General features: G+C 42.1%; 1 protein-coding gene across 3 annotated transcripts; it reads right to left on the bottom strand.

The window, feature by feature from the left end:
* Positions 1–39503: 39503 nt before the first annotated feature.
* On the bottom strand, positions 39504–51145 carry LOC125715802 (BTB/POZ domain-containing protein 3-like). 3 transcript variants are annotated; one of them, XM_048987751.1, is made up of 5 exons: positions 51005–51145; positions 47895–48144; positions 44876–44966; positions 44046–44164; positions 39504–42082 (listed from the first exon to the last, which is right to left on the bottom strand). In XM_048987751.1, the coding sequence occupies exons 2-5, from the start codon at positions 48029–48031 to the stop codon at positions 41050–41052; spliced, it is 1380 nt and encodes a 459-aa protein (XP_048843708.1). In that variant the 5' UTR covers positions 48032–48144; positions 51005–51145; the 3' UTR covers positions 39504–41049. The 3 variants fall into 3 exon arrangements, with proteins under 3 accessions (XP_048843708.1, XP_048843707.1, XP_048843706.1); XM_048987750.1 differs by lacking the exon at positions 51005–51145 and adding an exon at positions 50755–50994; XM_048987749.1 differs by lacking the exon at positions 51005–51145 and having other exon boundaries at positions 47895–50748.
* Between the last annotated feature and the right edge of the window lie 20944 nt (positions 51146–72089).

The following is a 72089-nucleotide window of genomic DNA, read 5'->3' as shown; positions in this document are numbered from 1 at the left end:
CCCAGCTGCTTGACACATCCCCTAGCTTCTCAACACATCCCCAGCTGCTTGACACATCCCCAGCTGCTCGAGACATCCTCAGCTGCTTGACAGATTCCCCAGTTGCTCATCACATCCCCAGCTGCTCGACACATACCCAGCTGCTCGGCACATCCCCCAATTGCTCAATACATCCCCAACTGCTCGACACATACCCAGCTGCTCGACAGATCCCCCAGCTGCTCAGCATATACCCAGCTGCTCGACACATCCTCAGCTGCTCGACAGATCCCCCAGTTGCTCAACACATCCCCAGCTGCTTGGCACATCCCCCAGCTGCTCAGGACATACCCAGCTGCTCGACACATACCCAGCTGCTCAGCACATACCCAGCTGCTCGACACATCCCCAGCTGCTTGACACATTCCCAGCTGCTCGAGACATCCTCAGCTGCTTGACAGATTCCCCAGTTGCTCATCACATCCCCAGCTGCTCGACACATACCCAGCTGCTCGGCACATCCCCCAATTGCTCAACACATCCCCAACTGCTCGACACACACCCAGCTGCTCGACAGATCCCCCAGCTGCTCAGCATATACCCAGCTGCTTGACACATCCTCATCTGCTCGACAGATCCCCCAGTTGCTCAACACATCCCCAGCTGCTTGGCACATCCCCCAGCTGCTCAGGACATACCCAGCTGCTCAACACATACCCAGCTGCTCAGCACATACCCAGCTGCTCGACACATCCCCAGCTGCTTGACACATCCCCAGCTGCTCGAGACATCCTCAGCTGCTTGACAGATTCCCCAGTTGCTCATCACATCCCCAGCTGCTCGACACATACCCAGCTGCTTGGCACATCCCCCAATTGCTCAACACATCCCCAACTGCTCGACACACACCCAGCTGCTCGACAGATCCCCCAGCTGCTCAGCATATACCCAGCTGCTCGACACATCCTCAGCTGCTCGACAGATCCCCCAGTTGCTCAACACATCCCCAGCTGCTTGGCACATCCCCCAGCTGCTCAGGACATACCCAGCTGCTCGACACATACCCAGCTGCTCAGCACATACCCAGCTGCTCGACACATCCCCAGCTGCTCAGCACATCCCCAGCTGCTCGACACACACACCCAGCTGCTCGACACACACATAGCTGCTCGACACATCCCCAGCTGTTTGACACATCCCCAGCTGCTCGACACATCCCCAGCTGTCCTTCTGATGCAACAGAAAACAAGATTGGACTAGGCAACCTGCTTCCATTGATCCAAGGTGCTGCTCCAATTCTCACATGCTCATCCTAGACTCGATTTAACGTGGAGAGATTTCTTGAGTACTCTGTCTAGGTGTAAATTATAATATATGCCATTTAATGTTTATTAAGCCTTCTTTTCTGATCATTTTAGCAGTTAGTAAAGTAAAGAGATCACCAAACAACATTCTAAAGGAATTAATTATTGCAAACTTTTTATTTATACTCCTAATTTGATATAATGTTGAAATACCCCTACTTAGACTAAACTTAATAATGTTACTTATTGACTTCTTATTAAATATGTCCTTTATTGACACATTTCTTAGGACCATCAGCAGATTTTATCCATCCATCCATCCTTTGACATCCATGCGCAGGGCGAGCGATCTGGCAGTGGGGAAACAGAGTCAGGTAGACAGAAGTCCCAAAACAGGGTTTAATGCGAACAAAGCACATAAACACTTAGAACACTTCAATACACTTCAATGACCGGACTTGGGTAAACTGACTTGAACGCAGACTAAATACACATGACTCAGGGACGGAAATGCAGAACAGCTGAGACAATCAGGAATTCACCTGAGGTAACGGGGGGGGGGGGGGGGACGTGGCACACAGGAGGATCGGACGAGCAGGTCATGACACATCCATTCTCTGTAACTGCTTGTCCTATTCAGGGTCACGGAGGCTATGGTTGCACAGCAGGGAACAACCCAGGGTGGGGCACCAACCCACCCTGCTAATTTTAATTTATGCTAATTATTTTTTGTTCTCTTCATAATCTTCTCAGTAATTGAATGTGCAAAGTATGATAACTTTCCATAACTCAAAAATAATTTTCTATTACAATCTGTTGCACCTTGTACATAAAATAGCTCATTTTAATTCTATATCATACTGCTGTCTCTATACCTGTGTATCAGTATAAGGGTTAGAGGATGGATGGATGGATGGATGGATGGATGGATGGATGGATGAGTGCAACACAGTGATACTATGTTCTATAACCCTAGGCTGTGAATCCCAAATACATTTGTAAAGTGTCACTGACATTAATGAAGTTTTTCCCATGTCTGTCAATGTAATAATTCTGAGTTATTTTAGTAAATCCACACTTGCTCTTGATGTCCCAGTTGGGGGCCGTACGCACATTTGCCATCAGAGTGATTTCATATTCAACGACGAAGCATAAAAACAGTCTAGACTTTGTAATAACGCATAATGGAAGCATTGTTGGGTAATTTCCTTTTAATTAGCTGGTCTACCTTGAGACGCCACTGAGAGAGGCCTCTCCATTTAGCACTGGCTGTCGCACTCAACCCAGACAGGATTTCATTATGCCAGACAGTCACTGGCAGATAGGAGGCTGTAGCCAAGCAGTGCAGAACATCTGCTCTCAGGAATGGCACGCAATGGAGAGCCAGGTTTCAGGCACAAATAGGGGACGCAAATCCTGCAGCAAATGCGGGCGGAGAGCATTTAAAACTCAGAGATTAAATCCAGATATCACACAAAAAAAACCCCACAATTCCAGCAGAGGACACTTAGACAAACACAACCAGTGGGTAAGTCACATATTGAACTTAAGGATAATACAGAATATCAGATAGATTAGAGGCTTTAGGCGGGCGATTATATGCATCTCTGGTTGTATGACATTCATTGTTATCCCATAATCTGGGACAGAGATAGTGTCAACATAAATCACCCCTTCCAGGGGATGTCAAGGTGCAAACAAGACTGATTCTATAGATTTTTAAGGCCGTCTTCAATATGCTGGAGTTTCTTTACTAGTACAAGTGGTGATTCATGGATGATAGGTTAAACTCCTAAGAAAGCATTATCCATAAGCCTCTGCATATTGGATTAAGTGAATCATAAAAGCGACTGCGGAATAATCTCACCATTCCATTCGACCTTGAAATCATTACAGGGGCCTCTGTTGCGAGGCTGTGCCCCCCACTACGTCTCTTAAAGTAGTTTAAGGCAGCATGAGTGGTGATTTTATTCCGTTGTGAAGAGAAATGACAGGTTACAGTACAGAGGACAATCGGTCCTAACACAGACAGATAGGAGGGAAATCGATACACCTTACACCCAGTTTCCAGCATATTCATCATTTATTCTGGCACCTACCGTGAAGCAATGGAGGAAAGACTTTTTTTAGGTAGGGTGGAAACAATACCGTTTATTTACGCAAATCTGCAGCTGTAGCGGCAGCCTGTATGCACAGGAACAATGGATTTCTTGAAATAACGCTGGTTTGGAGTCATGGAACTCACAGATGAAGGCAAACGTACAATTTCACAGTTCTGGTGTCACAGAGGGTCTTTGGTTCGCTTAACCAGATCACTGGAGTTTACCCAAACATCCATTCTACAAAAAAAGGGTTTATCTATCTATTCGTATCTATTCATATACCGTATAATCTGAGCTTCTTATCCAATGTATCGATGTGTATTTGCCATTTAAGAAGAGGAATATACAGCTAAAACAGTATTGTTGCTATAATCATAAAGAAAACAACGATCACTAGAAAATTACACTGGCTGCATTCATTTATAGGCAGTAATAAAATTAAGCAGTGAATGCAGTGAAGTGCATGTAATAGATCTGATGAAAGTGGAAGGTTATTAATATCATAAGCCAGACACCTCTTCTAGTTTACCTCTCTCCGTTGACACACTGTACACCAGAATAGTGCTCCAGAGTTGATTACATTTCATACCGAAATGTATTTGGTTGAAGCTGGTATCATTTGTAAAAGCCAGCTGGCTAGCAAGCTTTGTAATTTCTTCCCTAAAGAAAAGTTAGCATATGCATGTAAGTAATATCTGATAATAGGGAATTTAATACATTATTGCTTTAATTTCCTTTAGATGACAACAATGCAATATAAGACTGAATGTTCCAAAATATGCCTTTTTTCTTTTTCCTGGGGGGGGGGGGGGCTTACATCCCACCCTTTAAGTTTTGTGACACCCACTATATTAGAATTTAATGTAGTATTACTAGCTTCCCATTAATCTTCAAAACGCTGCCAATACAGGTGTGTGTTTTTTTTTCCCTTGGTGTGTCAGACATGAATTGATTTAAATTCTATTTTTTTTTTATCAAGAGCAAAGTTTCCCTCCTAACAAAACATGAAATGAGACGCCCTTAAATGTGATTTAAGGACATAAATAATGTAATGGGGTCTCCATGGAAGGAGCTTTCATTTCCGGCGGATGGCTGCAGAAAGAAAGTCCCACAATGGAGCTTCCCACAGAGGGTACGGGATCAGAATATAACACCCCCCCCCCCCCCCCAAAAAAAAAAAAAAAAGCACCTGGGTGCGAAATGAAATTTTAATGTATTTGCACGTTTCACAAACATAGGGGGCTGACAAAAATAAGGGAAACAAAATCGTAAATATGCAGATAAATGCAGCTGCCGAGGGGAGTCGCTTTAGGGTGAATGTCGTTTTACAGTGTGTCACCTGTAAAACAGGCCCTGACATCGGCCCTTGGATCTGTGAGTTTCCACAGCAACGTCAGGCAGCTAACAGAGTTCCAAAGATGCCAAGGAGTCGGCGACTGAATTGCCAGCGCGTCAGGCTCAAAAACTGAAAGATTATTTAATGTGTTGCGAGGAGCAGCCTCACAAATCCTGAAAGCGTGTGCAAAGAGGTGCAGGGGTTGAAAAGTGAAACTCATTGACTGAGATGTACCTAGATCTTTAACAGGATGGCTGATAAAGACCAGAATGGTTCTTCCTCAGAAATGAATCTGCACGTCTGCACTTCTCAAAGACACATAGACTGGCGTATGGGACACAAAAACAGGACCCCTGACCATCTGAAACAATCAGTACAGTGTGATGCATCATATTTGTCGACAAACATATAGATTGATGTTAGAATGCATTCAACCACCATTTAACAGCCTGTTTCGGACTGTTAAATATGGTGTGGGAGCTGTAATGACACAGGCAACCATCTTGTGGGAGCCATTGGGCCTGATGATTTCTCATCATCGTCTCATAACAGCCATGGAATATGAGGTCATTTTACTGAGCCAGCGTTTGCACCTCATGGTCGGCCTGATTCCTCATGATTTTCCCATATTCTGAGAGGGTAACAGCCTCATACATGCTGCTAAAGAGTTTTTAGAATGGTATCATGAACACGGTTTCCATGGCCTATCCAATCAGCACTGATTCGCCACTCGGCCTTTATTATAAGTTCTAGAATGTAGACTGTGAAAAGATGTCCACCTGCTTCAGAAATATTCAGAAGACAAAGGGCGGCCCCAATCCCTACTATCTTCTTCACAGTAATGCATTGCTAGATGTTGCTGTTATTTTTTCAGCCGCATGCAAGTGTGCATAAATGTATGTTTATGCATGTCTTTATATACATACAGGAGGTGCACAAATTAAAGAAACACACACACACACACACATTTAAAAACATTTAAAGGCACCAAATTGCACAAACACATGGATAATATACACTGAACAAAAATATAAACGCAACACTTTTGTTTTTGCTCCCATTTTTCATGAGATGGACTTAAAGATCTACAATTCATTCCAGATACACAATATTACCATTTCTCTCAAACATTTCTCACAAATCAGTCTAAATGTGTGATAGTGAGCACTTCTGCTTTGCTGAGATAATCCATCCCACCTCACAGGTGTGCCACATCAAGATGCTGATCTGACATCATGGGTAGTGCACAGGTGTACCTTATACTGCCCACAATAAAAGGCCACCCTGGAATGTGCAGTTTTGTCTCACAGCAAAATGCCACAGATGCCACAAGCATTGAGGGAGCGTGCAATTGGCATGCGGACAGCAGGAATGTCAACCAGATCTGTTGCTCGTGCATTGAATGTTCATTTCTCAACCATAAGCCGTCTCCAAAGGCGTTTCAGAGAATATGGCAGTACATCCAACCGGCCTCACAACCGCAGACCACGTGTAACCACACCAGCCCAGGACCTCCACATCCAGCAGGTTCACCTCCAAGATCGTCTGAGACCAGCCACTCAGACAGATAATGCACGGCCCCATGTTGCAAGGATCTGTACACAGTTCTTGGAAGCTGAAAATGTCCCAGTTCTTGCATGGCCAGCATACTCACCGGACATGTCACCCGTTGAGCATGTTTGGGATGTGCTTGACCGGCGTATACGACAGCGTGTACCAGTTCCCACTAATATCCAACAACTTCGCACAGCCATTGAAGAGGAGTGGACCAACATTCCACAGGCCACAATTGACAATCTGATAAACTCTATGCGAAGAAGATGTGTTGCATTGCATGAGGCAAATGGTGGTCACACCAGATACTGACCGGTTCTGAGTCCCCAGACCCCCAATAAAGCAAAAAACTGCATATTCCAGGGTGGCCTTTTATTGTGGGCAGTATAAGGTACACCTGTGCACTACCCATGATGTCAGATCAGCATCTTGATGTGGCACACCTGTGAGGTGGGATGGATTATCTCAGCAAAGCAGAAGTGCTCACTATCACACATTTAGACTGATTTGTGAGAAATGTTTGAGAGAAATGATAATATTGTGTATCTGGAATGAATTGTAGATCTTTAAGTCCATCTCATGAAAAATGGGAGCAGAAACAAGAGTGTTGCGTTTATATTTTTGTTCAGTATAAGAACTCTATGCAGATGACCAAGGACAGCATTTATACCCCAGAATCCGCCAATGTCAGGCACTGCACTTAATCACTACACTAATGCATCAGCATATCTGAAATGCGATGCATAATTGGAAAAGTTTACTTTTAATAGTTTTCTGTGAACTATTACCTGTGCTTCTCCTGATCTGTAGAAGGATCAGTAAGTATTAATTAATATGACATTGTTTGTTTGTTTGCTTGTTTTTATTTTCGGCAAACCTCCGTGCTGAAACTAATTATCTCCAGGATGATATGAGAAGGGTGCACTAGCCCCCAGTTAATCCCAGAGCTCAGCCAATGGTTGCACGGCCTGCCTGCCCCACGAGTGGGCCACCGTTATCATTCTCCGCGACTCCATTTGCGGCTAAAAGGATTGTCTTGCACCATTTCCGCTGCACTTGAGAGTGTATGAAAAACAGATTGTGGTACATGCAACAAATGATGGCCCCCCCACCAAAACATGGGACACAGAGAGAAACATATATTTATAGCTAACTATGCACTAGGCAACAGATTGGGTCATCTATAAGCAGTAACAATGATACCGATTAAATGGGTTTACCCTTTTTTCGTTTTTTGAAATCTGCTAAAAATGTTTATGATTCATACACACAGAAAAAAGGCTGTATTGATAAAAACTCTTGAAAGCCAGAAAATAAAGGAAAGGTACAATTAAAACGACTGAATAAAACAGAAAATCGATGTGACTTTGCAAATAGGAAAGCATTTTTTGTTTTTACTTTTTAGGAACATGGCGTGAAAATCAAAATTTACATAGATTCTGAGGTGATAATGGATTAATGTACAGGTTAGATTTGTACAGAAGCCTCGCCACAGCGATATGGCCAAATAACGTTAAATGAAATGGCCTAGAAAAACAAGATATAAGGGGTTAAAAGAAGTGGTAACCATCCCTCAAAATTGTAATCACATCTATAAACTGCATCACTGGAATGCGATGTAAAAATATATTCTTTAATGATTATAATCAGCTATCCTTTATCTCCTTTGTGTTTTCCCAATTGAAGGTTCATTACATAACAGGTGCTATCTGGCATTGTCTGCTGAAGGGTGGGAAGAGCTTTCTCTGGCTTGGTTGCCTGTCCTCCATACTTGCTGCATCCAATTATCTGTCCGTTTGATCTGTAGAGGTGTGACAGCTCCAGTCACACGTAAACATCCCCCTGGAAAGAGCTGACAGGTGCAACAAAGTAGCGGGACGAGGGCTCACTCAGTGCGGAGCGCGTCGCGTCCGTCAGCCATCTTGGAGCGGTGCCTTGGCTGGAGCGGCCCACTCGTGGGCGGATTCGGATGGATGCCGCCTATTAGGGGACATGAGTGACTCCCCCTGCCTTGCTCTGTCCCAGGGCAAAATTTTTTATCAGCCCCAACTGCTTCCACTCTCACGGTGGAGTACAGGTGCTCGACCGCGATGATGCAGCTACGCAATGAGCGCCGAAGGAGGATCAGACGTTCTCCTTTCTCCTTTTTCATTTTTGAGCCTGTTGCGTGATTTTATTTATATTGTTTGTTTTTCTTAGACTACAGGACAATTTTTAAAAAATACAATTAACTACCTGGTATGTTTCTGCAGGGCTATTACCCGAGGTGCAGCAACAGGACAGACAGGGCGGGCAATGGCCTGGGGCCCCGAGCTGGGAGGGGGCCCCTGAGGGGGCCAATTACATATATTGTAGCAACAATTTTGCTGTACTTGTGTATTCTGTTTTTATACAAAACTGAAAATAATGGCGTTTATTAAATTTAATTCTCTTTGTTGATATTATTAATTTATATTTCACATTTAAATAAAGGTAATAAATGTTACCATGCCAAATTATTTTATCTTGATATGCAGCAAATGCAGTAAAGACTGTTAAACAGCAGTTATTTAGTAGCTGATGACAGAAAGAGGATCTTTGTCGTGTCGCCGGCTCCTCTACCACACTTCCTGTTTTTATTTGGGTTTTTACTGTCCGCCTTGCTTACAGCTACTGTTACCTTAACCAGGTGACCAGGAAGCTGAAGTCCAGCTAATACCAGCCCCTCCCCAGAACATCACCTGCACTCTCCATTGCACTAGCTGAATGCCTGTTGGTGCACTAAACTGTGCTGTTATTGCACCTACAAGCTATCTGTCTGTTCTGTGGTACAGTATACTGTATCCTGTATTGTGTATATTATATAGCGTTGTGCATTGTATTTTTTTTTCAAGCATATGTACAGTCATACAGTTGTTTTATGTACAATTTGTATTTAGTAGTGTATTGCACTATGAACTAGACTTTCACTTGTTCTAGTGACGTGACAATAAAAGGTATTTGATCTTATTTGGTTTTATTTGATTTGAAAGTAAAGAAAAACTCCATGAATGTCCCAAAATATCTCATCATATTACACATTCTGGGAGCAATAAGAACCTCCAGCTAATCACTGTAAATATAATTTACTTAATGAATCATGTATCAATTTCATATACAGCACATGAGCACATGAGCTCATAAGGAGGCTCAGGACCGGAGAAACAAAAAGCACTTACTGTAAGCACTTAAGAAGACATTTAAAACTGGTTTGTATAATTTAAAATGACACTGAACACAGTAGGGAAACACCTTTGTTTAAATGTCAGGCTGGAGATGTAAGCTGTCAACCTGTGGTTAAATGTCAGAGGCTTGTGTTTGAAATTTTGACTTGATTTGTTTGATAATAGCTGCCTAAAAGACAACATTTATACCTCACCTGAAACTGACTCCTACTCGTCTCATCACCACACTCCTAGTCCTCACAGTTTTGTTCAATAACCAAATCAGTTTAGCATGTGTTCAGCATGATCTTCAAATAATTTTAAAAATCAGTTTTATTAATGGAGTTAATAAAACTGCTCCTGATTTATCAATGCTGTGTTTGTGTGTCTGAAATGCAAACAAAGAACTTATTGTCAATTTTAATAAACCTGTCAGTGGAAAACTGCCACCTCACAAATTTTGGACAAATTATTCAAACCTGTTTTAATTGGCTCAGGTATATCAAACCAGCCCCTTCCCTCAGTGTCTCAGTTGGCTGCAAAATATATAAAATCTATCCAAACTGTTTCTATTACGTAAGGTGACCAGATGACAGATAACTGGGGGCTTTGAGCTGGGACAGGATCTGTAAACTGCCATTGCAATCAAAGACACCTGGATTGTCCTTAAGCAATGAGTTCTTGCTGTGTGCTGATTGGTCTCCTACAATCATACATGTGTTACTAATGTTAATATGAAACAGCTGGATAAGTCTTTCAATCGAGGTAAGAAAGCCATCAAAGCACAAGAACTGAATTATTTAGCTAAGCACTGGAGCCGTTCAGTTTTAGTATGTAACCTGAAGTAGCTCAAAGTGTCCACCCAGACACGGATTACCTGGCCACCCTACTTTACTGCTTATCCAGGTTAGGACCAGAAATACCATGGAGCCTATGTCAGCTGTCACCAGAGGCAGGGGATCACCCTGTTTTGATTGTCAGTCCATTACAAGGCATACAAATAGCAAGAGACAATTTGGAGACAGCAATCCACATTTCTTTGGACTGTGGTAGGAAATTGAATGGAGAAACCCCATATGAAAAAATCTTTGATTATACTATTCTCTCTTTGGGGTAACACAATCAAAGAAGTTCCAGTAAGTTACAGTATTATTTTTAAATTAACCCTAACATGTTAACTGGCAGCCCAAATTATATGTTTATTGATAACATTTTGTATAAGATACATGAAGAAGTGATGATTGTCAGCGTATGACAATAACCTATTGGTAGGTTAGAACACTGTGGTCGTGATCAGAAGGTTGAAAGCCCTGTGCCAGAGAGGGGTTTCACCATTAGGCCCATAAGCAAGTCCCAAGAAGGTCACTGGTTCAAAGCCCCGTGCCAGTAGAGGGGTTTCACCATTAGGTACATAAGCAAGCCCCAAGAAGGTCACTGGTTCAAAGCCCCGTGCCAGTAGAGGGGTTTCACCATTATGCCCATAAGCAAGCCCCAAGAAGGTCACTGGTTTAAAGCCCCATACCAGTAGAGGGGTTTCACCATTAGGCCCCTAAGCAAGCCTCAAGAAGTTCATTGGTTCAAAGTCCCATGCCAGTAGAGGGGTTTCACTATTAGGCCCCTAAGCAAGCCTCAAGAAGGTCATTGGTTCAAAGCCCCGTGCCAGTAGGGGGTTTCACTATTAGGCCCCTAAGCAAGCCTCAAGAAGGTCATTGGTTCAAAGCCCCGTGCCAGTAGGGGGGTTTCACTATTAGGCCCCTAAGCAAGCCTCAAGAAGGTCATTGGTTCAAAGCCCCGTGCCAGTAGGGGGGTTTCACCACTAGGCCAAGCAAGCCCAAATTGCTCCAGGGGCTGTATGTTGCTTTGGATAACAGTATCTGCTAAATAAAATGAAAATGAATTATATAGCTGGTCCACTGGCTTTCAGACTTACTTGTGGTCACCTTTATACTGTAGAGCAGGGATTCCTGAGCTCTTGTTCTCGCATCGAAAGTAAGGATGCCCACCCAAGCAATCTTTACATCTCAATGGCAGATCACTGCAATCATTCTTCCATCCATCTTCTATAACCATGTACCCATTACTGGATCATGGTGATTTCTGTAAACAGGATGACGCCACGTCCTAATCTCATCCAGCTGTTATTTGCTTCCTCCATTTCTGCAATGTGCTGCAGTTACTGGTGAACATGAGCCACATCACCCTCAGACAGCATTTGACAGATATGGGTAATTGACTTTCATAATGCACTCATTCAATGCAATCATGTTAACATTATAGTCTGGAATTAAATTTTACAGTACTTAATGCACGCATTGCAGAAATGCATTGCAGTTATGGCCATCCATCCTTTTCTCATTTATGCATGCACTGCATCTTTGTAATTCTGCTGTTACAGTACGTGAAGCTACAGTATGTGATCATTGCACTAATCCCGCCTATTGCTGTTTACTGTTAGTCATTCCTGGTAAATGAATGTATGAGCTCCAAGAATTACTTCCAATGACTCAAGGAAGTGCTGTAATACGAAAAGAGCCAAAAACCAGAGAACCTCTTACAACAGGGGTCTCCAACTCCGGTCCTGGAGAGCTACTGTCCAGTAGGTTTTCTATCCTACCTGGCTATTGATGAGCCACACCTGTTCTCAGGTAAATATCAGGAACAAGTGTGGCTCATCAGAAACCAAGTAGGATAGAAACCTACTGGATGGTAGCCCTCCAGGACCGGAGTTGGAGACCCCTGTCTTACAACCTCCATACAACTGGGCCATATTCAGCTTCAGCTCATTGAAGTACAAGCAAGACCAGCTTTGCTGTATTTTCTGATGTTCTCATTACAGACCACAGGACCTCCTTGAATATGATCGGACCATCTTTGATCAGGCTATTAACAGAGGTGGAGAGTTCAGGTCCAGAAAGTAAAAATCCAGCCCAAGATTTTGTTTCAACGAACCAGTTGACTATAAAGAGTCACAGTCCCAGAGTACTCAAATGGTTGGCTGAAGTAAAATCTTGGTCTGGATTTTTACTTTCTGGACCTGAACTATCTATCACTGGCTATTAACTTCTTTGTGCTTTGATGACAACATATCTAAGAAGAAACAAGATCTTAGTTATTGGTTTTTGTGTTGTTTTTGTTGCTCCCCTGTCAGGTTAATCTGAAGTGTTTTGCAATCCACCCATTCACAGAGCTGGACATAACATCCATTCTCCAGTCAGGATATGATATATTGATTCTATAAAATTATTGGGAAGGATGTGTAACCGGCATTAGCTGTAATACGGCATCTGTATTATGTCACAAGTGAGATGTATTTCTAGAAGAAAGTTTGAGAGCAAACGACTTTCACTTTGGCTCTTGGTCTCTCCATTTCATTATTCACTGTTAATTAAAAATCCGTATCACTACGTTCATTCTATTATTCTTCCTTTCATTTTCATAATTAAAGCGAACAATGACTAGCGGTGGCAGGTAAGTGGGTAAATTTTGGCGGGTCCTCTGTAAAAATGTGCTGTCATGTAGAGATGTGTAAATTGTGCTTTCATATTAAGCGCTAGGCCGGGGAGCCTGGCAGAGAGAGGCTTCATCTTTCATCTCGGTTTTGCTGTCATTATTCCAGTCAGGCTCTTCTTTGCTTTGTCTGATCTCCATTTACAGCACAGATTGTTCGCAGCACATTTTCACTCCGTTGCCAAGGTGTCAAATGTCAATCCCGTCGGGCGCTCTCGCCCGTATGAATGATCGCGTCGGTCCCTGAGCTCATGGCCGCGGCCGGACCGGCCTCGGATGCAGCCCATCGCTCTTCCTGTGTGACTCCCGCGCTGGCAGGAATTCTGCAGGACCGCCAGTCAAACGTGGAGAGAAGCATCCCGCGATTTGTCTCGCTCGAGCAAAGGCGCGCCTCATGTGCCGCTTGGCCCCTCTCCCCTCTCGCGCTCTACATTTCCATCTCAGCCACTTACTGCTTTGCTGGCACCGCTTGAAGTCCTCCAGATTGACTTGGAAACTTCCCTGACAAGCTGGACCACCTCCTCAGCAAGTTCTTAAAGGCTCTGCTCAGTGACTTCAATCCCCGCTCAATCTTTTCCTCCGCCACTCTCCCTACAGCGGGTTCATAGCATGTGTTTATATGAAGCTTTTGTCCCTCAGATCATTCTCTGACACTGACGTTTATATAAATTACTTGTCTAGAGCTTGAATATTTTTAATGGAAAAAAAGATTTTTCAGTTTCATAACTTCTTTGCTTCCACTTCTATGATTAATCTATCAATCAAACTTCTTGGTGAGTAATTTGTTATTTAAATGAGCCTTCTTCAGTTGCTGTTGCTAGTTAATACGAGAGTTTTAAATGCAGAAGTAAAATTACCGAAGCATTCCTATGGATTTTTTTTTTTATTTCATTACAGTAAAAGAATTTTTCTTCCTTTTATTGCGTCACATATACAGTTTTGGAATCCTAGTTTCACTTCATTTTTATATTTTTATTTCTTATTTTGATAGTGATGGATGTGCTTGTCTGTTTTTTTTAGTTTTCTTGTACTTTTAAGGTGTTTTATTCTGTAAAAGAAAAGCAGAGTCATTGATATTTTGCTCTATATCATTTATCATTACACTGTGTGTGTGTGTGTGTGTGTGTGTGTGTGTGTGTGTGTGTGTGTGCATGCAGAATATATATACTGTATATTCACACAAAGATCTCTCTAACTCTCTCTCTCTCTCTCTCTATATATATATATATATATATATATATATATATATATATATATATATATATATACATAGTCTTAGCCAGTCATCAAAAAGATTTGCATCTATTTAAAAGTAGAACATATGCAAATGAACAGTGAGACAATAGCTAGATGAACTTCGGTTCAGAGAAAATAAAGCTGCCCTTTGGCTGAAAAGAGAAAAGCAAACCAAGAGGACAGGATGGGGCAGGAGCAGCTGGGGATTCAGATCCTCCCAGGTTATTAAGAGGTAAAAAATACCCCAATGCATGTAGGCCTACATCAGAAGTAAGAAATCAGCCTCCCCCACACACACACATATTCTCATACTAATAATAATAACTATAAATATTTCAGAAAGGCAACCACTCTCACTATTGCCTGAATGACTGCTGTACAGAATAGCTGAATTTAGTAACTTTAAACAATGCATGTATACAGTTGTTTGTCTGTGTGTCTGTATCTGTCATAGAGATCAAGACGAGATATGTGAAGACAACCAGCTCACAGGGGTAAATAAAATGTTACTATTGCATTTAATTATAAAGTGGTATCATCACAGCTAAGAAAAATCCCGAGGACAGAGGCCACAATGAACATTATAATACTAACGTCTGACACTCTACTGACACAACTTACTTCAAACTAGGCATTTATTGTGCTAAACAATGTGCAATTTTATACAGTGTTTACAAAATTACAACTCTAAGGTCAGCTGTACCCTATGGGTGGTAACAAAAAAATCTGGTGTTGGAGAGGAGGGCATGGAAAAATAGCACTTTATTGACAAAGGTCTAGGCTAAACTTTGAGGGCTAAGACAATGGGGGTGCTGATAGCATCTGTAACAATGAAGCGGAGATTTCCTCAGGGCGCCGTGTCTCGGAGCGTGACTGTTCTCTTAAGCGCTAGCTGACTGCAGAGTGAGCACTGGCATGTACTTCGGATCCATCTTGATGGCACATGGTGCAGAACGGACGGCTGCCGGGTGTCGCCTTAGCGAAATGCCAGCCAGCTCCGTGAGGAGAAGTTCTAATTCTGAAAGCACGCTGCTAATTTCGGTCACCGCCAGCGAAGCCGAGCGTCACCATGCTAATGCATGTTCGGAGTGGTGTGGAGGATAAATGGAAAGGTCACACACCCGTCTCAACATGGAACACCGTAAAACAAATTACTGTCCTTGCAAAGGAGCAACTCTTTTTCCCCCTTCTTTACTCTTCAGTATTGATTTTTCCCCCCCAGTAAGGTTGTAATGGACATCAGCCCACCTCCACAGAAGTGTCAGACTTCCTGCCATGCTGCTCACCGAGGCCTATCTTCTGACTTAATTGGTCATTTGGGAGCTGATTACTTGTAATACTTACACCGTTGTATTCCACTTAAAGTATATACTGTAGCGTGCAAATGTACACAGTTTACAGTTGTCTATTAATAGAATAGGACGTCATTTTTATGGAGTAATGAGATAAATAAAAATTTTAAATACTGGGTCTGACTTCAATGTGCTGTATGAGATCTCTCTGTGAGATCCCACACTCGGATACAATTGCAGGCAGTATCACAGTCAGTGACTGCGGTACCTCAGACAAGCTGCAAAACCCTGCAAGGAGATGCCACCCTGGGCAATTTCCCACCTTGCACACGCCAGGGAATGGTGACAGAATTTGCGATTTTGACAAAATCCATGCCAATGGCAACCAGCATGGCTATCATATTATATGTGAAAGTCATGCCATTCCAATAGGATCACAAGTGATTGTGTACTCCTTCATTCTTCGGCAAGATAGTGACCCAAGGAAACCTGAATATTCACCAGAAAGCATCTAGCAAAGAAGGAAAGTGAAGAACAGCTCAGACTGCGGGGTTTTAGGTGGTGAACCCCTTACGATCAGGGTGACCCAACAGCATCAAGCCAAGAAGGACCAGGCTGCCTTAAAGAAAACTGATGTTTGCTGGTGCAAAAACACATAATTACAGAAAAAGAAACTTACCAGCTCACAACCACAGTTAGAGGAGGGAGGAACGCAAACTGGGAGGATTGGTAGCTCTCAGTCCTTTAACAATAGTAGAGAAGTTCAGTCCAGCCTGACTCACTCTCCCAAGTACTGCCTTCTAAGCCAATTTTATACTATAAGCCCCTACCAACCTGTTAAATACTGGGGGGGTGTCGCTTCTAAGACTACGAAAAGCCTCTCTACTTGTAGACAGCTAACTTTCACAGATTATGTCATAAACAAAACAGACAATACTGAACGTAAAACAAACCTAACTAATCCTCGTACACCGCCCCAAAACCTACCCACCCCACCTTGACCATTTCGTATGTCTCATCGATACCTCTTTGACTTTTTAAACTAACTTAATTCATTAATGACCCGAATGTGCACTGGCAGAGGTGTGGCAAGATTCCAAGCAGGGACAAGATCATTATACAAGACAGCAGGACAACTAGTGGCGGAATTTAACAAATACGTGGAATGTCTGGGGAGCCTCTGAAGAGAGCTTTGGGAGCTAAAGTGATGCTTTTCTAGCCGTACAACAAGAGATCATTAACCTTTTTGGAGGACAGAAGAAATTCCAGTTAGTTTTTACTGTGTTACTCTGAATTTGCATATATTCCAATGTTAAATTATGTTTTCTGTTCTGAGTCCATATACACCTACTACCCAGAGAAATAGCTTTAAACCTTTTCTTTGGCCACCTAAGGTTCTTTGCACACTTCTGTATGCATGTGCATTTTCTGTCCGTATGGGCCAGGCAGCACAGGGCACAAGGTTGAGGTTCAGTCCTGATGGGTTGCCAGTCCATCACAGGACACTCATGCACATACTCACATACAATCTTACTCTATGGACAACAAGCATCCCCCAGTTAACGAACATTTGCTTTTTGCCACTTCACTTTTACGAAAGACCTACATCAGCATCTGTTTTTGCTAATCGAAAGAAATCAGAAGAGAATATTTGCTATTATATAAAAGGAATAAAATGGAAATTAGCGTTCAGCATTGGTTTATCAGCAAGCCAGTTACACATGTGTAGTCATGAGGCACATAAACACATTAGGGGTCAATGACGTCCCGTGACATGCCTAGCGACGTCATATAGCACAACGCGTGTTCGTGTTCACACTCGTGTAAACAAACCTACCGCAATGCCAGTCGTGTAAAAGTATAGCACGCACAATTATGTACAGTAAAACTTGATAATGATAATAAACAACTATGTGGCTGGTTAATGTATTCACTATACTGCACTATTTATCGGTATTTAGCCTATATCATATACCTTAGGCGTGTACTGTAGCAGCCTATACCATCTAGGACACCTGTATTTGGAAATGCCAGTCAGGAGTACCTGGTGCACACCCACTCAAAATGGGGAAAACTCCACACACACACCGTAGAGGTGTAATTCGAACCCCCAACCCTGGCTACCGTGCTGCCCCAAAAGACAATTTATGATTGAAACAATTTACATTACCATCAAATATCTACATATCTCTTGTCCATTAAGAGGATCATAACTCCGCTTATGAACTTCGTCGTCACCAGTTACACTTCTCACTTTCTTTGCCACCTGATCTAAAACAATTCAATAACTATTTCAGTGGAATAAGAGATATCACAGTTAATGCTGCTCCTCTGTGCTATTTTGATTGCACAATAAGAAGCTATTGTCTGCAGACTCTACAATGTGAGCCCCCGAAGTTCACTGTGTTCGCATATATATTGGAAGCAACTACAGGAATTGATTTCAGAGCCAGATGAATGGAAACGTTGAGTTCTGTTAGCCGGGGTCTAATTTCAGTTACAGTGCATTGACTGCCGCTCCCAGCAGTGCAGAGTTGACTCACCGTACCATTAAATATTTCATCCCGGGCTGCAGATGCCTGTTGAGTGTCTTTATTGTAGAGTCAAAGAACAGAGGGTTGCTAAGATACGCGACGTGCCATCCTAAATCACACAGAGTCACAAGCGGGCGTTATTCTGGGTCACATTATCCTGAGTGGAGCCCCTGCTTTACTGAGCATCACTGCTTTGACGATTTCACTAGCTTGCGATTAGTAACATGAGATAGGAAACATACCTTCTCAAGCAGCCCTTTATTTCTGCTTCCCCTAACACTTTCCTCTAGTCACCTAATTGCTCTGTTACCCATCTGCCATAACCTAATACAGGCTCAGCGTTCCCCTGGGGTTTATCCCTGGGGACAAAGTACAAGCCAGGAGACATCTTGGATGAGATGGCAGCCAATCACGGGACACACTCACACACATTATGCATTACCTAGAGAAAACCCACATGCAGGGGGCATGTAAGCTAAATGCACGGTGCAGGGGGCAGAAATCAAATCCACATACCTGGAGATGTGAGACTACAATGCTAACCGCTAAGATGCAGTGTCAATCTAGTCTGACATGTAATTTTTAAATCATTCCTTGTTTATAGTAATGGCCCCTATATTGGCCAGATGCTCCATTCCTCTGCTTCGCATCACCAAGCTGCTCTCCACACGCATCAGTTCACACAACACCTTTCCTGAGGAACGGCAACATGGTATGTGAGGTCCTACTGGCAACAGGTTAATGATCATTCCTCAGGCGGCTCCGCAGTACAGACTTATCCAGCGGCCTTATGAAACACTAGTTTAATTACCTTCCTAACCTACCTGTAGCTTAGCTGCCCTAAAAATATTCAGGCGCAGAAGCCTGCTGTCCCGAGTGGCAGGGCCGTGGCAGGCAGAGGGGCTGCTGCTTTCCAAGCTGTTGTGTTGTTCCAGCTGTTCTCCTCACGACGCGGCTGCCGTGAAAATCTTTCGTCAGTCTGTCAGAAATGTCCAAAGGGCACAACCTGTCTTATCCACCGCAAATGTTGATATTTTCCTTCGGTAAAAAAGAAACTATCACTCCAGCTCCTGTGCCGTTTTCCTGGGGTTATTTATAAAGATAGCTCAGGATGGAATATAGGTTAAACTTTTACACTTGAGAAATATATTTTAAGCCTTCAAAGGGAGGCAGAGGCGAAAACACTTAACCGAATCTCCTCCTGAGTGAAACAGCAATATCACTTTTACACTTGGACAGTTTCATTGTATTTATAAGAATGTTCTGGTCTGCTAAAATGTTAGCCTTCTGGAATGTACTGCGTGAAGGAAAATTACTTGACTTTGGCCCAGTGTTTTTGAATAATGAAAAAAAAAAAACGAATTATTAAAGAGGTTGGTTGGAGAGAGTGGGCATTGAACGTGTACAAATGCCTTAGCATTTGAACCTCATTTTCAGTTAGTACTAACGCCTGTCTAAAGTGATATTGTTCGGTAGGCTTTTATTGGATGTGGCAAGTGACAAACATTTTCTATTTGATCTGTCTCTCTATACCTGGCTTATGCCTGCATAGTGCTCTGTATAAATGTTTTTGTTTCACTTTTGTGTAATCCTTACAATGATTCTGTTGCGCAATAGCTTTCACTTCAAATCATCCTCAATATCACGCCCCACGTGCCTTTTCTCTTGTATTCCTTATGGTGTGACGCTAACGAGCTACACCCGCTCCTCGTTTAACCCTGCCTCTCGTTACAGCCCTCGTGTGGATGATCCCAGGTGCCTCTCGTTTGCTCCTCATCTGTGGTGTATATAGTGCTTCCTCGTGCTGAGCTCCCCAGACCGGTCATTGTATTGTTACACTGTGAAGTCATGGATGCTGACTGCTTGTTCTCCACCACGTACCCTGCGCTCTCTGTTTCCGTCTAGCTCTCCCCGCCTAGTTTTGACCCCTTGTGGTCCATTTCCTTTTCTCTTATGTTTTGCATTTCGTTTTGAAAAAAGCCCCTTCACTTTTCCCCGATGCCTGCCTTCGCCTCCATCCTTCCTTACAAAATAGTAAAGCCAATTTGTAAATTTTATTCACCTACTTGGTAACTTCCCTATATATCGAAATAGACTTGTGAGTGGCAAAGGAACTGTAATATGCTGATGGACATGGCTTGCAGTTCCTGACACAAGTCACTAACACCATGGTTAATTTGGAAAGTCTATGCATGGTGAGATTATTTCTAAACCATTTACCTAGTGGAAGGTCACCATACACAAGCAGTCCCTGGATTAAAAATCTGTTACTTACCTACAACTCATACTTACAAATGGACTGCCATAAAACCTATTATATAAAAAAATCTGGTTAAATACTTGGTGATTACGATCACATACAGTACATTGTGATGCTCGTGAAAATGTTTCTCAGCTTCAGTGGTTCATTGACTCCAGGTACAGTACAATAAATATATGAAGTCAAGGAAAAAAATAAGATATCACTCTATAATTTTAAATGTGTACTTTGAAATCCGGGTTTAATCCTGGTTCTGCTGGTAGAAGGTTATGCTGGGCAGCAGGCTACCACAGATGACCTGAAGTCATACCCTATTGCTCCCCGCACCATGATGTCATACCCTATGGCTCCCCACACCATGATGCCATACCCTATTGCTCCCCGCACCATGATGTCATACCCTATGGCTCCCCACACCATGATGTCATACCCTATTGCTCCCCGCACCATGATGTCATACCCTATGGCTTCCCACACCATAATGTCATACCCTATTGCTCGCCGCACCATGATGTCATACCCTATGGCTCCCCACACCATGATGTCATACCCTATGGCTTCCCACACCATAATGTCATACCCTATGGCTCCCCACACCATGATGCCATATCCTATTGCTCCCCGCACCATGATGTCATACCCTATGGCTCCCCACACCATGATGTCATACCCTATTGCTCCCCGCACCATGATGTCATACCCTATGGCTTCCCACACCATGATGTCATACCCTATTGCTCCCCGCACCATGATGTCATACCCTATGGCTCCCCACACCATGATGTCATACCCTATGGCTTCCCACACCATAATGTCATACCCTATGGCTCCCCACACCATGATGTCATACCCTATGGCTCCCCACACCATGATATCATACCCTATGGCTCCCCACACCATGATGCCAGGAGTAACGCCGGTGTATCTCTCCACAACACTGGCACGATTAGTCTTCTCCCCTCGGTGCCAGCATGCGCGCAAACAACGGTCATCCATGATAATGCATAACCAAGGATCATCGTCGAACATGGTACGATGCCATTTGTGATCAGTCCATGCCTCTCAGTTACGGCACCACTCCAAACGCAACCGTCCCTACGCATGGGACGGTGAGCCTGTAGTCCGGCTGATGCCAGTCGTCAAACACAGTGTGGGACGACAGAGGGAGTTATAGAGAGTCCAACACCTGTGTCCGGATAGTAGATGCAGATGTCATGGGGTTCTATAATGCTCGCCTCACAATACGACGATCCTCCCTTTGTGTGGTCTGTCTTGGGTGACCAGAACCTTCACGATGTTTGTGGGTGCCCTCACGAGCCCATTGGTTCCAACATCGGATGACTGTGACATCTGCAAGCCCCACATGCCAGAAAACTGCACGATATGAGCACCCGGCCTCATGCAAACCCACAATGCGACTCCTATCAAACTCCATCAAGTGCCAGTAATGCTGTCTAATGCATTTATGAGGTATTCTCTGAATCTGGTGACTAGACCTGCCAGCTCCTTACAAATCGAATCATTTACATTCCCATCGCTGGTCTGCACGTGTACCAAATTACCCCCAAGTCAGACCATTATTTCTGCGTGCTTAATGTTTTTTTTGTCACTGAGTGTATATTATTCTCAGATGCATACCCATAAATTGAGAAATTGAAACAAAAAACTGTGCTGAGGTCTCCTCATTTTTATATGGTCTCAGCTATACTATATTCTAATACAAACATTTGACTGGTCTAAAAATCTCATCTATCTTATTTTTAATGCAGCTTACTATTAATAATGCTGCTGCCACTCTACACGGTGCCGCATATCTCTGTATATATATCTGTCATATCTCGTTATCAGCACTGACCTCCTTCCCCCTCACCCCACATCTGGTCTCGGTGACCAGGCAGGATATCAGTTCAGCTCGAGTTGCAAGGTCGTCTCCTTAGATTATGTGACACCAAAGGCTGACTGGCCGACACCACTGACTATGCAATCAGGAACCCAAACAGAAGGTTGCAGTTACACTCCAACACAAAAACGCATTTTTCTGACACTGGTAGAATGCCTTGATCATCATTTTTTCCTCTCTGCTTTGTCTCCTTTTATAACTGTCAATGGGCTTTGATTCTACTTCCTTCTAGATCCATTTAACCCTCTGGAGTCCGAGGCCTCTCAGACAGAGGTAATGTGACATTCTTTGACATTTTTAAATATTTCACCTATATCAAAAAGATTTATCTCAAAATGCTACAAATGGTTTTATCCAGTAAACTTGGCACCTTAATCTGAGACGATTTAGAATGTAATTCTTCTATTTTTTTGATTAAATCAATTTTAAAACTGCCCTCATGCATGTCTATAATGCTGTCTTGTGTATGATTTTTTTTGAAAACCAGTGCTAAGGCATTTATTTAGTTTCATCATGAAAGTCCTTAATAGTGACTCATATTGTAGTATCTCTATAACACAGGTATCACCGTAGTCCATACTGTAGCAAGGGTGTCATATATGGTGTGTCGCAAATTATTTACACAGACAATCGACTGTGTTTTATTGCCTCTGCCACTCACACTCACAATGCACTTACACTGCCCACAGTGCTGGTTGCCCAGGCTACCTACACCATATATGGTGGGCACACACACATACACACACAGACACACCGTTATTTACAATAATTATAACACTAACACTATACATGGCATCACTATGTTGTCTTTTGTATGTTATATTATTTAAAATTTGGCACTCGCCCAGTGGATCTTCCCCAGTGCTACAACGCTATAGAAGCACAGTATACAGCTCTCCCATGGGCTCTCAAACACTATTGTCCAATTTTTGCATCTCCAGTCAGTAAGCCAACTCTGTTTGGTTATCTCTCCACCACATAGAAATAAAGTTCACTCTAGATGTTTTTCATGTGGTTCCTCGATGGTGGACCAAGCTACCCACCTAAATCTGGTCAACAGAGTCCCTCTAAACCTTCGAGACGTTTTCTTTTAGCACTTTGGTTCGCTTGTCTAACCACAGACCTGCTCCTTCTTCATCGACCCTTCCTTCACTGTGGTCACTTGTCATAAAGTGCCTGCTAAGTTCCAATGCTCCTTGCTCTACATTGGATTTCGACTTTTCAATGGTGTGATAGCGATTCACGTTCAGTAGTCATGAAGCTCTGAATTTTGATCTGTTCTTAGGCTAGCGGTGCACAGTGCAATACTTTCCACTGATGCTTTGCGATCCACCCAGTCACACATACCACTGTGTTACTGTGAATAGTTAGTAAGCTGAAGATGAACTAATCACCAAAGGCATAAATATTACATACTTCTTTAATATTATAAACCATAATACATTTTTATTTCCATCATTCACAGGTATAAAATACTAAGAAAATGAAAAAGGCCTGAAGCAAAAGTTTGGGCCCCCAACATGATCAGTACTTAGCCTCTATCCCTTTGGCAAATATCGCAACTTGTAAACACGACCAGATCTAGAAGTGGGCAGGGGTGGACAATGCCCACCGAAATTTCTGCTCCCCAATTGGTCAGCTTTAGCCTGCGCCATCTGAATCTGCCAATCACGTTTATTTCTTTCGTCCCAGCAGATGTTCTTCTGTGGATCGATTGTAGTCGCCTGTAGAGGAGGAACATTACCTTTTTTTATTTTTATAAATTTTTATTAAAGCTCCTTCTTGTTAAAATGTATCTTTTGTTGATGCAGTTGGCTGCAATGTTGTTTTGAATAAGCATCTTTGCTAGTCGTGGTTTATTAAGTCCTGGATCGTTAGCTAGCTAGCTAACATTACTGTTAGCTAAGAAGCTCACTAGAACAGTACAGTAAAACCCCTGTGCCACTGATTTGGTAACGGCGGTCAGTGTTATTTTATACTTATAAAACAAATTTTATCGTAGGTATGTAAGTACATGGAAAAGAAACAATTTATAGTGTTTGTTACTATGCACTGTCTCGAATCTCTGCGTAAGCCTTGGATCGCATCCCCCGTGGATACGAGGGCACCACTGCACCACTGCACCACTGCATCTTACATTTGACAGTGTGTTAACGTTGATATCAGTGCAGGGTTGCCAATTTTGAACCAAGTGGGTAGCTACTGTGGGCAGTTCAGGCAGTAATGTTGCACCTTCCCTGCCCACTTCGCACCAACATGGTGCAGGTGGCTTCCACCTTCGTTTGCAAAGGCAGTTTGTTTATGGTTTGGTAATTAAAAGAACCTTACAGAAATCATATAATAATAATAATAATAATAATAATAATAATAATAATAATAATACTTTGTCTTTCCTGATTAGAGAGATGACCATAAGAGCATAATGTACAGTTCATAAATAGTTCAAACATAAAATGTGAATATGCCCATGTATCCCACCTATTTCTCTGGCCGCTGCTGCGCTGTAGTACAGCCCATTGTGTGAAATGCCCCCCTCCCCCAACTTGAGCAGTCTAGATGTGGGCCTGCTTGTAAACAATTTCTGTAGCCAGCTAAGAGTGTTTCAGTTCTTCAATTTCGCCCATTCATCCTTTCAAAAGACTTATAATTCTGCAAGGTATTTGACCCGTCTTGCACGTACTGCTCTTTTGAGATCAATCCACACAATTTCAATGATGTCTAGGTCGGGGACCTGTGAGGGCCATGGCAAAACCTTCAGCTTGTGCCTCTTGAGGTATTCCATTGTAGATTTTTTAGGTATGTTTCAGATCTTTGTCTTGTTGTAGGAACCATCCTCTTTTAAACTTCATCGTTTTTACCAATGGTGTGTTGTTTGCTGCCAGAATTTGCTGGTATTTATTCTAGTCCATTCTTCCTCCTACCAATGAGATGTTCCCTGGGACACTGGTTGAAACGCAAACCGAAAGAATGATTGATCCACCTCCCTGCTTAATAGTTGGAGAGGTGGTCTTTTCCTAGAATTCGACATCCTTTTTTCTCCAAACATACCTTTGCATATTGTGGCCAACAAGTTCTATTTTGACTTCATCAGTCCACAGGAATTGTTTCCAGAATGCTTCAGCCTTATTTAGATGTTCCTTCACAAACTTCAGACACTAAAATCCATGACTAGGATGCAGGAAAGGTTTCCTTCTGCTGACTTTACCATGGGGGGCGGCATGGTGGTGCAGTGGTTAGCACTGTTGCCTCACACCTCTGGGACCTGGGTTCGAGTCTCCGCCTGGGTTACATGTGTGTGGAGTTTGCATGTTCTCCCCATGTCGTCGTGGGGTTTCCTCCAGGTGCTCCGGTTTCCCCCCCCCCCAGTCTAAAGACATGCTGCGGCTGAATGGACTTGTTAAATTGCCCGTAGGTGTGCATGTGTGAGTGAATGGTGTGTGAGTGTGCCCAGCGATGGGCTGGCCCCCTGTCCTGGGTTGTTCTCTGCCTCATACTCATTGCTTCTTGGATAGGCTCTGGACCCCCCGCGACCCAGTAGGATAAGCAGTTTGGAAAATGGATGCAACAAGCAGTTCCTTCAGAAAGTTGAAGCTTTCTTATTTCCACCATTCCTTTTAATTGCCATTTTTAATAACATTACAAAATGAGGAAAGAGTTACCTGAAAACGCTTTACTATCGTCTTGGAACCTTCTCCTGCTTTGAGAGCATGAATTTTTTTCAGAGTGCTAGGTAGCTCCTTAGAGGAGCCCTTAACTGTTGATTGTTGGGAAAAGATTTGAGAAGTCAGAGAATGTATACAGCTATGCAATTTACATCACCTGAGGTTTCCTGATAATGACTGTGAATAAGCCATAATAATAATAAGCCATAATCAGAACAAGCTAATGAATGTCTGGGATCTTGGAAAACGTAATATGTGACCTGAAATATCTTGGGGGGCCCAAAATTTTGCTTCAGACCCTTTTCTTTTTTTGGTATTTTGTACCTGCAAATGATAGAAATGAAAATATAATCTTGCTTAAAACATTAAAGAAATGTGCCATATTTATGCCTTCTGGTGATCAGTTCATCTTCTACTCACTTTACCATTCACAGTAACAGATATTTTAAGCAAGGGTGCCCAAACTTTTGCATGCCACTGTATTTATTTAGTTATATTATATATTATATAACTAAATATATTATTATATATTATTATATATATTATATTATTATATATTATATATTATATAACTAAATATAACCCCCAGCTCCCTGGGCGCCATTTGGGTGGCAGCTCTTCACGGACAGCTTACTCTACATGGAGCAAGCTGAGGGAGGCGTAAAGACAATTTCCCCACAGAGGGATCAATAAAGTATCAATTATTATATGCAGCTCTGGAAAAATAAGAGACCATGGCAAAATTTTTTGTTTCACTCATTTCACTAACCTGGGTCTTCTCTGTTTAATTAATGAATTAATGAAGTGCTTCTTCCATGTTTTTTGGGTCTTATTTCTAGGAGCCTGTTACACACTGTCCTAGCGGTGCACTTCACACCACTTAATGTTTCCCATTCTTGTTGAAGGTCACTTGAGGTCATCCTCTGGTTTATGAGGCACTGCTGGGTAAGTTGACGATTATGTCCAGCATAAGGCATAAGGCACCTGGCTGATTTTTGGTTATTGCCAGTGTCTCCTGCTTCACCTTATTCTTGTATACTGCCATCTTAGAAACTTTGAGCCTGGAAGCAGCCTGTCTCGCAGTGTAGCCTTCTGCCAGCAGAACTGGGATTAAACCAGGATTTAAAAATAAAACAAAAAAAATCTTAAATTTAGAGTGGTCTTTTGATTTTTTCCAGAGCAGTATTTATCATATGATACTCATTTTCAACCTATATACTGTATTTTCGACTTACAATGGATTCATTGGAACGTAACCCTATTGTAGGTTGAGGAGTTTCAAGTAAATAAATGAATATGAATGTTACTTGATATATACAGTCGTAACCATGAAGCAAATACGCATTTCTATTCTTAGGAGATGAATTCCAGTAAATACAACAAAGAGGAATCTCAAGAACAAGCTGTTTCCCCTCTTGTCAAAACTGCGGCTGAGACGCGAATGAACCTCAGCAAATTCTTCCAGAATTTCAGCTCCCCTGTTTCATGCCTTTCACACTAAAGCCAAGAGCATTGCATGCTTTTATTAAATCCGACTGATGATATCTGTGGGTGGCATTGTGCCTCAATTCTTAGTTTCAGAAATACATCCCAAAGCAGGGTCACCATTTCTACACCACACTTGATGTACGCAAGATTCATTTGCATTCAGATATTCCAAATAAAATAAAACATAACAGTTAGACAGGGATGGTGGTTCAGTGAGTAACACTGTTGTCTCACACCTCCAGGGTGGGGGGATCATATTAAAACCTGTCCTCTGTGTGCATTCAGGCTGCATGTTCTTCATGTGTTGAGCAGGATTCCACAGACGACCCAAAGACTTGAATTTCTGAGTTACCTGAAGTACATGCCTGCTAGTGTGTATGTTCCCAATGAGCATCTAGCATGCTGTCGAGGCTGTACCCCAGCCCTGTACCCCATGCTGCCTGGAATAGGTTCCAGGCCACCCCCTCTGTGACCGGGACAAGAGTAAGTGGATGACGGATGGATCATAATGTCTGTTTATCTTTCCTCTAACTGCCAAGCTAAAGAAGCTCAGAATTAACAACAGTTTTTGCGGATGAATTTATTCAAATTATACTGACATGCATATCAAAAGTAAGACATGGCGCTTGATCAAAATATGTGTCACAAAGCAGGCCTGTGCTTGTTTCTTCCAGTATAGCTAGTCAGTCACTGAGAGAGAACATGTGGAAGAGAAGAACCCGGGGCAGCATGTGAAAGCCCCCTCAGAACAAACAGCCTTGCTCTTTTAAATGAAACTTTATTTGCCATTTGTGCAAGTACATGTCAATATATGACTTTTTACGATCCCAGTTTCTCTCCTTTTTAAGACATACACGCATATATCATCACTATCCAATGAAAACCACGTATGTCTACTTTCGACGATTGTGGCTTTTAACTACAGATGAAATATGCATATTGTCATCCGTCTCCTGATAGTGTGTGACCAATTAAAAATGTTTTATGAAGTCAAGTATTTAGCTATTATTATACAAGTTAACGTTTATATTCATGTACTTAGTGCTACATTGTTAAAATTGGTAATTTAATAATATAACATGGGGCAGCATGGTGGTGCAGTGGTTAGCACTGTATCCTCACACTTCTGGGACCAGTGTTCGAGTCTCCGCCTGGGTCACATGTGTGTGGAGTTTGCATGTTCTCCCCATGTCGTCGTGGGGTTTCCCCCCACAGTCAAAAAACATGCTGAGGCTAACTGGAGTTGCTAAATTGTGCATGTGTGAGTGAATGGTGTGTGAGTGTGCCCTGCGATGGGCTGGCCCCCCATCCTGGGATGTTCCCTGCCTCGTGCCCATAGCTTCCAGGATAGGCTCTGGACCCCCTGCGACCCAGAAAGTTAAATGGTTTGGAAAATGGATGGACGGGTAATTTAATATTGATAGCTAGCTAATTAAAGTTATTGTTAATTTTGAATATAAAGCAAGAGTATGTTGTTGACAACAATCCAGGTAAAGGAATTTAAAACTTTCCATGTAAGGGAATAAAAAAATTTCACTTACTGTACTGCATTTAGATAGGTTTCTATTTGTGGTGTGAAAGGTGTCTCATTGCGTTGTTTTAAGTTTATTTTGTAAAGTAGTTTCTGAGAAAAGGCATTTCTCCACGCTCCTGAAATAGTGCATTTTTAAAGATATGTGTTTTTCATTGGACAGTGATGGTACAGTGGTGAGCGTAAGGCTGTGGATCAGATGGCAGGGTCAGCCATCCATACAACCCCCCTGGAGCATTCTTCAGGAGGGTAAGGACCTTGCTCAAGGGCCCAGCGGTGATAAAGTTACCCTGACAAGCACAGGTTCCAAACTGGTGACCGATCACAGGCACAGAGCCCTAATTTGCTGAGCCACATACCGCCCACCAAATTGATTTATTTTGACACCAAGTTGCATATTTGTGAGGATTAGTTCAGCTCTATAATAATGTCAATGGACATTATGAAACAATGAGAGCTGGCTGGGGCTGAGAAAAACTAAGTGAAATAAATACAAAAATACAACAAAATAAACCTTGTATGGTTTAAAATGTATAAAAAACATACATTTTTGGCAGATGAAGTAGGAGGATGTGAGTCAATAATTAGGGGCAGAATTACATCACCACATAGTGATGTCTCCTGGCACAGAAGCAGAGAATGTGCTAGATGCCGATTGTCACGGATGCTGAGAGACTCATCACCCCAAAACACACTTCATTGTTTTCATGGGTCCAATGTTAATGAAGCACAAGCCAGTCTGAAGATGGATGAGTTATGTTAATGAACCTGAATCACCAACGCACGATTTCATTTGTTGGGCTTTGAATCTAATACTCCTGCAAAGCAGTAATTTATTTCTGTGCACAGACATCTGCATTGTGGATTTGTACCACCATCTATACCAAGGGCCCCACAGTAAAGAGTTTTATTAGCTTTCGTTACATTGTGTTCATTCCAGTTGTCCTTAACATCCCATTGAAAGCTAAATTACTACATCCAAAGCTTTCACTCTAATGTGGGAAATTAGAGCATTTTCTGCATGTCAACTTTGTGAATAAGTAGTATTTCCATTATATGGCTGACTGGACCACTGTGACCAGAAATTTCCACCTATTTTCCTTTCTGCTTTGTGACACACAAAGAAATCACACATTGATGTCTGGTCAACATGAAGTCGGTCTTTTTAAAACGCCTGTGTGAGATGACCCAGAGCGTGCAGGGAAGGCTGTTTTCCTTTGAAACGTTTTCTCTGATGATTAACGTGACGTTGTCACCGGTGAGCATCGAGCTGTGCCTCCGTTCTGTGTGTTTGAAAATACCTGAGCACCCAATCTTGTTGGGTAAAACACAATGCAGAAAATGATTTGTTTTGCGGTCAAGCACATCCTGCTACAAACACTATCCAGACTAGCAAAGGGAAAAGAAATGTGTTTAAATCTCCTGAACGACACGGAAATCGGGTCCCTCCTATTTCAGTTTAACTGGTTTCTTCAGCGAGGTCGTTTTTTCTGCAATTTGATCGAGGACAAAGGCGCTGGAATGGATGGCCGGAAAAGCACACTCCATCTGGTGTGTCTTACAGCCAGGTCCTGCTAGTCTGGAGGATCTCCATAGTGGGATGGCTGCAGTTCATGCCCGAGCCCCAGACATTAGCCGACTCGTAGCTAAGACGACTACGGAGGGGACAATCGCAGAGGGAGAGATTCACTTTTTCACTTTTCTTTACGTCAGAAAGATGCAGCTTCCAGCAACATTACTCACGGCACAAATGGAAACTCTAACGTTCAGCTGTCAAAAATCCAGATCCTTAAGATGCTCCAAGTCAGATTTTTATTTTTTTCATCGAAACTAGTGATCTGTGTCACACACAAGCTAAGCTAATAAAATCAAAACTTTCGTATCGTAGAAAATATGTATAAAACCCGACACGAGCATGGAGTGTAGTCACACAGCCTCAGAAATGAAACATCAACTAGTGTCAGCCACTTAAAAATGATCTTCATCTATAATGATCTGTACTTATCTGTTTTAATATGCAATCTGTTTGCAAGGAGGGTAAGTATATCTGAAGCTCATGTTTATCCCATATTTATAGTGAAAGTGATTCAAAGTCAGCATAATTCTGCAGATCTAAAGCGTTTGAGGTCTGCATATGTCAAAAGCTATACATTATGTCGCCTATGATTAAGACCTTAAATACTGCAAGGAACGTGGGCACATTCAAGGTCAACCACCAGCATTACGAACACTGTTCTCAATTTACAAAAGAAGTCAGTAATAGTTATAGTGAAGCTATTTAAAAAGCTACTGAGATGCTAATGCAGAACAGCTCTGATATAACGTGACTCAATTCTGACACAATGCCAACACCATCAGTGCTCCTGAATGTATTATATACATTGTTTTGTACTTACGTTGTATTGTTTTATGTTCAGTTCATTAACAAATGGTCACTGACTAAAAATACACAGTCGTTTACCCTATGCTTATTTAAAGGATCTTACACCCTAGCGATATGGAGAGCATAAGTAGTGTGCATTCCCTTGTGTTTTACCAGGTACGGCAAATTATAAATACATTGTTATTACTCACTAGCTTGATTTTGTCGGTATAACATGAACCTCGTTGTAGTATTGATGTAATTTGGGCTCCCATCCTCTATCCACCTAAACGGGTAATGCATCGCTTAATGGGGTAGCGATCCTTAATCATATCACTGTTCCACCCCTAACCTCAGGGGTGCTGGCTCACCTTGTGCTCTGGCCCCAAAACTTGCCCTCACCTGTGTATACGTGTGAGTCTTTGTCTGTCATTGAGCTAGAAAAGGGGTATGTGAGAACAACTCACAGGGCTAAAGAATGTACCACTTTTTTTAAAATGATTGGCAGATCTCCTTCCCAGTGACAACTCTGTAATCATGAAGAGGCGATGGGCAAAAAAAAATCTGATATTCTGAGCTCTGGTAACAACTTACTATGCTATTCCCAGAGTACCTCTGTAGTGCTGACAAAATACACAGTGTGGATTTTGAGAAGTGTAGAAATCCCCCGAGAATTCCGAATGTGAGCTCGATCTGACTGAAGCATCCGTATAACAGCTATCGGTGGCAGTATCAAGGGCAGCACACCAGAATGGTGGTAGATGGGCTATTTTACATTGCATCTTACATTTATGCATTTAGCAGACGCTTTTGCCCAAAGTGACGCAAAAGTCAGGCACATAGCACAACTAACATGCTGTAGGTCAGTGTTTTTCCTAACCCAGTCCTCGTGGAACACCGGACAGTCCACGTTTTTGCTCCCTCCCAGCTCCCAGCCAATCAGGAATACCGAATACCTGGTACAGGTGCGCTGGGAGCTGAGAGGGATCAAAAACGTGGACTTTCCGGTGTTCCACGAGGACTGGGTTAGGAAACACTGCTGTAGAGGAGTCGACCAGGCATAAATGCAGCAAGATTGAGCTGCCAATGAATGCCCAGTTCCAAGAGTTACGCAATCCTGTACAATTATAGTAAGAACATGCTACGGCAACTATTCATGTCAAAACTTATCTCTAGCAACGTTTCTGAGTGTTAAAAGGTGTTTCGGTTACTTGCACAGTCTTCTGTCTATATGCACTGACCTGCACCTCTCATTCTTTGTATTATTTGCCTGTCACGTCTTGTATGTCATTGTTTTCATTGTTATGTATTGTTTTATTATATATTTTTATTTATTATTTTATTTCTCCCTCCCCCCCACTTCATTTGACTTCAGAAGTACAAAATACCACAAACGAACGCAAACAAAGATGGCGGTAAAGAGTAACTGGCGCATGTTTCATGATTCGTTAAAAAGGCAGCGTGAAAGTCCATCATGAAAGTTCAATCTTCTCCAGATGGTACAGCAACCACAGAAGCGAACAGAAACAAAGACTGACTTGTAGTGGGTTGGGAAGAGAAGCCTAGAGGGGCCTATCAGCAGATACGAAGGTGTTCAGTTACTTGTCACTGTGGTTGAGGCGCATACATAGGATGCATTGTAAGATGGAAAGGCAACTGATAGGCCGTGCAACCAAAACTCCGGTTTGCCAGAGGGTACCGCTGGGGTAGACTGAGAGGGTTCGGAGTGGGTGCTGCCCAGCCACTCTCCATAAGCTGTGTCACAACACCTTAGATCTTGCTTTGCAGCTTCCCAGAAACTGTCAAAACACCTTGGTAACAGGGTATTCCCTTTCAAAGCAAGAGGTGCAGACAGTCTTCTGTTTACGAGGCAGAAAAAAAATCAGTTATTTTAGGTTGTAGGACAAAAAATAAATAATAAAAAAAAACCTACTAAACCTACTAAATCCTCTTAACATGGTTATTTTGGTCATCTCATCCAGCTGTTGAGTGGTCCACTTCTCTTGATCTCCGCCAATCAAATAGCAGCCTGAAATAAGCAACATTATGCCATCCAACTTTTTTACCCGAAATTTTGATTTTATGAGGAGGCAGAACTACTGAAGGAGCAAATAAAAGTAAGACAAAAATGAAATACTCAACTCATGTTTGTTCATTATTAATGAATCGCAATGCATGTTTTAACAAGTAGCTACTATATTTGTTCATGATTTGTAGTACCGTAACTGAGTTACTAATAAGTTACTAGTAATTTACTAAGGAACTGTATTGTGAAGTGTTACCTAGATAACTCATCTAGATAAATTGTATGAATTTCAAAAATACACCAGAGAAAACCTATTCAGCTTTTTGGGAATGAATGTAATGAACTGTGTTATATCACAATTCTGTTAAACTTGATTCATTCTCAGAAAGAACATTTAAAATTCAAAGTAGTCTTAAAGTAGGATCATCTTACTGCTACAGCTTTGAGGTGCTGAAATAACAGGGAATGTATGGAATATGGAAAAGCAGGATCTAATCTTTGCAGGGTCAACAGTAGCTTTGCCATAAAGGTTGCCTGTGTGGGAAGGATTGAAAAAAGAAGAATCCCACACAAGGTTCAACTTTACTCTGAACAATAAGCTATTCGCAAAAGATATTTGTGCCATTCATCCAGCCGGTCACCCATTCATCCAGCCGGTCACCCATTCATCCAGCCGGTCACCCATCCATCCAGCCGGTCACCCATCCATCCAGCCGGTCACCCATCCATCCAGCCGGTCACCCATTCATCCAGCCGGTCACCCATCCATTCAGCCGGTCACCCATCCATCCAGCCGGTCACCCATTCATCCAGCCGGTCACCCATTCATCCAGCCGGTCACCCATCCATCCAGCCGGTCACCCATCCATCCAGCCGGTCACCCATGCATCCAGTCGGTAACCCATTCATCCAGCCGGTCATCCATTCATCCAGCCGGTCACCCATTCATCCAGCCGGTCACCCATCCATCCAGCCGGTCACCCATCCATCCAGCCGGTCACCCATCCATCCAGCCGGTCACCCATGCATCCAGTCGGTAACCCATTCATCCAGCCGGTCACCCATCCATCCAGCCGGTCACCCATCCATCCAGCCGGTCACCCATGCATCCAGCCGGTCACCCATCCATCCAGCCGGTCACCCATTCATCCAGCCGGTCACCCATTCATCCAGCCGGTCACCCATCCATCCAGCCGGTCACCCATCCATCACAGCATGCAGAGATGCAGTACGGACCTCCAGTCTGTTCCAGGAAGCATAGGCTGCTGTACCTGAGATGCAAACGTCATGATGAAGACATTATAGACAATCTAGAGCAGGGGTCACCAACATGGTGCCCACGTGCACCAGGATGCCCCCCAAGGACCACATGAGTCGCTCGCGGATAGTACAACTCACCAGTGAGCAGCGTCTAAAATTTTATTTTATCCTCTTGCTCTTCTTTTTTAATCACAATTGCATTTATATAGATTTGAAAAGGACAATATCTAAAAAAAGCATTTCAAACATACATTATTATACATGATTTAAGAAGAGTGTTTCAAACTGGTAGCCCTTCGTATGGCTCAGTACCCGTGAAGTAGCTCTCAGTTTCAAAAAGGTTGGTGACCCCTGATCTTGAGACTCCAGTTTATTGCAGTGTAACGTTTTGGTCTATGGGAGGAGACACCCATGAAGAAAACATGCATATAGCCCAGGGAAGGGAATCGGGCTGATATTGTAAATTATAAGGAGGATCTGATACAAACAGAGAGAAATGCGTATGATCTTCTGTAATCTGAATTTAGTATCCTTTTTCATGTCAAGGTCCATTTGGTGTCATTGGATAAGCATTTATTTATCAGTTGCTTTAATGTAATGTGAATCGTGCCCCTTACAGCCCAAGTTCAAAAGCAGACAGAAAAGGGTCATGCATATAAGTGCATATAACATATAAATAAGGGTGGCAAAATTTGGTGCAAACTCTAAAAAAATGGTTCTAGGTGATTGTAAATAACACTTAATGTAAAGACATTTCTCAACATAAAATTTTACGCTTGTTACATCTTCCCATCTTAGTTAGTTAACTTAATTTTTGTTAAAGTTGGTCAAAATATACAAGCCAATGCGATGCTCAGGACATGTGCATTCATGACATTATATGCTGAAATGCTCCATTGCTAGGAAGAAAATCTGCTTTACACAATTGTGCATGTCCTTTAGAAAACGCAGTAGGATTCAAGCATTGGCTCAGGAGTCAGACTACATATAAACTTTAATGGATACTTTTCTACAGCACAGACATGTTTTTGTCTATGGATTTCTTGGCAAAGTTATCTGCACACATTTTATAGAGAAGAATCCAAATTCCACAAATCAGTCCAAAAATAAAACAAGGCTACGGGCAAAGCTCACTGAAACCGTGATTGTTATGGCAGTTCTGTAACCTTGTGTTTCGATTCAGCCCAAGCTACTGCCTGGCAACCGTTTATTTTTTTTTCCCAGGTATCTTCCGAATCTGAAACTCGTTCTGTAGAGAACGAGTTTATTTATTTACTTGACGAGCTATTCGAGCTGCGCCGGCATAAAACCGACAGTCGGGTGCCAGCTGAGATAGCGAGGCCAGTGGCGGCTGGAGTGGTGGCCGGGAGACCACCCGTGACACGCGCCCAGTGGAGCTGCCTTCTGTTGTTCTCCGACGCTGAGAGACAACAAGCCCCCACACCCCTTCGGAGCTGCCTTCTGCTCTCCGCTGCTGCCGCCCAGACAACGCTAGCTGGCGTTAGCGTTTATCCCTAAACTGTGGTCGTTCATGGCGACGATTTGTGTAGCCAAATACGAAAAAAAAAGACCTTTAGGAGACACAAAGTAGTTGTCTGTAACAAATCAATACCACAACAAACCAACTTGCACAGAACAAGCATTACCTGATAGCCCACAACACAAAACAACTGTTGTGAAGCTAAACGGTAAAGCATTTGTTTAAGGTGAATGTGGTAATCATTTGTGATTGTATAGTTAATTTGTATCCATATTAAATATTGCAGCTACTTTATAAATAAACAATGCATGAAACACTGCTGATATTTGTGTTGACCTGTACCTGCAAATCTTTGCTTAACGTTTAGATTTTCTTGACACACAACAAAAGCTATTCAACCCTGGTTGCATCCAGTACATACATCTTTAGAAGTAAAGGGACCTCCATGCCAATTTGCAGTTAATAAGACGTTGTTTTCGAGATTCAGTTGGCAAGTTGCACTTAACGCCCAACCCACAGCATGTATGTAGGCTACCCAAGGTGTTAATGAATAACAAGTGTTTGCACAGCATCCATGCAGGGGATTGTAACTGTTTCTTTGTGTGCTGAGTCTGAATAGACTCTTGTATTGACTATTTTTTTCTTTTCTGTTGTAGCGAGAACAGAAATAAGGGGAAAGAACAATAGACATAGTGATGTTTTACAACCCAGCACCCAGGGGGTGGCCCAGAAGGTGTGCTTATAGGTGGTTTATAATTAATGTTAAAAATGTGAAATGCCCCTGTGCACACTTACACAGATGCTTTTGATTGTGTTATAATTGGTCCAATTAACCCCTAAGATGATCCTGGCACCGGCATTCAAAGTAAGAAAGCAGCAAAAACTCACGTTTTTTGTAAGAGTATTTTCTCCAGCATAATGCATATTGAATTGGAGAGTATATTCTCTTACCATCGATCTTCATGACTAGAACTGTATTATAACAATTATAATCGTGAGAAAGGGATTGTTAACTCTTTGGAGTTAACTGGATTTCTGTGTGAATGGCTCATAAAATGTGATGTGACCTTCATATAAGTCATAATAATAAATAAACAAGCACAATTTAGTGCGCCATATCATTATTGAACAACTGTTTTAAATAATCAGGATCAATCAGAGTTTTAAACAATGGGGTTAATAGACAAAGGAGGTGATGCCTTTATTTAGTGACTAAATTTTTTTCCACATTTCTTTATTATGCAGTGTCATATAAATAAAGCAGCCTTTAAATTTCTCCATGTTCGCCTAATAAATCTGCACAAAGCTCTTCTGTCGTTATACGGCTCGCTGAGGTAATACCAAACGTTGTCTCATTGATCAGGAGGCCAGCAAATTTTCAAAAACAGCCCGAGGAGTTTGCTGCGGCAGGTTCTGTCCCCAGCCTGGCTGCCACTACCTGTTATCTCTGTATCTGCTGTTGATTCCTCACCTTAACGTTTATCTGCCATCATTCCATGTGCGGCATTTATTCAGCATCATCCAACACGATTAATTATGTGGCATTTTGATCCAATATATATTGCTGCTGTAGGGCCCAAAACGATCATGTTGTTACAGTCGTATGAGGTGCACTGGCTTGTTGGGTTTGTAAGTCAATCACCTTTATTTTTTTGAAAGAACGAGTGAAATTGAAATAACTGCTCTTCTTTATGGGAAGTATTTGAACTCTGTGGTGGCTTTTTTCACCATTGTTAGAAAGGACAAAGGGTGAATAGGGAAACAAATAGAAAAGTGTAAGGAAAAAGATTGATGACAGCATTAGTTAGGCTCTATATTTGTCACCAATCAGAGAACATAAAAGACAGCTGTACACCCAAGCTATTCTAGATGACCGGTATCCCCTGGCTATACCAAAAGCCGAAAACACCCATTTGTTTTTCGACATCCCTTTAATGCCTCTTCATTGGGTTTCCAGGCACCCTGGATCTGCCACAAAGAGCCAGTTATAACAGAGCCCCCACAAATAGAGCCACTTGTGCTTTGGAAAGCTGGTTGCAAAATAAATGGCAAAGAAGGAATTACTTGGAGGGGTTGAAATGATTGCCGAACAAAGGTCAGCTTTATGCTGTGTCAACATAAGGTCCCCATATAGAGTCAACTATGATGGGGCTACTTACATGAAAGTATACTGAACAAAGTAATAGATATGCCTCACAAAATGAAAATCAAGGATCTTCAGAACATCTTCAGTCCGACCTCCAGGGATGAGACATTTGGCTTCATGTTGGTGTTCATGAAACCATTATTTAATTTATTTTATCATTATCATTTTGGAACATGGTCCAAGATTTATGCTCCGATGTGTCTCTGAGCGACGGCCTTGAGATACAATTGGTTTTCAAATGATAAACTTGCCATAAATACCAGATTTGCAAAGCGTGAGACAAACACTTCTTATGTTGATCTAACTACAGAGATGCGGATACTGTCAGTCCAACCCAGTTAGTTTGCTTTGACTTGTAACCATCATTCCTCTTTGGCAAAAGTTTACCCACTTTTGACATTAGACATGATTTTCGTGGCTGCACCCCTTGAAACGTTAAAACAGTGCGTTTTGCAAGCAAAGCACCTGCAATTTGATTACCGACACTTTGGCATCTTTGCAACCGTTAGTCAACTTGCATCACTTTCAAAACTCACAAATGAAACTGCTGTCAGACCACTTTTATAGGCGAGTCCTACTGCTAATTGGCATTCGCTCCAATATGACTCACCTTTGTAGCTGCTGTGATTTTGATTTATCTTCAAAGTTAAATTCCTCTTTCATGTGCTGTTATTTGGTCTACCCCATGTATTTACGTAAAATTACTGGCCACTTCATTAGGAAACCCTACATAGTACCATGTAGGACCCACTTTTGCCTCCAGAATCACTTTAAGAGTGACAAGCTATGCATTCGGAAATGCCTTTTCAGAAACCAGAAATCTTTCATTCTTGGACCAAGGGCGTTCCCGTAAACGCCGAGTCTGGCCATTCCAGTCCTGATGTCTCTTAACAAGGTGTTTTCTGTGACAAATGCCAGTGACTGATTTTTTTTTTTCCTATCACACTGATATCTTATTTATAGACAATGTGGTACATGAAAATTCCACATGGGTGGCTGTTTGAGATGCTAGAATCACCAATCACACCATGCTTAAAATCCCTCAGATCACAGCTAATGCTTAGTCAAGCAGTAACGATCCTTGGGATAATTAAGATTGGAAATGGTGTAAACATGCCTTCAGTCACTCAGACTTATTTTCTTCAGGGAAAACAGTACTTTGGTAGAAAGTTTGACCTTCATGTAAGAATGAAGAGCCAGAATATATCACGCAAGTACACATATACGGCCAGATAGAATTTAAATTCTCCAATTGAGATATACCAGGTTCTGTCCGGTCCAGTTATGTTCTAACCACTTGTTCCATCCACTCACCGCAGTAATCAGTCAACACGCAACAATAGCAGATGTACAGGACCAGTTAAGTTTATTTTCAGTCATTAAACATATCCATTGCCCTCATTGTTGTCAAACAGGAGCTCAAGATTCACCATTCTGTCATCCGTCGTTATTTTTTTCACCAAACCCATCAAATGATAACGAGGAAGCGACCAATGAAAGTGTTCTTTTCGCAATTCTTAAAAAAATAATATAGATCAGTGCAATAACATTGATACAAGTCAGAAATGATACGATTGAAATGCATGTCACGTGGTAAAAAAATGGAACATTATAATGTACACAAAATTCAGTTAATGTAACTAGTACACACTATAGACAAACAAATTTGTGGTAGTAAACAGTAGTAAACAATGTAAACCGTAAAAATCCATTAAAAAAAAAACAGCAAAAGTTCATTTCATTTGCTACCATTCCAGTTTTATCCCAATATAATCTTATAAGTAAAAGCAAAGGTGTAAAAATAGTTGATGTTAGAAATACTTACTTTTGGGAAGATTATTTTGGAATTATGGATTATTTTGTCAGAAAATGCTGTTTAATGAAATTATTCTTCAGTTATCCATTTTGTATTGAACGCTGAGCTTGTTCCTATCTCTCTGTAGTGCTTTTTGTTAACATTTTATCGTAAAAAGGGCCTCTGTTGCTGACATACAAGGACTTTCCCAGAGAAAACCAGCACGGGGAACGTGAAGCGAATAACCGAGCTGAACGGTGCACGATGCATCTTAATTAGGACCCTGCTACGCACCACTGTATAATCCAGTTTAAACACTGCTCCACCAAACAGCTTGTAGCTATTGGGAAAGACCTCACCCTACGTAGTATTTAAAATCGCAGCAAATACTGGCCCGAAGCCCATTCAACCAGCCCCTTTAAGGTTTCCATGACGATTCATTAAATCCTACACTACTATCAGGACAAACGTAAGTATAGGGAAGTCATACCATGTTTTTGATAGAACAAATAGCTACTTCATTATAGGCTAAATACTTTACTGCTATGGGTCATGATTGCTCTCACTTTTTAATTAACATCTGTACACTGTTATCGAACTCAAGATTAAAAATTGTGCCGAACACATCCAAGAAGCTATTCTACTTGTTAAAGCACAAAATACGTACACAATTAAAATGACACCAAAGATAGTAGCAATTTCTCCTTATTTAAATGAGGTGATCACAGTCTTGAGTGCTTCAAATCTTAATATAATTTAATGGCACATCTATGCATTTTATTTAGCTACCTTTCTTAAGTGATTCTATACCAATAGAGAAATGCAGAGTGCATGAATGTGGCCAGTGATCATGCACATAAAAAAATAAAATAAAATGCACGGCTTAAGGTACAGTAGTTTGAAGACCATCTCTAATTGACCAATGGAACAGAAGCAGCTCGTCACCTGTTGGATAAATGAGCAAGGTCTTAAAGAACCTTTAATTTCATTAATACTGGTCTTTCCACATTTCCAGCAGAGGACAATAGGAATTCCACTATTTCCCCAAGTGTCAGAAGAATAAATGAGAATAAAAAATAGACCTAGCCTCTTCAATTTCACGTGGATGATGGATTAGGCATAGAAGATGAGTTCGGGTATCTGTCCCCCCTGTACACCTGTTCCATTGGTACTATCCGAAGAACATTGAAACTGAAAAGTTACCTTCCCGCACTGAACCTCTGTCATCCCCTCCTGTCCAAAGTAGCTAAGCTCATTCCCATCCAACACAACGCTGGCGGTGTAGAAGGTGTCTGGCTCGATTTGTACCGGATACTCGAACCATACCGGGAACGTGCTGCTGGACCCATCTGAAAAGTACTTGCTCAAGTTCTGGCCCAGCAGAACCCCCTGGCGCTTCAGCTCAATCTTAGCGCTGTATTCTGCAGAGCCGCAACTAGAGCCGTAGAGGCCAAAGCCGGCGATAAAGACCCGTTTGTCGACGGCAAACTGGATGCTGTCGCACCGTCCACGGTAACGCCACTGGTTGCTGCGGTAGGCGCAGGACTGGAAACGGTGGCAACGCTGAGGCACCAGGCCTTTCCTGGGCTGGCTGACGAACTGCAGATCTGGTTTCTTGGCGGCTGTGTACCAGAGGAAGATGTCATTGGTCTCATTGAGGGTCAGCACGCCAGATTGGGCGGCACCATTGGCGAAGTCATCCAGCGTCATGGCGGGGATGCGAATCAGGTAGATGGCATCTCCCAGGACCTTGCGCTTATTCTCGATAGTCGGGGGCAGCTCCTGCCGTTGGCACTCGGCCTCGGCCCAGTTCAGCGCCGCCTCAAATACCACGATCTCCTTGGCGTTGAGGGTCTCTCTCCTGAGGATGCACTCCAGGGTCTGAGAGTCGATGTCGCAGAAGCCCTCGGACTTGAGGGCCAGCTCGGCCTGCGCGTCGATCACCTCCCAGCACCGCTGGGTCAGGTCAGGCTCCTCGAACAGGCAGCTCTGCGACAGCAGCACACACGCGTTCTTAGCGCTCAGGCTGGTCTCCAGGAAGTTGACGCAGGCCCGCGCCAGGTGAGGGACGATGTATTTCTTGGCGGCATACAGGGTCGCCAGCACTGTGTCCGCGCAAAGGTCTATCTCGTCGCAATAAATGTACCTGCGGGCAAAGAAATTCATTCCAGTACCAGTAAAAGAAAGTTTCACTGCATGCAAGACCTGTAATAACTACAATCAAATTGCTTAAAAACATGGAAAAACTGACAAATCAAATCAAAAACTGTTATACTTAAATTCTACTTTAATCGAAAGCATAAATTTTTAATTGCAGCTATCAGTTACCAAGTTATTCTGGTTATGGTTAAGTGTGTTTGTGTTCGGGGGTGGGGGGGGGGGGGTGCTGGGTTGGTCCGGAAGTCTGTTCTAGGCAGGATGAGGCACAAAGCAGAGGTACATCCTGGAACACGAGTCCATCAAAGGGCACAAACACATACGGGAACTATGAGGAATTTAGAGACACCAACTGCTACCTGCAGGTCTCCTGACTGCGGGAAGGAATTTGAATCCCCAGGAGGAAACACAGCGAGAACATGTATACGAAGATCGGAGGCAGGAACCCCCAACTCTGACGCAGTAAGGCGACAGTGCTACCCATAGAGCCACCATGCTGCTCAGCGTAAGACACATAGATTTATGTCTGAAGACGTTTCGTACGGCATGGGGGAAATTTAACGTCAACGCTGGCTCTTCATCAGACAGATACGCCAAGAACACAAACTAAAACGTAAGAAGCTACCTAATTAAATCACACTGTACCATTAAGTTACGTAGCTGGTGCAGAGTCACTGCTATGATATTGCTGGTATTTAATGGGCACGTTCATAGGATTAATCATTTAAGGAGCAGCAGCAGACGGTCCTTATTACAGCAACAGCAAATTTCCTGTTGCGCTGTTGTGCTCATATTAGCTACTGTGTGGACATTATATTTATGCAAATCTCACCCGGCTTCATGTGCTTGGTAAACAGTCATTATTCGACAGGAATTGTAACCCCCTAATTTAATATTAATAAATGGTATTCCCACCCCCCCAGCCTGTCTGAAATGTTTTATTAGACGCAATTGTTTTGCCGTTTCTAAGCTGTACCACGCCGCCCCGGAGATAGCTTCCTCCAGAAGCCTTTGGTTGCTTCTCGCTTTTCAGCACAGAAAAATAGGCCACTTCTGAGACAGGAAAAAGCGATGCTGGTTATGAGGGACGTGCAGGCCAACGTAGACGACGCTAAAGGAGGGTTATCATGAGAGCGACTCTAAAGCAAAGTCCGCAAATGAACAGCTTTCTGATAAAGAGTCGTCAGCATCGTGTTTAACGAGACGTCGTCAAGGAGAACAGACCCTAAACAATGATAACATAACAATGGGGATTTTACAGGCTCCTGCTGGCCTTGACTGCGAGTAGCAGTTACTGCTACACAGTAAAACATGGAGAAATAAAAATCTACCTGTCAACGAAGAATCAGCAAACCAGTAAAATATATTCTGGGTACGCAATTTAAACTGTTGCTGGTGAAATTCTGTACTATCATGAGACGCTCCATCTCTGTACAAATGTCTGTACACATTCTCAAATAAAACTACTATTATTATTATTATTCAAAATTAACCCTGCAGTACATTAATAAAATACAGAAGTTGTCCATACTGCAAATCAAATTACAAACAAACATTTAGTTTCAAAACAGCCCATATCCACAGCACAATCGGTATCACGGTTTCCCACCCATGTTAATGACACGTTTACGGAATAATAACAAGTAATAAAGTCAGGCTTGACTCCAGTCACCAATTATTCCTACAACATCAAAAGCGTTTTTGTCATAGTTGTGGTCTAGTTAGCATGCACTGTTGCAACAAATCCTCTCCTGGAGAAGAGGGTTTATTTTTGAATTCAACAGTCACGATTTTACTTGATTACTCTTACTCTGGATGAGCTCAAGGGTGGGCGGGGGGGGGGGGGGGGGGGGGGGGGGGGGGGGGGGGACTCCCATACAGCAAGTATTTTATAAAAGAGGTCGAAATTGAACCATGTGTACACAAAAGGCATGCGCACAAACGAGCCCTACTTCAGCATGGCCAAGAAGGAGGAAGGCTCCACGTCTGGGATTCTGATCTCGTCCTGGTCTTCTGCTAGCTCACCGTAAAACATGGCGTGGAACACAGAGCTCCCAACGGCCAGGACGTACTTCAGGGAAAAAACGGAGAGTGAGTGAGTGAGCGAGCAGAGGACAGTTAAGATGACACCCAAGGGCATGCTGAGGCACTGAATGGCTTGATTAGAACATGAAGGGAGGGGTTTCACTTAGTAATAACAGCAGACATTCCCAGCCTTTCATTCCTGCAATTATTTCTCATCCTCCAGTCCATATACAAACCTACAAAATATTTAGTAGTACTCGTTATGTGACTGTGGGGCGGGGGATAGGAACTCTGTCGGATAACACAGCAATACCTTCTGAGCTCCATTCATAAATCAGATCCCTAACAGACCCACAAACATCCTCACATGGTTTGGTTCAGTTTTACAGTTCTGTATGAATCACGCTTCCCAAAATGGGGAAAGGTGTTTATACACAGAAGGAACATTACAAGGACACAAGGGTTTAAGTACAGATAAACCGAAAATGAAGCAGAAGGAAGTATAAGCAATATCAGCTGTTATTGATTCACATGTTTTTACCGTAACGTCTAAATTAACACTGACAGCAGAATGTTGCCTGGGGCAAACTGCGGAAAATAAGAGATTATTCATTCTATAACTCACGATGAAGATAATCGTTAAGTATGGGTACTCAACATCCCACTGCTACTTTCTCCCATAACATCGGAAACATGCTTCTTCCGTTCCAGCTTCTAAGAAGAAGCGGAACCGGACGCTGCATGTTTATGGGCTCACCCTGTGTCCTGGCAGCCGCTGCGTACCTCCAGGTGGACCCACGACAAAGTGAACATCTGCCATCAGCTCATTGTTAAACATCACAGAGTTCCTGCAGAAAGAAAAGCACATCACGCCACATTAGCCAGACCTGAAACGACTCTCTGAAACAGACTCTAGGCGGAGAGTCCTGGTAACCTGTGTGTCACCCCACTCCTACGATCAGGGCCCCCTTTCCGATAAGATCCTGCTATTAGTTATTCCATATGCACCCCCAAATAAAAGCAACCACTGACTTTTAACCATTTCAAACACCCTTTTCAAATATAATATGCAGTAGAGCAGGGAATACCGTGTGTGAACATGCATGTATCGCAAAACATTTCCCCCTTAGGGTCTAACGCGCAACCATATACCCTCTAAAAAATGGTTTGAGGGGATAGTAAGTAACGCACAAAATAAAGAAGTTTCTCAGCATAAAACTTTACGTTTGTTCCCCACTTAAGTTGGTTACACTTAACATCTGAAAAATACTAAGTAATTGTAACTTCTGAAAGCGAGTTTAAACTGCATAGAGGCTTTGGCTGCTTCTCTACTGCCCCAGCTACCGCAGGCTCTGATTGGTACTTTCCCTTGTCCATCGACTTCCCATCAAGCACCAGTACCAAAAGTTCAAGAATTTGGCATGATGTGCCAAATCAATTTTTCGGTACTGTTTCGGTGCTTTGGAATGGGACCTGAAACACTTTCTCAGGGTGGGACTTATGCAAACAGACGGCCCCTGAAACACAATATTGCCAAATCAGAAAACAAAATTAAAAAAAAATTAATAAAAAGTAATCATAATGGATGCATGGACAAATGAAAAAACAAAGCTGTAAAAATTGCAATTGCAATCTGGTCGGAAAAGAACAGATGGAACAAGATCAGGATGGCATGACAGGAAACACAGTACTAGGACAACACAGTATTATTTTGTCGTAATAAATATTGGGTATTTCTAGCGCAAAAAAAAAGGAGTTTGACAAATTTCTCACAAACCTGAGGGAGTGATTTAAACAGCTAGGATGAAAATGACTATGATTATCTCGGAGAACGCATGCAGCACTCATGCCAAACCAGTGGAGGTAAATTTATATTTTAGCTAAACTCTATGCGCTATAATTTCCATACTGAATTTAAAGACAGAAAAAGCATGAGCATATTGTAAATGACTAGTGATGCAACAAATACATACGCATAACATGCGGCGTTAGTTTCAGTATCACACAGTCCTGCCCTATAATTCTGTAGCGCCAATGAGGTACGCTGATCATGCTGGGATATTGTATATAGCTCATTATTTTGTTAATATTCGTTCTTTTTCCCAACAGTCCAATGTGTTTGCCCATGTCTTACGTGACCCCTGTCCGATCGTCGTATATCTTTAGCGTTGTATAAATTACCCACCGTGTGTGTACATTACAGTTCATTGTCAGACCCCCCTGCATTTCTGGGTTGCATGTGCCTTGGGGTTTATTGAGCATCTGTATTAGTTGTGCGAAGAACTCAATAAAAAAACCTCGACCTTTCCTGAAAGCTGGTCTTCTAGTTATTCAGCCCCAGTACAGTTTATTTTTGTTTTAGATCATGATAAACCAACACCTTCTGGTACCAGAAATGCGGTGGACTTAATGAAGAACAAAATAAAGACAGTAGAACAAGAAGTTTTAATAATGAGGACATACATCTCTACAACATTTGAATGGATGTTAAGTTGTTTGGAAGTAAAGGCAGATAAATATTTCAATAAAGTTACATCCAAGTCGGTCTAATCTAACAAATAATTCATATAGTTTACTCAATAATTGAAACCAGAATTTTTTTAAAAAGCATGCAAATTTTTTCTTAAAAAAAAAATTTAAAAATGAAGTTGAGCCAACAATTTTTTTTTTTTGAGTGTAGACAATAATATATTTTTGTCCATTTCCACGTCTATCTGACTAACTGTTTCCTGAAAATATGAGCCCAGACACACAGAAAGACCAGCAACCTCACAAATGATTCAGTGCGAACGGAGACGCAGGCTAACGGTTCTGTGGTGGGCGAGACCAACTGCGACTGACAGACATCACGTGGCTAATCACGAACCTGACACACTTTAATCTGTTAATACTGACACTGCATTTGTAAGACGCCAGCCAGGCTCTGTGGAGGCAAGTCCACCATTCCTAAGCACTCTACACCCATAGAAGTGTTCTTACGAAAAATAAATATTAACACATGCAGAAGAATTTCATTTGTCTGATGCTCAAAACTTGAGGCATTGATTCCAACAAACAGAAAGTGCTGTACTGCTGTAACAGGGAAAAAAAATGATGTCAGGCTATTGTCTTAAAAAAAAAAAAAAAAAAAAAAAAAGCGATATATCAAAGCTTTTTAGAAGAGGACACCATCAAAGCCAGAGCACCATAATAACTACAAAACCGCTGAGTAAAATGCTCAGGAGAGCTGGGTAAACAGGCTGCGACGTTCTGGAGGTACAACAAAGGCAGGAGCACATCTGCTTTGCCACTATGGGGCTTCCCTTCGGAAAAAAAAAAGCACAAATATTTACCCAGAAGCCGGACTGCGCAGCACGCACTGACATCTCGTGCCTACACCCCCACCCCACCCCCTTGCCCCCCCAATCCCGTGCCTCAATGAGGCCGCTCTGCAACTCGTGCGCTGCGGCGGCACAAGAGCGTACCTGCACAGGGTGGGATATCCAGGACCAACCAGTGAACCCTGAGATCAATCAGAGGGACGCTTCCCAAACAGCATAAGTTCTTAGGAAGTCGGCATCAACCGATGAACACAGGATTTTTTATTCATTTTTAATTTTTTTTTTTTAAAGAGTGAACTTGTCCTGCAGTTACATAACAGTATAACACATGCAAAACAGCACCGCAGAACAGAACGCTGCCCGTGCACCTGTCCACATCCCAGAATTTCCAACTGAGCCCGACTGAGGCGTCCCACCGGGCACTCGCTCAGAACCCAGAAATGGAAGCTCACCTACCTTTCCCGTATGGTGGGGAACTGGCCCTGCCAGTTACAGCTCTGGACCGTGTTGTTGTTATTCAGGTTCTGCTGCTGGTACTGCTGGACCGTGTCTGCTGTCGTTGGCTTCTTGCCGGGAAAGATCTCCGCAGCCATCTTCTTCTTTTTCTTGGTCTTCAAGGTGATGATCTCATAGCAGACCGGTGGCAGGTCCGAGTGACTCGGGTTCCCCTTTTTGGCACCTTTGCTTGACCTGATCTTCACCGACTCTGGAAGCATCAAGAAGAAAGTCAGACATTTCATGTTCCTTCCCTTGGCATCGACCATGAGTGTGTTTCCCTGCCTATAGCAGTGGCGGGTCAAGAGGAGAAGAAACTCAGAGGAAGTACAAGTCCGACGGGATGGCAAGCGCAGGCCGGTGGTAAAGCTGCCAGATCCTTCCCGTGATTTAGCCAATTCTGGTACCCTGACTTCCTCTCGTCTTCCTCTTCCTCACAGCTAGATCTGCGCAGCCGATTCTGAGCTTCTCCTTTCAAGTTTGATCCGGTGCATGACGGCCTACTTTGCTCTCCATTACTGCAAGTTGCTAAAATGGATCAATCGCCCGCTCGCCCGCTCTCTTTCCCCTCTGCCTCCCTCTCTTCTCTCTCTCTCTCTCTCGCTCACTCGCTCGCTCTCCTGACAGACCTAGATTTAGTGCTGCTGCATTGACGCTGGCAGCCCTACTTTTGCAGGGATACAGTTCCCAGGGACCCAGCCAGAGGCGGCTGCCTCGGTCAGTCGGCGATGGGGCTTGTTTCGCTGATTGCCCGAGTTGAATGAATAGTCACACTAGAGACTGTAAACCTCCGTGCGTGAATCCAGCCATCCGCTGAAGGCGAGCCAATGGCTGAGGGCGAGCCTTATTATTGGCCGCAATCACACTTTGATCCACCAACTAGAATATGTAAAGCTTTTCAATTAAAGTGGCAGCCCTCCCCCAACGCTTAAGTACTACTGACTTTAGCATTTACATATATTCAAGTGACAGATGGCAAGATTTTTAAATAAATACAGGAATAAATATTTTTAATAATGAATGGAACTGTCCAAAAACAGTAATTTAGCACATTTGGGAGAGGGGGGGGCGCTTCCATGTATTTGCTGATAACTAGTACTGGTGACATGTAAGGAGGACTTGCGAAAAGAATCGTTATGCAACTGACAATATACACGAGCTATAAACAGAATACATTACCAGGTGAATGACTCACACTACACACGCGGAAAGAACTAGAAAAGAATAGTTAAATATGCGAGATTGGCGATACACAACCCCGTCAGTTAAACAGCAGTTCAAAAGAAACCCACAGCACATTAACAAAGAGATGCATATTAATTAGCAAATTATTGTGCTGATTTTATGGGACTTTTCACATCTGCAGAATGTCTGGATGCGTTTGAGGAACAAAATATTGTGCCATTTCAGATTTTATCACTGTTTCGAGAAGGCTCTCAGTACAGTGATAACTGTAATTTATGATATAAGGCATCCAGAAAACACAGCACTAAAGTGAGATCAGTACCAAGGGATGGAACAGAAACCGGCTCCAAAGCCTGTAAATGCAAGGAGCACATCTGCTTTCTACAGCAGACAGAGCAGATTCCTGTATCTTGTTAGGGTCAAAGTCACTGTCTGCCTCAGGAAAAACTGGGCATACAGCGTAGGACACTCGACCTGAGGGGCAGATACACCGGGACAGCCAGGAACACACAGGTGAAACATTAACAGCATGCAAATTCTCACGCTGTATCATAACCCCCGGGCAAAATAATGAAAAAGCTGGGCCCGGCAGACCACTCAAAGAAAATCACATAAAGTTTAAATATGGAATCAGGCAATTTATTGTAAACAAATCGTTTAACATCTTGACACTCAAAGCAGTTTAGCTCTAGACACGCAATTGACCAATATGCTACAAATAGAAAAAAAGCCGTTCCAATCAAATGACAGAGATCCAAAAGAACGAGGGTTATCAATAAAAGATTAAATGATATTGCATTTAAAAATTGTCATTCTGTATTGAAAGCAGCAATCAAGAGAAACATTTTTATTATTGTTTTAAACAAAAAAAAAACACTGGTTTTAATATGTACTTTCGTGTATCAATGAGATATATATCTTTAATTCGTCAATGACGGAGGAGGCGCGCTGGCGAATTATTTACTCCGGTTAAATTCTACGAGTGTCGGCAGCTGCTGTTGTAAATAAAGCCGTAGGACGCGCCGCTTCCCAAAACTCAATCTCCCGACATCCTCCTAACCAGGGCAGCGGGCCGCTTCCACGACTCGGGAAAGGAAAAACATTTTCTAAAATCAATCTCGTCCATTTCGAAATATATCAAAGCGTATATAATTAATGTCTCATCAGTAGTACTTTTTCAAAAATACCACCGTACACACTTCCCAAGCAACGTCCCATTGATACATACATACCCCCTCGAGTTTCTTAAATGGTTCGCTCCGCGTATTACATTATGATATAGTAACTGGTTTAATATGTCTTGAAATGCAGAATAGCATTTATTAATGTGTGGATACTTGTTTTGTTACACTGCAGGCTATGAAAAACCCCGACTATCTACAAATCCCCAGAAACGCCTGGTTCTGTTGCTTAGCTATCACGTTAACCAGGATTTTCCCGTCGGCCAACCTTCACAATGAAAGCTAGAGTATCAACACGTAAAACGCTCCTCAACATGTCAACTGCCGCCTATCACCTACGTTAGAAAATGCATTAGATACGTTAAATAAATGAAGCGTAGGGAGAAACAGGGAAATGCTGGTACCGGCGTGTACCGCCGGAGCATCGATCGCAGATTAACCGGCCAGCTACTTACCAATGGAGAGTTACTGACGGCGATACGCCCCGGTAATTAAACCGCATAGTTAAACAACTGTTTAGCTACTGAAAGCAAAGCAGGAAATGCATCGGGGCTAGTTTAACCATACAATCAAACTGGAAGCGCAAAACCGGCCAATGCGACGCTGAATATGGCACAAATAAGAGCGCAACGCCGAGAGCGAAACGAAGCGCGTCTAAAAAGTTACTGGCGATCTCGCGTCCTCCAAACAGGAAAGTTTACTTGCCTGGTATATTTTCAACACTAGCCAAGCTCCCCCTATTGTTTGGGGGGGAAAAGGATAAGGTCTGGACTCTTCCGCCATAATAAAAACCGAGGTTCAAATTGATCTGTCTTCATATAGTATTAGCAATGCGCTTCTTTAGTAATGGCCATGGGTAATAACACTAGTCTCACATATGAAGTTTGAGATTAAAGAAAAAAATGGGATACAGGCTATAAAATAAACACACACACAAAAAAAGAAGTAGTTTTAAGAATGGAGACGGCTCTTTTTGATTTCATCTATCTGATTTTTTAAAAAATTATTATTATTTGTTTCATTTGTAAATACTAAAGCTGAAGAATGTGTGACCCCAGGCTTTCTCTGTGTTAGGATTTTACATAATTTAACGTTTGTGGGGGTTTCATCTGTATATTAAAATTTGTGTCTCCAAACTGTCTTTTTGGTGTGATGGTGTATGGAAGTGTGAGAGAGTGTTTGCCTTGTGATGGACTGGCCTGTTCACAGTGTCCCCTGCCCTGTGTCCTTTGGGACACACACTGTGCCCAGCGTGACCCTGTATTGGATAAGCAGTTGTGTTTTTTGTCGTTTTTTTAAAAATGATTATTGTTATTTTTCTTATGGTACATCAGAGGCTACCAAAGGATCCTGGGTTAAGCTACTATGTAGCGAAGGGAGTATGAATCTGCAGTGCTATATTTCAGGCAGTCAGGCTGGACATCTTAAAATCAGAAACATATTGTATTTTTACCTGTTGAAACCGATATTTTTCCCTGTGCTGGTGTTAAGGCTTGGTCCTTTTCCTGTACCTGTTTTACAGTGATTTACAGTGTTTTGCAGTGTTCTCTCATGCTTGCACTAAAATATTTTTGATACTGGTCTAGTAGTCAGTGAAAGTATAAGCATTTTTCCTTGATTACCACAAGAAATATTTGACTAACCCATAAGAATAACCCATGTGGTTATTACACAAAAAAGTACAAAAATGAATATTTGCATAGCTCAGGGTTTGAGTCATTGTGGATCGGTGACGGGTTTATTATGGGCTGTATGGTGACGCGATCACAGGATGCTTTGTTAAGTAGCCCATCTGCCGCCCAAAATAAAGGAAATAGATTTATGCCTTTCAACATAGATTCTGACCCTTGAACCATGTTTAAGATGAATTACCAGCCAACCGGATCTGTGTATCCACGCTGCTAGGACTGGGACAAATTGCATTAGTTCAAATTATTGCGGTGTCTCAAAATAACAGGCCTGGCACAGTAATTACATTTCCAGGGGTCCACTGGAGCCAGAAGAAAATAGGGGGAGTGCAGTAGGGGGTGTCACATCTGTTTGGGAGCCAGATGTGTGCAAGATACCAGGGATGAACATTGTTCACCCATAATGCCTTTTCTTGGTCTGTCATTCGTTGTGTGTGGGAGCCCAGTAAATAACCAATGCAGGCAATTGCCTGTTGAGAAAATGAAAGGGAATTAGAATTGATGACAAAGGGCCAGTTTTTGCTGTGTGTAAAACAGATAGGCGGGATGATGGAGAATGAAAAGGACATCGCTATACTGCAATATATCACTGTAATGAATGTGACAGGGTTTGAGATATTGTTAATTATGTGGCCCCTGTGCATCTTCCAGGCCGAAACGCCAAGTCCACAAAACTGGATGCTGGGATATATACTATATCGCCAAAAGTATTGGGACACCCTTCCAGATCATTGAATGCAGGTGTTCCAGTCCCTTTCATAGCCACAGGTGTATAAAATCAAGCACCTAGACATGCACACCGCTTCTACAAACATTTTCGAATAAATGGCTCGCTCTCAGGAGCTCAGTGAATTCAAGCGTGGTACTTTGATACTGTAGGATGCCACCTGTGCAATAAGCCCATTCGTGAAATTTCCTTGCTACTAAATATTCCACGGTCAACTGATGGTGGTATTATAAGTGGAAGTAATTTGGAACAGCAGCAACTCAGCCACGAAGTGGTAGATCACGTAAAATCACAGAGCGGGGACAACGCATGCTGAGGTGCACAGTGTGCAGAAGTCTCCAGTTGTCTGCAGAGTCAATAACTACAGACCTCCAAACTTCATGCAGCCTTCATATTAGCTCAAGAACAGTGTGTAGAGAACTTCATGGAATGGGTTTCCATGGCCGAGCTGCTGCATCCAAGCCTTACATCATCAAGTGCAATGCAAAGCATCGGATGTAGTGGTGTAAAGCATGCCGCCACTGGACTCTAGAGCAGTGGAGACGTGTTCTTTGGAGTGACGAATCTGTCTGGCAATCCGATGAACAAGTCTGGATTTGGAGGTTGCCAGGAGAACGGTACTTGCCTGACTGCATTGTGTCAAATGTAAAGTTTGGTGGAGGGGGGATTATGGTGTGAGGTTGTTTTTCAGGGGTTGAGCTTGGCTCCTTAGTTCCAGTAAAAAGAACTTTTAATGCTGCCGCATTCAAAGCCATTTTGGACAATTTCATGCTCTCAACTTTGTGGGAACAGTTTGGTGATGGCCCCTTCCTGAATGAGTCTGGTGTGGAGGAACTTGACTGGCCTACACAGAGCCCTGACCTCAACCCGATAGAACACCTTTGGGATAAGTTAGAGCAGAGACTGTGAGCCAGACCTTCTCGTCCAACATCAGTGCATGATCTCACAAATGCTCTCCTGGAAGAATGGTGAAAAATTCCCATAAACACACTCCTAAACCTTGTGGACAGCCTTCCCAGAAGAGCTGAAGCTGTTATGGCTGCAAAGGGTGGGCCAACTCCATATTAAAGCCTGTGTATTAAGAATGGGATGTCATTCAAGTACATGTGTGTGTTTAGGCAGGTGTCCCAATACTTTTGGCAATAAAGTGTTTTACATTTTACAAATGTAGGGGGTGGAGAGTTAAAGGAAATAGTCCAGTACATTCATTGGGGTGTAGTATTGAGCAATGTTCCAGGGTCCCAATGAATTTATTATTATTATGTTTAACATTCTTGTGCACCTACAAATCTCCTATTTAAGCATATATTTGCTGCCTTAGTACTATCCTGTCCAGAATGACAGAAGAATGATTTGCCATTGTTGTATCATAATCTTGTAATTATTGTTTCCTTCCTTCGGTGACACCTTTTTCATTATGTTTACATTTATTCAAGACTGAAATTCAATTTTGAAAACTGTATTTGCTATTAAAGCTTTTAAGGTTGAGACTGAGGCGTGTACCCTCTGACTGAATGCCTTCTGTCACACTTTCGCCGAACAATACTAGCTTTCCCTCAAGTAAGATATGGAAACATTTTAGTGGCCAAGAACCCGTTCTGGTTTCACTGATATTTCCTGGGAGAAGGTGGAAACGAGAGATTTCATGGATATTGAATCCCTTGCCTGCACCCAGACCCCCATTCCATGTGGCTGTCTGGTGAGTGAACAGATTAAACTCAAGCGTAGCAGTAATTACACAGTTTCCTGCTAGGTGAGCAGTTTTACATAGAGGCTCCTTATCAGCAAGAGACATCTGTGGGCTTGCATATTGAATTTGCCATGAGATAAACCTGTTATCGATGTCCAAATAGCATTTTTTAATTCTTTTGCAGAACATATGTTGCTGTAGATAAAACAGTTTGTATCTCTCGTCTGGTTTTTGGAGGATTCCTCATGCAGCCATAAGATATCCAGATATTTTCAGTATGGCTCTTTTGGGCTCTTCTAAACAATCCCGCAACCTCAGCAAGGGCAGGACAGGCTTCAGTTTCATATATAGAGAGAGGAGGGTGCAAAATCAGTGCTCATTAGAGCGACATTATTGCCCTAGTCAATGATTCTTTGATTTTCTGTTGCAGCAGACTGAGTTTTGTTATATGGGATACCGTTACACTCTCCTTTCCCACAAGGCCCTCTGGTTTCCTGTGTCAAACACCGTAGATCCTAAGGTCGAATGCGACTGAATGAGTTTATTTTGCATTTATAGTTTCTGAGTGAAATTAGAAGGTTCTTCACATTACAGTATACTAATCAACAGAATGCTCATTACATGATGTAAGATGTAAGCAATATTCAAATAACAACAAACATGAAAGTGGTACGCTGTTGCAGATGGCTAATAGAATCCATTTGACATGTGATTGATAGGCTCTCCTCCAATGCATGCAGCACTTATAATTGTTTCATCATAAGAATTAGAACGTAAAATTGAGGTGCAAGGAGTGATTTATAATGGTGTAGAAAAATGGCCTGTGTTTCAGGCAGAAAAACCAGCCGAAACCGGTCATAAATTATCCTGAAAGATAGAAGGAGTAACACTGGAAGAAATAGAAAATCCTACATAAATTACATTTATCATAGCATGTTTATGCAGGTTGATGCAGAATTATTGTTTTCATCATTTTCATTCGCAGAGAAAAGCCACAATGGCAAATTAACTGTATTAATACCGGTGCTGACTTTCCAGTATAGTTTTATATTGTATTTCACTGGCATACCAGGTAATGTCTAAAATTTGATATTGATAAAAAAAAATACTAAAAAAGAATCACAGAAACCTTGCTTCCATGATACAATCATATCTGCAACGGTGGTAATGATTACAAGAAAGGTATGAAGATATCAGTACACCTTACTACTGTTTTAGAGATTTAAAAAACAAGGGAATTTTTACATCTCCCTTTACAGATAATATCTGATTATTTGTTTAAATCTGGTTTTATACCTGATGCTGTAAATAATACAATAAAAACATTTAAGCATTATCTATATTTTATTAATAATAATCTTGTAACTTCTTAATTTCTGATGGCGTATTGAAATTTTAATGCATTTATTCCTTATGCCTTGCAGGCAAAAAGAAACTCATTTCACACTAGTAACTGGATTTGTTTTATTGCAGATGAATATGAATTAATAAATCAGGGCTGGGCTGGTTTCAGAACATCAGTAAAATGAAGATTTTCTTGTTACTGTATATGACTTATGTTGTACTTATTACTGGACTCCTGGATAAGTATCATTATCGATAAAGATGTTATTGAGTGACATCTGCGCTTCCAGTCCATGCTTTATGAGTATTATTGTTGATGAATGTTTTTTTGTGCGAGATCCAAGCACACACATGCTAAATGATGATGAAGTTTCTCTTATAATGTGTGAAACGTAAGACGATGCAACTGTTTACATATTCATAAAAAGCATTTTATACACGATCCGCGAACTTATACAGAACTTAGTTACAATCATCTCATTCTCATTAAAATGTTATTTATTTTTACCCTGTTCTAGGATGAGCTATTGCAGAGACAGCAGGAAGCGGATTTTTCTGTGGAAAAACACAAATGCCAAACATAATGAAATGCAGTTTCTCCGCATGACGCTGATTTGTTTGGATATTTATTTATTTTTTATTTTCAGTTGTTCAAGCTTTACATACACAGTCTCTCCTATCACCGATATTCTAAAGATTTGACTTGTGTCTTTAAAATAAATGATAAAGTTTGCTTTGAATTTGGTTTCATACCAGATGAGCTCCTTCATTTGTTGACACATTCGACTGACACATTTCACCTTTTCCTGTTGTGAACCCTGCTGGGTTTTCGGTTCATCAGGAAAACAGACTTTTCCATATGTGAAATCTTCACCCCATATGGGATATGATGTACAAAGATGATGAGGAGTGTCATGTCATTTGAGATTTCATGTGTGTATAAATGGTTAAAGATGCTAAATAAACGAGTAACCATTCGTTGTACATTGATATATGGTGCAGTGGTTAGCACTGTCGCCTCACACCGCTGTGACCCGGGTTTCCATGTTCTCCCCGGGTCGTGGTGGGGTTTCCTCCAGGTACTCTGCAGGGGACTTCCCCTCACAGTCCAAAAAAGCATGCTGAGGTTAATTGGTTAGTTGGAGTTGCCAAATTGCTGGTAAGTGTGTGAGTGAATGGTGTATGAATGTGCCCTGTGATGGGTTGGTGCCCCATCCTGGGTTGTTCCCTGCCTTGCACCCGTGGACTCCCGAATAGGCTCTGGACCCCCTGCCACCCTGAATAAGACAAGCAGGTTCACAAAATGGATGGATGGATGGATGGATGAAAGTCTCCCACTTTCTGTACGGAGCTCCTGGTTCCATGTGACTCTGTGTAGGATAAGCGGATGGATGGATGGATGGTATATTGATGGACTGGCATCCTATCCAGGGTGTCTCTCACTTTCTGTACTGAGCCCTTGGCTCCATGTGACTCTGTGCATGACAAGCGAATGGATGGATGGATGAAAATAAAGATATGCTACTATTTTAATTTAATTTGACCAAAGTAGACACAGAAGCGTATAACTGATAGCATCTCTCTGTCTCTTGGGCTCTAATGGTTTTCCACATTGTCGATTTGCCTGGTTATTGTACTTAGATTCTCTCTAGCGGAATGGTGTTTAATGGCAACACTGCAGTATATTCCTTGAGGCTCTCTTGAATCCCTTTGACTACTTCCAATGTCTGAATGAATGAATTCACCCAATTCACCCAAGCCCACTTTTCGCTGAACTCCAGAGCAAATAAGGGGCTTGACTGATAAGTAGCATGTGTTCCAAATACAGGAAATACGTCGGCAGAAACACACACACAGATATCCCTTCTGTCCATGATGTGGAGAGTAAAACTGCAAAGTTAGCAGGATAAAATGAATGGCATCATTTTAAACCCTTCAAGGGTTTTTTACAAACGTTTCTGAACATTCGAGAATATGCACATACAAAAGCCGATTGATTACTTTCAAAAAACCAAACAAATTATTTCAAAGGAAACGTGTTCAGTTAAGCAAATGTTTTAAATTATAAATCACTATGTATTAAAATGAGAGTGTGACATAATTTTTTTTTTTTTTTTTACAAAATAGCTGAAATAAAGTTTCTACCTTTTTTACTTCCCGTTATAACCAAAAAGCAAGAATAACACAAAGTCCTCTGACAATAGGAAGAAGAACAACAATTACTGTTGCATTGTTTTTCATCCATCTTCCACCCACTAATTCAGTACAAGGTCACCCAGAGCTTATCCATGGCTTCATGGGACCCTCTGATAGTTCAGTGACAGTCCATCACTGAGCACTTTCATGTTAAGGAAAGCAATTTATAGAAAGCATTTCACCTAACTGCCTTTCTTCAGACTGTACCTGGAGAAAACAGGGAGAATGGGTGCGCACGCACACGCACGCACACACACACACACACACACACGCACACACACACACACACACGCACGCACACACACGCACACACACGCACAAATAGACCTGTATCCATATCTTTCTGTGCATTCATTTATATGGGAAAAGCCAAAATCCAAAATTGACGACCTTAACCCCTACCCAACCCTAACCTTAACCATAACTAACTAAACAAAATACAAATCTTTTTGGCATTTTTACTTTTTTGATTGTAGTCTTGCAGTCACAGACTTTTATAAAATTTATTCTCATAGCAGTAGTAATAGTAAAAATAATAATAATTATAAAGATGCTCAGATTTCTCCAAGGTTTGCTATAAATACAAAAAATAATTTTACTGTAAAATTCTTTGAAAAAAGTGTAAGATTAAGCTTCTGCTGAAACACTTGAGATTACATGAAGCGCATCTCATCCAAACAGAGCATCCGTACCTGTCCGAGTGCCACCAGCTGCGAGAGTAACAAGGGGAAACAGAGACTCATGGCCGACTAAAGCCCAAAGATGTGGTATCATTTCCTCATGGAGAGTAAAATCTGCTAGTCTACCATTTCAAAAGACAGATGCTTCCCATCTTTTCTTCATTTTCTTAAACTACCATCCGTTTCACCTCCAGGAACAACAGAGTCCTCTGCTGATTAACTGTGGATTCAGGCATTAATATTACAATGTGATTACAGCATTATAAATGGATATCTAAGATCATCACAGCTGTTAAATTTTAATCTTTTTCATTATTCATTATCACATGAAACTGCTTTGCTTTTGTGATATTGATATTTTTGATTGTATGAATTTAAACAATGGAATAAAATGAGTTTATTGTCACTGCACCAGTAGTAAATAGTATGAAATGTAGTCTTCACATATCCCATCGCGATTTCCTATGAGACACAGCCATTTTTCTAGCCCCCTGGAGCAGTTTTTGGGGTTATGGTCCTCACTCAAGGACTCAGCAGTGCTATGATTACTGTGAGCCATTTGATTCGAGCCCGTGACCTTGCCGACACAGAGACAGGTGCCTACCCCCCCCAAAAAGAAAGAGAAATGAAGAATACGAGAAACAAAAAAGAGGTGAGCTAAACCTTTTTTTATGAGAAATTTATCAAGAAAAAAGTGCTTTTGTGTTCCCTGTAGCACTCTATCAGCGCTGACAACATGGATGCGTAAGCGCAGAGGTCTCCACCTGCCAGCCAGGTGTTCCCTGATGCTACAGTATAAGGGGAAAGATCTCAGATCAGACTTAATGCTGGATGCTGCAATATGCACTTTTATGGTGTTTGGCTGAAGTGCCACTTGGCAGAACGTATGTGGAGGACTGGCCTAGAGCATAGTCTAAGTTTGGTGCATTAATAGCATGTTTCTGTTTCAGTAATATAGCATGTATGATTTTCTCCAGCATCAATAAAGATTATCTTCATTTTTTGTATTTAATTCTTAATAATTTTTATATGTATGACAAGGAGCAACGTGATCTTCTCATCAGTTCCCTAGTGCATGAAAGCGGTGTATCGTTTTCACTTAATAACACGCTTAAAAGCCAGATATCTCTTGTTATTGTCCTCAGTGTAGCGTCATGTAATTTCTTCTGTCTAATAAAAACAAAACAACACTCAGCATATAGGCAATTTTTCTCTCCTTGCCCAAGCTAGTCCTGACTTTCAGCCAGGTTTACTGGGCGTGCGAGACATAAATCCCCCACTGGCTGCACACGCCATCTCAGTCTTATGTTCATTAATTTGAAATATGTCCAGTTCCATGTTGTGGTTTAAAGAAGCTAAGGGGATTTGCCCATCCTTTTGTTTCCCCTGTCTTTGTCTGCTCTACGTTCTGCCGACGAGAGCGGTCTCGGTCTCTTTATACGTTCCTACGCATCCTGCCTCCACATACCGATTAGTTTATCTGCATTTCCAAAGGCATTACTCGAAAAAGCAAATTTAAAAACTTATTATGCTTAAGTCCCATATATAAGGTGAGCAGGTCCGTCAACCTTTATAATTGGCATTTTTTCGGCTTTATTTTGTCATGTGTGGCATGATGCACCTACACTTGTTCCTCTGCCAGATCAGACTCAACACTCTGCCACTGGGACCTCTAAAATTAATACAACTTCTAGAGTGCCTCATGAGTACTGACCACAGGTGGACCAATGTATCACTTTCAGGGTTATTGTAAATTTCCATATGACTCTCTTTCCATGAGAATTGTTCATCTGGACATGGGCACTCTCCTAGCTCTTCCACTAAGACAAGTGCTTATAATGTGCTAAAAATGCTCTTAAATATATGTTAGACTGTGATGGACTGGCATCTTATAAAGGGTGTACCCTATCATTTTACCCTGTGCTGCCCCCGGATCATGTAGCCCTGCTCGGCTTAAGTGATTGGAAGATGGATGGATGGAATAAAGGCTGAACAGAGAGATGAGCAGATGCATGACAACAATTCACTCAAGACACTTTTCAATATTCAACTTTATCATCATTTGCACAAGTACAGGTTCTCTGACAACAAAATTCTGTTTTGCATTTTGCGATCTGAAAGTGCAAAAGAAACAGCTGTACAATATATACGCGTGAAAAATAATAGCTGGAAAATGTATGTCTGCTTGTGATAAATGTTTTTAGGCCTCCTAACATAACATTTAATCGAACCTTAACCTTGCACTGTTTAAAATTCCTATTCTTTATTTTTTTATTAATAGTCGCTGTCATTGGAATTTGCGATCAGAAATGCTTGATTTGCATATTATATGAGCATACAGCTCATTTGCATTAACCATTTATGGTCATTTGTGGGTGGCACCTGGGCTAGATCTCAGACTCGTGCACGTGTGCACAATTACACAATAATTCCGATTTATCAAGTGGTAATTGCGTTCATATGTGTGTAGGTTTCATAATACAATATTTTTTTGTGCACATGCTTTTCTTTTCATGCGTACGTGTTTTTTCACCATGAAATTTATGCAGAGTTTGATAAATGAGGCCCCTGCCTATTACCTTGGTGAACGGAGCTCACTCACTAGCAGTTCTATGTCCAGGGTTAAAGTGGACTGCCCTTCATGGAATTTTCTTAAGAACCCTGCATCTTTTTTGTGCTTTCAGGGCAAAAATCGGACCGATCTGGCACTTTGGCAGGACAGCCATAGGCCTCAGTGGGTATAACTCTCCATCCCTTATGGTTTCCTCTGTCAGAGGACTGCTGCCTGGGTCTGGGTTTGCCGGCATACATGAGGCCCGCCATATGTCAGATTCCTTGCCTCTAATCTGAAGATCTTGGCGATATTCCAAGCCGTCCCATGTCCTCACTTACAGGCACCTGCGTGGTCATTACTTGCCATGATCCCAAGTGCTTCCTGTTCTCCCAAAGAGGATGGTGGATGTCATGCCTATGCACTATGGCTTGAATGTTTAGCTGAAAAAAAAGAAAATTTTATATGGGTTTATTCCCTGAAGGATCTAAGCACTTGTCGCTACTTGTGATACAGTTGACCCATCTGCATCGCGGTTTTGATATACCGTGGGGTTGGCAGAAAAAATGAAAAGGGAAGTTTTGTAAAAGCCTCATACGAAACACAAAAGTGTAGTAACTCATAAATGCATAAAACATATGTAGAGTACTGGTTTGGAGGATGTCAACTGTGTTTACATCAGCCTCTCACGTGATATCTCCCAGTGATCTTGCAGTGATCTTGCAGTGATCTTGCAGTGATCTCGCGAGTGATCTTGTGTTTCTTGTACATTTTATTTCACTGCGATGTGTAAGGGTCGGTTGTATATGACACTGTATATGACATCAATTTCTACAATCAAATAGAGTTGGAAGTAAATTTATACAAATAATTATTTTTTACTTTCAAATTCAATATAACCTATTTGTAACAATGACATATAGGAATTTATGTTAAGGTCATCAAATCTCACCCACAGTGATCTCCTTAGTGCAGTGTTATCTTGGTAATACTTTAGGAGATTAGACCTGACATTGAATAAATGCACAGAGATCATTTCCAATAGAAATGTTTACATCTGAAATTTAATCTCATGAAACTGCACAGGGCTGCTTGATGACTTTATTACCACCTTAAGACTATAAATGGATTCCATTTTCTGTGAAAAACTGCGGATGCCTAATGTCAGGTGCACATACCAGCCAATTGAATGTGGGAGTCTGTAGAGCTATTAGCTTTTCCCCCAGAGCATTACTGACGCCTGTAAGCATTCATAAGTCTCTCTGATCACAAGAATGAAAAATGACTATCGCTCACATTTCTGCTGCTGAAAAATTATTGCAATCAGCACTCTGGTCCTCTAAAATCTGCACACAGATAAGCAAACAAAATCCCTTTTCTCTGAAAAGCATTGTTGAATACTAGCGCACCGAAATACAAAGAAAACCCGAATTTGTTTTGGAACTGCCTAGAAAAGGTGCAGGAGGAATTAATTAAGCTCTGAACCACAAATGTACATTTCTGCTTTCAGTGCAGATGTGGTTACTCAGGCTGGACTTATTGGATAGTTTCTGAAAGATAACACAGAACAAATTACTTTTTTTGATGCCTCGCTCTGCTTGCCATCTGTGCGTCTGTGTTTAAGTTCGTCTGAGATTGTGTATTAATAATAACAATAGTGAAATAAAGAGCAGCTTTTACGTGCCGCGTTCTTAGTTAGAACAATCCACTGCTGTTTCTTACAGGTATTTATGGTGGGTCAAATCATGCTAAGCAAAGCAATCTGTCACAGCAGTAAGGACTTATGGAAAATCGAAGGTAATGTGGTCCTTCACACAGTAGGCGAGTAGAGGGGTTTTAAACCTGCTGTGAACTGCAATCAGCGACCAATGGAGGGAGGTATGGAGATGGAGGTTGAATTCCAATATGAGCCGGAACTTTCCGGTATCACAAGGGGCTGAACAGAAGTCATGGGGAGATGAGAGCCTGCAACAGGAATTGGGCTGATGAGGGGGCAGGTGCTCCTTGGATGAGGAAAGGGGAGAAATTTGTAGGTTGTAGACAGTTTTACTGAGGGGTTAAGGGCCAAATAGTTGTCAAAGCAAATGCCTGTATGCTGTATCTGATGTTGACTCAACAGTTCAAATTGTGATTGTTCAGCGAATGGTAGTTGTTTAACAGGTAAACAGAAGAGTTCGGCATTGGATTGATGTCATATTGGCTCATGCGTCTTGGCAGCGCCGCTAGACATGCCTGGATCCGAAAAGCCACCCATGATTCTGAGGCAGGGAAGAATGTCTCTTCTCATGACAATGCCAACGATGAGCCTGCGTCACTGTAGTAATTAAAGACCCATAAAAACACAAAGAGAGCTTGAAGCGACTCAGTCTGGATTGAAAGCAGATAATGAACAGTGAGATAATGAGACAAAGCAAAGTAACATTAAAATGAGTCTAGGACAAGCACTTCTTTGGGAAAATGGGAGGCGGATCTAGTGATCAGCTGCGTAAAACACCCACTTTTAATCTACAGTCGTTTTAATCTCCCATTCTTTTAAAAGTGGGGCATTAAAAGGGAAATGCCAGTCAATTAGACATTCCAAGCTCAGCGGAGTAAGAAGGGTGACTGAAAGTAGTAGCCGGGGTTCTGCGAGACGATTGGTCATCGGCTTTTTGTTTTGGAAAGGGCCATTTCGAGATGCCCTCTGGAAAAAGCCTGCGAGGTGGTGAGAGATTTAGGGATGAGGGGGAAGAGTGTGTAGGTCACGGCAGAGCGGATTTAGGGTGGATGTGACAGGAGTTAGGTTGTAAGTAAGGTGAAGGCCTGTAGTAGCTGGTCACAAGGTGCGGTGTGACCCTTTAATCGCCCTATTTCATCATCGCCGCTCCTTTTCTGCTTTTCTTACACGTTTTACTTGTTCGCTCGTGAACTGAAAGAAGGCGATGAGCTGCCCTAGATGCCAGAGGGAGTTAAAGGATAAAGCTGAAGAGAAAAGGAGAGAAACTGGAGACGGACTCAGCTGGAGAGAATGCTTTCCTCTCTCTCACAGTGAAATTTCTTGAGTTTCATTCGCCTTTGGTCTCCCCTTTAATGCAGACAACAATAACACAAGTTTACATTTTTGTTCATATTAAGGTTCCTATAGAGTTAAAGGAATTATATTCAATATAACACAGAAACGAATATCTTATGAAGACAAGCAGATTGGTATCAGTGCATTGCCCGCAAATAAGGAACCAGAAACAATCTGCCTCTTACTTTGAGCAGGAAGTCTCAGCTTCCTGTGTTTTTTCCCCACATTGACAACTCCATCCTGCAGTTTGAAAGCACGGTGCTCAAGAGGCCGCAATTTTTGTTCTAGGAAATCTGCCATTTTCACAAACAAACAATAAGTATACAATGCAGTCACCAAAACGGAGGAACGGCGCTCGGCTAATCAGAAACGATTCATTCCGAGAAACTCTGTCCATTCCTAAAACGACATATTGTCCATATTTTCAAATTTAATTATGCAGAGGAACATGCTTTTAAAATGTTCAAATAAAAAACAAATCAGCCCATTTATGGTAAACAAAAAACACGTACTGTTACGCGTTGTACAATTTTAGCTTATTTTACCTGTTTAATTTAATTGACTATAAACTATTCCATAAATGTTGTTAGATAACAGTAAAGTAGGCAGCTTCATGTCTGAAAAATAGATACATAGTAATAATGTAAAATGCCTGTAATTTGATTTGTACAATTGACTGCAAACATCAAATACTTTAAAATGGACTAGTGTTTTTCTGCAGAAGCAAATTCACACCAGAGCTTGGTTATCAGAGAAAATGGTTTTCAACTGCATAAAGCTGATAGCGATTATAGTTATTATGAAGACAAAGATGAAGATTAGAACTTGTGAGGAAATATGTGTGATGCTTCCTTCCATAATGATCAAAGATGCCAGAGAATATTGTAGAGAATAAAAACCTATTTTTGGACAGCCTTTCCCAGTTCTGTCCTCTGGGACGTTTTTTTCTCCCTCCCAGCTCCCAACCGGTGTTTTACCACCTACATGACCGACAACACGTTTACAAATTGTATTTTTTAATGATGTCTTTTTAAATGACTTAATGTGTGAGTAACAGTAAGAAAAAAGCCTACGAGTAGTTAAAATGAATCAATATAGCGAGTGTCTGTGACAGCCTGATGTGGGCCATCTAAAAAGGGGCTCCCTGCCTCCCACCCCGGCTCCTCCTACTTCTGACCCCATGCCTACTGGGAGCTGAGAGGGAGTAAAAATGTGGACTGTCTGGCAGGGACCTCGGAGGGAGCAAAAATGTGGACTGTCTGGCAGGTATCTCGGAGGGAGCAAAAATGTGGACTGTCTGGCAGGGACCTCGGAGGGAGCAAAAATATGGATTGTCTGGCAGGGACCTCGGAGGGAGCAAAAATGTGGACCGTCTGGCAGGGACCTCGGAGGGAGCAAAAATATGGACTGTCTGGCAGGGATCTCAAAGGGAGCAAAAATGTGGACTGTCTGGCAGGGACCTCGGAGGGAGCAAAAATATGGACTGTCTGGCAGGGACCTCGGAGGGAGCAAAAATGTGGACCGTCTGGCAGGGACCTCGGAGGGAGCAAAAATATGTGGATCCCCAAGGATCGGATTGGGAAAACCCTGGTTTAGGATATCATACAAAGCATAATGCAAGACGCAGCCGCTTACTGTTGCAGAGCCCGGCCTAATGAAGCAATGCCAGTCAACCCATTAGGTGAGTACACACCAGCAGCTCCACACCAGAGCTCATAATCAGAGGAAATGAAATTGGGGTGTAAAGCTTGCCTACGGCACCACGTGGCCTATGAATGAGGAGGTCAACTGCCTTCTTGATATTAATGTTAAGGATTGTGTCGGTGTGATATATTACATGTATTTATTTATCTAGCAAACGCTTTTATCTAAAGTGATGTACAATTGAGACAGTAGGGTCAGTCAGTCCCTGGAGCAACTGAACTGAAGGACCTTGCTCAAGGGCCCAAGGGTGACATCACTCCAATGGACCAATCACGGCGTCCTAACCCACAGAAGCATACACCATCTTAGGGAAGGCGGTGGGAAAGGGAGCGGATCCGTCTTCCGGAACCCTCACATTTCCTCATGTGAACTGCCGACGGTGACTTACTCAGAGACGACATATGCGAGCGTGACGAGCTCGCACACACACACAGAAACACACAGCCAGAATCAGTCATTACTGCATGAGGTGTCAGCATTACCTGCTGGGCCGCTGTGCCGCCCACTGGCTAATTAGAGATTCCAAAACAGGATGAATATCGAGGTCCTTAGGCAGTGATACACAATCCCTCTGCATCATCTGCTGTGCTGTGCCCACAAATTATAGTCATGCAATAGTTTGGTTACCGTTCCTCCTGGTGCTTCTGGAGGCTCAGAATATGAAGGCACCCAAAACTCAGGTTAACAAGCTGAAAGATGGATAGACTGATAGAAGAGAATATATATATGAATTGAAATGAAAAATTCTCTTGATATTTAGCGACTTTATTCACCTCCTTTGCTAACCTTTATGCTTGCCGTTCTCCGGAATCTTCCAGTTGCTCCAGAAGATTGTTACTAGGCAAGCTTTGCTTTTCATTCAAGTCAAACAGAATACCATGCTACACTCTTCCTTAGGTGGGACCCTTTCTTTGCAACAAATATTGCTGCGTCTCCTGCATACTGCATAAGACCTCTCTCCATTCATAGAAAATAATAGTCTTATTACTTAAAATTTAAGATATACAGTAAAAAGCATTTAAAATGCAATAAACACATAATTCCCTAGTACTATGTGTGTACCTTCACCCTGTTAAATGAGCGTGATTGGCTGAAATAATACGATGTTCTTTCCATTACAGTAGAGTCTCGCTTATCCGACATTCTGTATTATCCGATGTCCCATCGCAAAAAAAAAAAAACCCAAAAAAACGCATCAATCGGCAACAAGAACTGCAAGTTGCGAGCGTGAGCGTAGTCTTTTATTTGTTGCTCCCGACTCTACCGCAGCTAATTATTTACCTCAACTGTACAGTGGCGCGCCCGTCTGCACTGTGACTCATGGGTCTGTCATTCGCCCCACCCTCACTCACTCACTGTCACAACTCACTACTCGGTGCAGCTCAGTGTATCATCGTACGCGGATCGCTGTATCGTCCGTTTCATGCGTATGTGTCTGTGCGTGTTGTTTGAAAGTTTGCCGTTTAATAGGCTTTGTCTTAACACCTCCCATTATCCGATATTTTCGCTTATCCGACATTCTGCCGGCCCGTTTATATCGAATAAGCGAGACTCTACTGTATTTCTTATGGGGAAAACTATCATTTGTTAGTGGTCCAGCTAAGAAAACCCCAATTAATCCCTCAGTCCTAAAAATACCAATTGCAGCACGATAAAGAACACTTTATACACCAATTACCTCATTACCGAGCATTTAATGGGGCAAAATATATGGATTTGTGTGTTTATATGCAGTACCATACTAATATCTATGGATATTTAATAGTCACTTGTATGTTAAAAAAACATAACATCTAATAGCATATTTTACAGCTATGCTGCTACCTGGCTTCTCACTCAAGCTTCCAGATTTCAGATCTTCCTCTGGCATCCTTCTGTAGGGTGCCGTTGGCACTCACTGTGCCAGGACACCTTCGTTTGGACATAAATATACGTATACGGTTCATTAAGGTGGCAATTTGACTGCTAGCACACAGGTGTATTTTTAGAGAACACAGGCAATCCTGGTACAGAGCATGTTCATTCTGTGATAGATGATGTGCAGCAAATACTCCTGACTCTCGACTTTTCATATATATGAAATGGTGGATAAATATCCTAACAATCCAACCTGATTGTAGAGTTTCAGAAACCCCCGGTCTCTGCTGTTTGTTAGAGCGGCGCAGAGCTCCCTCTGCGCTCGACATCTTCTCTCATGACATCTTATGCCTTCTGGTCCTTTTATTTCTCCCGTCTTTTCACAGAGACACCCGTCACTCTATACCGGAACCTTCCACTGAAAAAAAGAGGACTGAATGACAAGCAGTGGGAAGAAACCAGCCACAACAATGGGTCCACTTCAAAGACCCACTCCCTCGGGTGGTCTTCCCGCCTGGACAGCTCTCAGGAGGAGAAAAGCACACATTGTTTTTTGGAACTTTGTTGACTGTCTTACTGATTTTTATGCCACATTGCTCACATTGGGATGTTCATAATTTTTTTTTATGTTCCAACCTAGTATTTGGGACCAGACTAAGGTGATAAACACTTGGATTCCTCACTTACATAATGGGCACCCAGGACAACGGAGCAGTTGTAAACACAGTCATGTTTTATGGGGTGATGTTAAGTGGACTATGACCAATTAGCGACCCTAACATAAAAGACATCCGCACAGGCAACGTTAAAATCAGAGGTGGAAAGTTCAGGTCCAGAAAGTACAAATCCAGACCAAGATTTTGTTTCAACCAACCAACTGAGCACTCTGTGACTGTGACTCTTTATACTCAACTGGTTGGTTGAAACAAAATCTTGGTCTTGATTTGTACTTTCTGGACCTGAACTTAATTTCCACCTCTAGTTAAAATGCTGTGAGTACTTTCCTTCTTATTTGATGTCACAGACACATGCATCTGTGCATCTTTCTGACATGCCTACTAAATCACAGAATCTCCAGACCGAGGTGCCAAACGACCTTGATCGTGAGGGCGTCATTTTGGATATTGAGAGGCCCACTCAGAAATACACCACACGCGTTTCTCCACCACCATGACCGACGACATTTACAGATTCAGAGTCATGTTGGTGTATTGTTTAACGATTTGGTGTCAGAGAGTAACCGTAAGAAAAAGCCTAGTTAAAATTAATTGATCTAGCGAGTGTTTGTGACAGCCCAATGCACGTCGTATTAAAAGGGGCTCCCTGCCTCCACCCCCCGGCCCCTCGTACTTCTGACCCCCCACCAAAGATTTCCCAGGAGGCGTGAGTTCAGAGAGCCCTACAGGACATGCCTGGACTTCACAACACGGGCAGATGTGCAAATGAATGTGGGGGTGGTGGATAAGAGGCGTGTAACGGGACCTAGGAGCGAGACGTCTGTCTGGGGGGAGAAGATTTTCACAGCGCTCCCTGCAGTCTAGCCTGATCACCCCCCCCCCCCCCCCCCGCCTCTGCCTCATGCCCCGACTCACAGCAAGCCCTTTATGCTTCAACAAACAATGCAAAAAAAAAATGCATTGTTTTTTCATTTATATGCTTTCGTAGCCTTTTTAAAAATTACACGATTAACAATGCTTTTGACGAGCTTCTTCTTGTGTTGCTGCACAGCAGTTCACATGCTCCGATAAATTATTCTCCTAGAATTTACACATAGATTTATGGAGTTGAAAACAAATTGGCATCATTTACAGTTACATAACCTAGATTAAGCAGCATTATTGTCTATATGATAAGAAAAAGCAAAAGTAGTTACCCTTACAAAAATAACAGGGAGCAGGCAATCAGTGTAATGAGAACTTAGTAAGAAAGCAATGAAAGCAAAAGAAAAATATGACTTAATGTGTTGGAATTTTAGTTGCATGGATGAAGCAGCAGACGTTGATCTGGTGACAGAACTGAGTGCCGCAAGCCCCGTATCCTGGGGACAAGAGGCACAATGAGAGCTGTGACCTTTGACCCCCAGCTCAGCAGAGCTGTCAGGCTCAGACAGTGAGAGCGTGACCGCCCCTAGGGTGGCCCAGGTGGCACGCCAGTGGTGCTCTGCCATCAGAAAGAGGCTGGAATATTTTCGTGCCAAAGAACCCAGAACTTTCCAACTGACTGCAGAACCTTCCCCCTGAGTTCCTGGTTTTTTGGGTTTTTTTTTTAATTTTATATTTTTGCTTTAAAAGAAAAGGCACCCAGCCTACGAGCTTGTCGTGTCTGGATGTCATTGTGCTTACAGACTGAGGCCAGGGTGATTTATCCGGCAGTACCTGACTAAACATTAATGCCCATTAAAACAAGTATGTTTTGTGAAGACGTTTAACCTTTGTTAATTGTGCTCTACAAGATCAATATCATTTAAGAGAAAAATGGATGGGTTATAAGTTATATATTTCATTTATTAAACATGTTGTATAGCCCTTCCAATACCAGCATGGGATATATTACCATCTGATTGAGAATCTAGCTCCTAAATATATATATAAAAAAAGCCTTTTATTATTTTCTTTTAAAAAATAAAAATTCCTTGTCTTTTTGATAATATGCTTCAGTTAGAATAATTAAATCCAATTTAAACTATGTGGTTTAGGTCATAATTGAATTAGTCTTGCATAACCATATACAATTGGGATAAGAGGATGTTAAATTCATATTTTTGATCATATAGCCTACAACGATTTTATGTGATACGCCACTAAATGAGGACTAAGTTTCCTTTACACTTCCAGTTTGGCTGAATGGGTGAAATAAAATTGTATGTCGGTGACACTGCTTGTCAGTATACTGAATGGTAAATGAATTCTTAAAAGTTCTGGCTAGCCAGAGTGAAACATTTCTCTAGCTGGAGAGATGCTGCTGACAGAATGAAAAAGTGCTGCTCGACTGCACCCCAGTCAGGAGGAGGACTGGACCTCTCGTGGATTTGGCCCTGCATCAGCTACATCTCAGACCCTGATCTTTGAAGAACATCAGGAAAAACCCCAAAGCAGCGCATTAATATTGGCGAGATACCATGTTTTTTGGTATTTGTAAGCAACTGACTGCTACTGTATGAATTCTCTGATGCTAAGTTCCGATAAATACATTCAATATTTGAGCTAAGTGCTTACTGCTTTTAATATACCATTGATATACCGTCAATGAAAGGTACGAATCACTGGTGGGTATTTTTAATCAATCATTCACACATTAGATCTTTACTGCCCCCTGGTGTTCATAAATAATATGTAATTCAAACTGAAACAAACGACTGCTGGTGGATGTGCTCGAGGGCGGTACTCAGGAAAACTACTGTATGTGGTTAAATATAAGCAGGTGTACAGTATCTGTCTTTAAATGGCCAAGTGTCCACAACAGCGAAGATTCCATCCCCAGTAAGGGCCTGCTGTTAATGCCCCATTTAGAAACTAAAGATACAATGCAAAGCTTCAAGCTAGGACAGTTTTTTTGATAAAACCCAAGAGCTAAGCAAATTAACGACTTGCTAATCGTGTAGCTAATTACCTAAAATGCTGCAGTATAATTGTAAGTGACTTTCTCATGCAAATAATAATGCAAATTCAACAAAAAGAGCTTAAAAAGATTAGAAGTGTGCAAATTGAGAACAATGTAGGTCTCATGGGGCTGATCATGCTCAAAAACATTTTTTTTATAATGAAACTATTGTATGAATTTTTAAATTAAATACATACATCCCTTTGTCAGTTTTTATGTACCACGGGTTGCCAGTACACCCCACCTTATCCCCCCAAATGGAGAATCCTGTGCACATAGCATATAAACAGGATCTAAATGTCTGGTTACTTTTCGGCTAAGTGTCAGAAAAGCTGAGGAGCATGAGTTACTGTACTGAGCTACAGTGTTTTGAAAGTGGTCCGACTGTCGGTGTCAGATGTGGCGATTTCAGTCTCAGAAACAGCCACCATTTCGGGATTTTCCACACACTACAGTGCCTAGAGATTGCAGATGATGGTGCAATGTGGAAAAATAACCTTCAGTCAGCAGAATTTCTGTGGGTTTGACGACCTTGTTAATGAAAGAGGACGGAAAAGAATGTCCACAATTCTTATAGAAAGGCCATAAGTGTGAAATGAACAGCTCATACCATTGGTGTACAGAATGGCTGCCATCAGAGTGGATATGGATAATTAGACCTACCTGGTATCTACATTAAGTCTGTGTATGGGTGGGTTATA

This window comes from Brienomyrus brachyistius, chromosome 20, assembly GCF_023856365.1.
Source record: "Brienomyrus brachyistius isolate T26 chromosome 20, BBRACH_0.4, whole genome shotgun sequence".
Taxonomy (NCBI): domain Eukaryota; kingdom Metazoa; phylum Chordata; class Actinopteri; order Osteoglossiformes; family Mormyridae; genus Brienomyrus; species Brienomyrus brachyistius.
This window is presented reverse-complemented; position numbering and strand designations above follow the sequence as displayed.

What these genes read in the sequence shown, in the direction of transcription:
- LOC125715802 (XM_048987749.1), bottom strand. Translation starts at nt 48,202, where the DNA reads ATGGTCGATGCCAAGGGAAGGAACATGAAATGTCTGACTTTCTTCTTG. An exon ending in TTCCCCACCATACGGGAAAG is followed by an intron (nt 44,967 to 47,894) that starts GTAGGTGAGCTT and finishes TTCTTTCTGCAG; the next exon opens with GAACTCTGTGATGTTTAACA. An exon ending in AGCGGCTGCCAGGACACAGG is followed by an intron (nt 44,165 to 44,875) that starts GTGAGCCCATAA and finishes TTTTCCCTGAAG; the next exon opens with TACGTCCTGGCCGTTGGGAG.